This window comes from Melitaea cinxia, chromosome 12 (genome assembly GCF_905220565.1).
Source record: "Melitaea cinxia chromosome 12, ilMelCinx1.1, whole genome shotgun sequence".
NCBI classification, from domain to species: Eukaryota; Metazoa; Arthropoda; class Insecta; order Lepidoptera; family Nymphalidae; genus Melitaea; species Melitaea cinxia.
The window spans coordinates 10,581,197-10,653,285 of NC_059405.1; the positions used below are offsets into that span (position 1 = coordinate 10,581,197).

Consider the following 72,089-nt stretch of genomic DNA (forward strand, 5'->3'; position numbering starts at 1 on the left):
CTGATTTTAAATTCACGAGTCTGACTAATAAAAATAAGGAACTACGTAAGTCTTTACATATCACTCTTCTATAAGCTTAATATTCTTAGGGTTATATTTTCTTATATGAAAAATGTTATTAATAAGCTACAAAAAAATACCAAGCCTACTGACGCTAAAATATACATTTTAGGTGATGCAGTATACGAGCTGATGAATCAAAGATGGAGACATCTTGTGACACATTACGGAAAAAATTTCTATGATTCGCTCTCTGAAAAATTATTTACTGTGTTTAAAGATTATGTCAAGACTTTGTCTTTAAAAGACTTTGCTAAGTGTTAATTCATATTTTAAATACAACATTTACAAACATTTTTTATACGGAATCCTTTTATTCCCCCTTATTTTATCTTATCTAAATGTTTACATACTTGTTACAGTAGGGAAGACATTTTAAGTTTATAACGTAGCTTGTATTAATAAAAACGGAATTAAATTTTTGGTTTTATTTACGACTAGCTGCAGTGTTCGCGACTTCGTCCGCGTGGAAATTAATAAAATACTTACTGTTCAGTGCGCAGTTCTAAAAAAATAAATTAATTAAAGTAGCCTAAGTTACTCCTTATACCAGCTCCCTACCAGCGAAAGTCCCGTCAAAACCGGTCCAGCCGTTTCAGAGGTTAGTCGAAATAAACAGACAGATAGACAAACAGACGGACAAAAATTGTAAAAAATGTTATTTTGGTATATGTACCGTGTATACTTATTGTAATATTACAATTATTTAATATTACAACGTATTTTAATATTACAAACAGACACTCCAATTGTATTTAATTGTATAGATATCACAATCAATATACATATACCTAAATATGTAATTTACTTGCTCTAATACTTATTAAAAGTTGTGGCCCGCGGTTTCAACCGTGTTAATTTGAAGAAAGAAAATAGCTTTTAGGTTAATGAGCTATTCGACGTAAAAAGATTTTTTCAATTTGTACCAGTAGTTCCTGAGATTATTAGCTCGCTTAAACAAACAAACAAAATTTTCATAACTATATTTACAATTTCATATCTACGTTATGTCTTACGTTAAGTCCCATTAAATCTGTACTTACTACTGCTTAAGTATTTTTACGTATAATTTCGGCAATTTCCATTTATCTCTATAGGGGCACCTAAACGGAAAAACGCCATTTTAATAATACGCTGTATATACATTATACACTAAGGTATTAAATTTAAAATGTTTCACTGAAAATAAACGTAAAATAAAAAAGATAAATGTGAGATTAGTAATCAAAATTATTTAATATATACGCAAGCAATATTTTTAACAAAAAAATGACCGTTTTTATGTTCAAAGATCTAAGAAAGCTTCCTAATTAGTCAACAGAGTACAATGTAGGCATTATCCGGCTTCAGCAATGGTATGGTGGGGTGTTAACTATGAAGGAGTGACTGAGCCATATTTTTGTGACAAAAGTACCAAAAAATCGCTATAAGCTATCCAGATACCATTCTTGAGAGGTAGTTAAGCCCCTTAACAACACAATGTTCAATAACCAAAAATGGTCTTATCAGCATGACTTGGTGCCGAGTCATGAAGCCCGATCCACCCTCCACCTTTTAACGTTTTGGACTTCATCAGAGACTGGCTGTCATCTAGTCCAGATCTTAATCAACTGGATTATGATTTATGGTTAGTTTTAGAGAGTATGGTTTGCTCTAAGTGCCATGATAATGTGGAGTCCCTATGCCACGTAACGGCGTAAAATTTTCATCAAGACTAAGAAACAAAAAATTTAATTATTTATTTATTTTTAGCCAACACCTAACCGGGTATAATTAAAAGTTTAAAAGAAAAAATAAGACGCACTTTTATGCGAAACGTTAATGATTTTAATGTGTGTCATTTTCCTTCGACTGCAAAATCTTGACCAAAAAGATGAAAAAGTTAAAACCTTCTAACTCTTCTAACTTCTAAAGGATTTCCATACAAACTTCATATCCTATTTTGCTCATTTCAGTTTAGAATTTTCAGAAAAAAGTATAACGTGTTCACCCATTTTTAATACGTAGTACAGAATCGAATGATGTTTTCAGTTTCAAATATGACGAATTTCTCATCTAATTTTTATTTAAATATGCAATCCCTATATCATCTCAATAAGGGTAGATTACTATACTATATTGACTATTACTAATGATGAAATTCACATTTGTTTATTTTTTACCTATAGTGCAAAAATTAAGTTTCATTCTTCGAATAAAAAAAAAAAAAAAAAAAAAACTATTTGACGCCCTTACAGATATAATTTTTTTTAATGGTTTAGTTAAATGCTATATTTTTTTAAATGTTTAGTGGACGTCTTTTACAATAAATTTGTAGTATTGTAGCACGAAAAATTAAATTTGATCGAGTCCTTAGACAACCTTAATCCACTTCTGTAACAAAATTCGTTCTTAGCAAATGATAATTTTCTATTAACTATGTCCTTTCCAAATTTCAAGCTTGTAGCACAAAAAAATTTAAGGACTTTCATACAAATTCGCGTGAACCCAAAGAGTATCTTCCGGTCCTGTCACAAAATCCGTTCATAAGGAATGTCTGCTAACTATGAACTACCTCTGTACCCAGTTTTAATATTGTAGCATGAAGCACAAAAATTAGAAGCTTTTATAATGTTTTTTTTAAAGGCCTTAGATCTTCTTGATATGGCCCTATCGCAAAATTAGTTCTTAGTATACGTTTACTATTATCTAGAGGAGCTCTACTAAATTATTTATTCATTTGTTTTTATTTATTTATATTTTATTGTACACTAAACAGGAAATAAAATAAACAAGCAACATTAACAGTTATTAGTAGAAAAATTTACAAAAGGCGGCCGGCCTTATTGCTTAAAAACAATTTCTTCCAGGCAACCTCAGGGCAAAGGAGATGATATATTGAAGGTGTAGGTGTACAGTTTAATGTTATGGAAAATAATGTGAAACAACTCAATAAATAGACGTACATACATATATAAATATATATAATAGTCTATTAATTATTTTAAACTGACAACATTCAGATGATAAAAGATCATTAAATTTTCCAAGAAGCTATTTATTATTTATGTGTATGTACATGTTTATATTATTTTTATTGCGTACGTATGTGTGAATGTATATATAATTGTTATATATTCTTTTTTATCACCAACACATTTATATTCAAATATTCTGTGAGAAAACAAATTCGCGTTAGTGGATGAAACAATAAATAAAAAACTTACAATTTTATAATTCACGTTATCCAGCTATTTTTTCCACTCGTTTCTGTGAGAACTGATAGATGATGTTACGTCAAGTGCGAGTTGCATAATAAGAGGTTTTTTGGTTTGCTTAAGCAAAACTAATCGCAATGTTACAAATTCCTTATTGTAATTGTTAAAATATTAAATAGCTGAGCATCAAGGCTTTTTCCGTGGTGATGATCTTATAAATTTATTCAAAGTCTTTCTTAACTAAAAGTCACAGTAAGTCAGTAGTCACATTTAAAATTTGGAAATAATAATTTTACTACACAAACAATTAAATGACCCAAATCGTTACCGACTAGACCCGTTATACTCAAACTGCGGCCCGCGGGCCGCATGCGGCCCGCCGGGCTCTTGTTGTTGGCCCACCTGAAGTTACCAATTTATTGTTAACCAATTTAAATTTTGTGTCAATTAGAAAACGGGCGTTCGGATCAAAAATTTGAAACGATACAAATTGTAATTACTCTGAGTAGTTCGATGAGTTCATTGATTTTAAAAACGACACTAATCCTGAAGTTTTGTTTAAAGAAAATGGAAAATCTCTGGACTCTTGGGGATACTACGGAAGCTTATTAAAGGAAACTACGTTCAATCGTTATTAACTTTAATCAGAGACTGACTTACATAAGATTTGTCTTACCCTCAAAAACTAATTAATGAAATATAATACACTACCTACATTACACCTCCACACTTAAACTACTGCACCTTAAACTACGACATTTACCAATATACAAATATTTATTAAGGAACTATCTACAACAAACTTATATCTAACTTATATCTAACTTATCTCTAACTTATATCAATTACAATCACACTATGCACTTAAATACTATGACGGTAAATTAAACAATAAATAAATAAGAACAACTATGTCTACTTAATGATTGCGTATTCTCAAATAACTAACCTAATCAAACTCAAACCCATATCTGACGGGCTTCTTATAATTACGGGTGGAACGCTTCACGGGACTCGCGGTAGGTGCGGTCGGTGATTCCTTATTAACCAACGGCGAGTGTGGCGCGCTCACGTTGCGGGTTGGCGAATCCTTTGTTGGAGATGCATCAGTCACCAGCGGTGGTTCCTGACCTCCTACTTCACCACTACCCGCCCCCTCACTATTCCTCGGCGTCGCTACTGTCGGTGGCTGCTGTTGCTCGACGACATCCTCACTGGCCTCCTCGGGCGTGGCATTAGGATACATTAGACTAGAGCGTCGAAGTCTGTGTCTAATTTGATCGTTATGTCTCGTTAGAAGTCGACCGTCCTCACTATTTACTAAATACCTACGCGAACCTTCTTGACTTATAACGGTTCCCTTTAACCATTTGTCCTGACTGCCGTAGTTCCTAGCCCACACCGCATCGCCCGCCGCGTGTTGTCGGGGCTCAGCGCCAGAGCTCGTCATTTGCCGACGCTGTGCCTCCTCCACCTGTTTTTGGCGCGCGTGATCTCCACGCAAGAGGTCTAAACGCGACCGCAACGGCCTGCGCTGCAACAGCACGGCAGGGCTTTCCCCTGTTGTGCTTTGAATACTATTTCTATAAGCTAGTAGGTATGTTTGTAGCGCTGTGTCAATATCTACGGCATCACGGATGGCTTTCTTTATTGCTCGCTTGCATAGTTTGACGGCATTCTCTGCTGCCCCGTTTGAAGCCGGATGATACACTGGAGAGAACGACTGTTTAATACCATTTAAAGCTAAAAACTCCTTTAACTCTGTACTCGTAAACGGCGGGCCCTGGTCTGATACTACCTCCAATGGTAAACCAAAACGCGCAAATAGTGACCGCATTACCTTTATTACAGCTGTAGCGTTAGTTTTATTCATTTCAAATATCTCAATCCACTTTGAGCTGGAATCAATAACTATAAAGAAATTTTTTCCCTGATACGGGCCTAAAAAATCTATATGTAATCTACTCCACGGCTGGGCTAAATACGGCCAACTGCGAGGTGCGGCGTGCGGCGGTGCGGTCGCTTCCATCGCACAAGTCTCGCATGCGCGGCCGTCGCTTCTATGTCTGCGTCTATATTGGGCCACCACACATAGCTACGAGCCATAGATTTAGTCTTCACTATACCCATATGACTAACATGTAATTCTTTTAAAATTGTATTTCGTAATGACGTTGGTATTACAATTCGGTAGCCCCACATAATACAACCCCGTTCAATATATAGCTCATGTCGTCTGTTAAAATACGGCTTCACTACATCGTCTACACACTGTGACGGCCACCCCGACTGTATGTAAACCATCGTTCTACTCAGTACCTGATCCCGAGCCGTTGCTACGCGCACGTCATCATTCGTTACTGGCAAAAAACTTTCCGCGAAATTTAAATAAGTATATTCGTTTACGATTTTATTTTTATTTGTCTGTTGAGGCAGTCGTGACAGCGCGTCGGCGCAGTTTTTGCCAGACGCAACATACTCTATATCGTAAGAATAACCTGAAAGGATAATAGCCCATCTTTGTAACCTAGACGCCGCCATAACTGGTATACCTACTTTACTACCAAAAATGTATGTTAAGGGTTTATGGTCTGTCCTCAAAATAAATTTCCTACCGTACAAATACTGGTGAAATTTCTTGATACCGTATATAATGGCTAAAGCTTCCCTATCTATTTGTGCGTACGAACGTTCCGCCGAGTTAAGAGTCCGCGAAGCGTACGCAATAGGCCGCTCGCCCCCGGGCGTGATGTGTGAGATGACGGCGCCGATCCCCGCGGCGCTGGCGTCCGCCGTCAGCACCAGTGGCAGCTCCAGCGAGTAGTGCACCAGCACCTCACTCGAGCTCAGCGCCCGCTTCACACGCGAAAACGCCGCATCGCACGCTTCACTCCAATCGTATCTCGCACCGACACGCAACAAATTATACAGGGGTGTAAGGATTGAACTTACATTTTTTATAAACTTTCCGTAATACATGACCATCCCAATGAAAGCCCTTAACTCTGATACGTTTCTTGGAATCGGAGTTCTAAGGATAGCTTCTACTTTATCTTTTGATGTATGTATTCCTTCTTTACTTATGACGTGCCCTAAATAATCAAGAGATTCCACAAAGAAAGTACACTTTTCTTTTTTTACTTTTAGACCACTAGACTGCAGGCGTTCGAAAACTTTATGTAAATTATCTAAATGTTGAGACGTGTCCCTCCCCGTTATGATAATGTCGTCTAAAAATACTCCCACGTGAGGCAAATCTGCGAACAGTTGTTCTAATCGCCGTTGAAAAATCCCTGGGCTCGATGACAACCCATATACTAAGCGTTTATACATAAAAAGCCCTTTATGAGTGTTAATTACTGCGTATTTCCTAGTATCATCCAGTTCGAGCTGAGCATACGCTTGTGACAAATCTATTTTACTAAATCTTTCGCCCCCATGCAAGCGAGCCAAAAGATTTTCTACTTTAGGTAAAGGATAACGGTCGACCTCCAAAACCTTATTTAAAGTCAACTTAAAATCGGCGCAGATTCGAATCGTACCGTCTTTCTTCACAACGGGCACGATCGGTGTCGCCCAGTCCGAGTGGTCGACGGGGGTGAGGATGTCGTCGCGCACCAGCTGCTCGAGCGCGCGCTCCACCGGCTCCCGCAGCGCATACGCTAGCGGCCGCGCGCGCATGAACACCGGCCGCGCTCCCTCGCGCACATGAATGCTCACTTGTCCTCCCGTGAACCGCCCCAGACCGTCCGCAAATACTTTATAATATCTGGAACGAAATTCCGAGAAGTTAAAACCGATTTCACAATTATTATGATTAATTGTATCGTACTGTAAGGTTGACACTAATATGTTTAACTCCGCCATCCATTGTCTACCTAATAAAACTGTATTTCCATTTTCAATAATGTACAAATCTAATATCTTTTTCGTATTACTATATTTTACAACTGGCCTAATAACACCCACCGGGCACACTAGTTCACCCGTATAATATCTTAAAACTAACTTAGTGGGTTTAATTTGTAAGTTTGAAAACATTTTTTTATATAACTGATAATTAATACAAGAAATTGCACTCCCCGTGTCACATTCCATTTTTAAGTCATAGCCTTGCACACATAAAGAAATCATAATAGGCTTACACTGTCCAATTGATAAGCGATTAATAGGTACTATTACCTCGTCACTGTCGCTATCCGCCGAGTAAGCGCCACTAATGCCGTCGCCGTCGCTGCTCTGTCTGTATTCTTGCATATTATGCAAAGAATTATTTTTTACCAACTTCGGATACATCCTCTTTAAATGCCCCTCTTGAGTGCAAATTCGACATACGTATAGCTTAAATATGCACGTATTTGAATTATGTTTGCCCCCGCAAACTCTGCACTCGTCCTGGCCCGCTCCGCTTGTGGTACTTAGACCGCCGCCGCTAGCTTGCACTGACTCACGCGCCATGCGCGTGTTTCGCCTCGCCGGCCGGTTGCCGCCGCCGATCGCCCCGCGCCGCTCGCTACCGCCGCCGGTCGCTCCGCGCCGCTCGCTGCCGCCGCCGGTCGCCCCGCGCCACCCGCCGCCGCTGCCGCTCTTTCGAAACTTATGCACGGGTACGGTCGCGGTTTCCTGTGTGCTGCTGCCGTTCCTGCCCCTCGTACCATCCTCCACTAATGCTGCGTTCGTCTCTGCCGCCTCCATTGACAAGGCCAGCTTATACGCTTTGTCGATAGTGATGCTGTCGTCTTCGGTAAACAATCTCTGCCGTATGTCATCGTTTACCAAGCCGCACACGAATTGGTCTCTCATGTTTTCTTTCAAGCTGTCTGCCGTAAAAGAACAATCCTTGCTCAGTCTTTTTAGTTCCGAGAAGTATGTCGCGATATTTTCACCTGGTTTCTGGATCCGTTGCCGAAATTTAAGCCTTTCAGCCAACATACTCGGCTTAGGGTTTAAGTGACCTTTCATTACTGCCACAAGCTCCGTAAACGTTTTTGAAGACGGTTTGTCCGGGGTACAAAGGTTAATCATCAACTCATACGCACTATTACCAATGACCGTAATTAAAGTTGCGACTTTCAACTCACTTTTTACATTATTGGCAATAAAATATTGATCTAAGCGATCCACATATGTGTCCCAATTGTCCTTAGCCACGTCAAACGCACCGATCTTTCCAACCGCCATCTTTTATACTCACTGTTCGCAACGCAATAATTAACACCGCACAGTCCCGGCACTTCTACACATACTACACTCAACACTGAGTTTATTTAATGTGCACGCGTGATAATCGCTATATCGTCGCCACTGGAAAATCTCTGGACTCTTGGGGATACTACGGAACCTTATTAAAGGAAACTACGTTCAATCGTTATTAACTTTAATCAGAGACTGACTTACATAAGATTTGTCTTACCCTCAAAAACTAATTAATGAAATATAATACACTACCTACATTACAGAAAAAAAGGGAAAAATAGAGAATATGTAGAATTTTTGAGTATCAAAAGTATAAAAACGTCCAAAGATGTGCCCAAATCCTACTAACATTTTTTGGATCTACGTATGTGTGCGAATCGTCTTTTTCAAAAATGAAATACACAGGAGGACGTTTATAGAAACAAACTTACAGACTCGCATCACGAAGATGTAATAAGCGTAGCATGTAGCGCTAAACCAGACCTTAAAAAAGTTTTAAAAAGTGTTCATAAATACAAAAATGGCATTAAAATACGTGAAAATTTATATAATCGTATCATCTCTTTTCATTAATAAAGTAACTACATTATTAACTTGGAATTTCGTTTTAATTGAAACCTAAATAGTTTTTGCTTGCGGCCCGCGACACCATGACTGAAACGTGTTTGTGGCCCCTATAAAAAAATGGTTGAGTACGGCTGGACTAGACCGTTTAATTGTGTATTTTGGCATTTTCTATTGTCCATGTCAAAATTAATCGTATGCATTTAGTTTTTTTTCATGATTTCAACTTAAAATGACAGATAAATTGTAAAAAGTAAAGAGTAAGTGATCTTCCACTCTTATTTACATAAGATAGAATTTAATATTATATATTTACTCTCTTTGTTAAACGGGTGTTTGTGCAGTTCTTGTGGGTCTTCTCAACGTGCCTTGGAGAGCACGTTAAGCTTTCGGTCCCGGTTGTCATCGTGTACACCTGATAGCGATCGCTACTCATAGTAGGAAATATATCTGCCAACCCGAATTTGAGTAGCGTGGTGAATTAAGTTCTGATGCTTCTCCTACATGGGGAAAGAGGCCTACGCCCATCAGTAGGATAATACAGGCTGAAGCAAAATTTATTCTGTGCCTGGTTACTGGGCCAACGGTCGACGTAAGATTTACTGTGTAGTCTGGATGAGGATTGCGTTAAACCGAGATGTCTAGCGCGAACTTGGGGAGGCCTATATCCAGCAGTGGATTGCGATAGGCTGAAGTGATTGATTGATTAATTTATTTATTGTATGTAATAAATAGTCAAACAAAATTCATTAAAAATTTACTTTCAAAATAATGTTTCCCTAACTCGCAAAAAAGAAGTACATTTTTATGGCCTATAAAAATATCACTCACCTACTATATCTAGCAGTTATTGTAGAAGCAATATTTGTTTAAGATTTTATTATTATTTTTCGTACAACATATATTTAAGAATCGTAACTGAAACAGGAATCACTTAGGGTAAACTATAATTAACCGTTTTCCAATGTAGATGGATAATTATGAAAAAATGTCTGACGGTTCGTGGGCGGTTTGTATCTTTATCAAATTGTTAAAATTTCTTTGACCACTAATGTTTGTACTAAATCCATTATATTATTAACGCTATCTAAACAAAAGACTAAACCGATTATTTCACCGTTAAAAAAAGCACATTTTTTCATTATAATTAATACACTATAATTTTTAATGACATCACAAAATATTATTATAAGGCATTACAAACTACTCTGATAAAAAATGGCCGAACAATTAGGCCTGATCTACATTACAGTGTTTATCCTGGATCGAGATCGGACCTACAACGAACTGAAATCAACACTGTAACGTGAATCGGGCCTTAAGATTGCCACAAATCGTATTATTAGTGGTAGATATCTCTCATCTCTGGTAAGCTATTTGACAAAATAATTTACTCTTAGGAGAATCCAATAACTTGATTATTAATGAATAATTTGGCTTTCGTGCCGCTCATTCTACTGTACAGCAATTTGCCAGAGTTTCCGAGCGTATATTCCATCATCTTAACTTTGGGCAATCAACGGGTATGTTTCTCCTCCATATTGAAAAAACTTTCGACACCATCTGGCATGAGGGATTGTTACATAAATTAATAAATTTAAATATTTCTTTAAATTTAGTAAAAACGCAACGCAATTATTCCGGCCGGGGTTCCTCAACGATCTATCCTAGGACTCTTCTTGTTTCTCCTTTACCTAAACGATATACCTATTCAACCTAAAACCAGTCTGGCGTACTTTCCCGACGATACGGCTTCATATACATCTTCAAATGACATTGATTTAATTATTGGGCGTTTGTAATTATTCATTGGTCCGCTTTATAGCTATTTCTCCAAATGGAGGCTAAAATTAAATGAGGCGAAAACCGAAGCAATACTATTTATTAGGCAACGAAAGGTCCCTAAAAGGACAACTGACAATTGCGGTCCATAAAATACCATGGAGTGGTTCGGTTCGTTATATAGGAATTACTATGGACAGTAATTTTAATTGGTCAAAACATATTTCAAATTTACGTATTAAAATTACGTATTAAAGGGGTTCAGGCAATTACTTAAGCCCGCTATTAAAAAAATTGTATTATATCTCCACTAACCAAACTTAGAATTTACAGTACCCTAATTAGGCATATGCTTGTTCCATTTGGAGTAGTTCATGTATAACCACAAGTAATTCAAAATAAATGTTTAAAAATTTCATTTATAAAACCCCTTACAAAACAAATCTAATAAAATAACATTCCCAAAACAATTTTTCGTTCGTCCTAAACTTCGTTGTTAAAATAACTCACAAATTTTACAATAAAATTCAGAATCATAAGAATCCATTAAATTCAAACACATGTAAAACAAAAATATCAGATTTGCCTCATATCGACAAATACGGCACTTATTATATATATATTTATTAGTTATATTAGTTTAGTTATTAATAATAGGAGATATAATCACAATTATTGCACTGTATGAATTTGTACGTCTTCTTTAATTTCTCTTTAGTGTTCTGTAAAAGCTTTTTAGGATAGGATGTAAAGGATTCTTCCGTTAATATTTTTGTTAGAGGATAGGTCGCCTCTTACGACACCCACGAAAAGAGAGGCTATATTTTTTATTGCCGTAGCCACACAGCTTAATAAATATAAATATAAAACAAAAATAGAATAATATATAAAACATAATTGTGTTTGCTAGCAAATGAAAAAAACCGACTTCAATAACATCAACAAGTAATACTCGTACAACGTAAGTAGACGAAAAATATTAACAAATGCACTAGTCGTTACTACGATTAACGAGGATTCCCCTCGATTTCTCTGGGATCCTATCATCAGATCCTGGATTCCTTATCATGGTATTAGAAGAATTATAAAAACCGTTTAATAAGCTTCGCACGGGTGCAATGCTGATACTAAACGGTATACCGGTGAAAGTTTGACCCTGCGATTTATTAATAAATTATAAAACTTACTCAATTCTTGCTTAAACTCACACCTTATGACTATAAGTATGATTATAAACAAATTGCCATATTATTAGTGTGTGCTGCAGTAAAAATATTTTACTTACTATTCGTTCGACTAAAAACAAAAGATAGTCAACAATTATCAACAACAAAAGATATGTTGGTACTTATTCTATTCAGTTCTTTTTTTAACTTAAATACCTAACCTTAAACTACGATTTTCGATAGTTAAAAATACTTACCCTAATACTAAATTAACTCTAAATTCATGTAATTCAATGATAAATTATGGTTTTAATTTAATCCTATCCAACCAAATGTACTTACTATGTTTTATGTTTGATCGATATTAAGTGTACAATATATTTAAGGTACTTAATTGGATAAGGACTAATGCTGTATTGCTTAAAACCGCTTCATAAATAAGACATTACTTCTCGTAAAAAGTAAATAATAAAAAATGGTTATCGTGGGTTAACCCTAAGAGGTAGTCGCGGACTTTTTCGTAGACCTTTTTAAGGTGTATAATACTGTAGTAAATTATTTTCCGATCCGAGGTATCCGATTGGGGTGACGCCAACCTAGTCAAATTTAATGCTTCCAAAACACAAGCGTGTCTTTTCACTGCCAAACGGAGTCCATTCCCATTAGCCCCAACTTTCCGGGGTGTATCTGTTCCGATCACCGATAGTATTGATCTTCTAGGCATAAATATTTCGTCTAACATGAACTTCGGACAATGCATAGAATCCAAGGCAAAAATTGCTGGTAAGAAACTTGGTATCCTCAATAAAGTCAGGCAGGACTTCACACCGGAACAGCTTCTTACTCTCTACCAAGCACAAGTTCGATCGTGTATGGAGTACTGCAGCCACTTATGGGATGGCTCTGCCAAGTACCAGCTCGCTGCTTTGGATTCTGTGGATCGACGCGCCAGAAGACTCATCGGTGACAAATCGCTGGTTCGCTCTAGACTTCAAAGTCTCGAACATCGGCGCAAGGTTGCCTGTTTGTCGGTATTTTACAGGTTATATTTCGGAGAGTGTGCTCTAGAACTATACAATTTGGTTCCACCATCACCTTTCTACCACCGAACCGCAAGGCATCGCATGAATCTGCACCGCTATGTGGTTGAAATCCTACGATCTCGCACTAAACGATTTGCTTCCTCGTTCCTAATACGCACCGCAAAAATTTGGAATGCCCTTCCGGCTTCCGTTTTTCCAACGAACTATAACTTGGGTATCTTTAAATCAAGAGTGAATAGGCATCTTCTAGGCAAGCGCGCACCACCTTAGGCTGCATCTTCACTTGACTTCAGGTGAAATCGCAGTCAAGCGCTAGTCTATATATTTAAAAAAAAAAAAAAATTTTGATCTATCTCGTAGGGTTCAGCCAGCGTTTGCAATTTAAGCGCAAAAAATTGTGTGTATTTACGACATCACATTAAAAACCCTAAAATTATCAGTGTTTCTCTACTATATTATGCATGTATTATACATACCTGTAAACCTTCCCCTTGAAACACTGTATTCATTTAAAAAAGCATCAAAATCCGTTGCGTAGTTTTAAAGATCTAAGCATACATATGGACAGACAGCGGGAAGGACTTTGTTTTATAATATGTATTGATATATACATACAGTCGAATTGAGAAACCTCCTCCTTTTTTGAAGTCGATTAAAAATACAATAAACTGAAGTTAATATTTCCTTAAATTCAAAATAACACATAATTGTAGTTTGCTTCGCCTTGGAATCAGCCTAGTTGAGAGTATAAACCAGTAATAGACAAAACAATGTTTTTACTCATACATATTTTGAATAAGATCAAGATATGGGTAAACTTTTTTTTAACAACAAACCATATAACCAAACTAACAGAATAAGTCCAGTAGAATCAGCAACTACACTTACTTGCAAATATAATATAGCCTCTACGTAAAAAATAGGCGAATCACAACTTGAGTTTGAATTACATGATACCCGATGGAACACAGAACTTGGCACCCATATAGATCTAAATTTTTCGTCGGTGAAGTCGAGAACAACGCATTATTCAATTTTGAGTTCGACTCTCATTAAATACTTATGTTTTAGATCGGATATAAGTTTACGGAAACAGAAAAAAAACAAAAAAGCACAGTTACACTTGTCAAAGATCTGACGATCTAAATTCCCCCTTGCCATCAAGCGGTAGTTGGTTACGTAGGTATACCAAGTAGTGTTAACACTAGTAGGGACTGTTTAACACGAGGCGTTTAGTTATTATTTTATTTTTTATTCTAATTATTACTTAATACTATACCTAAGTATGATTGCAACGTAACTTCTCGGAATTTGGCAATAACATCACAGAAAAATAGATAGACACTATTATCTTTTTTACATATCTATATTTGTATACTTATCGTTGTTGCTATTATGTGCTCTATGCCCAAAGGTTATCTGAAAGTATAGTTTTTTAGTGATAAGATCGCCTTTGTACCAACATATTTTATTGCATAATTGCTGTTAATTTTAAATTATTACAATTGAAGTAGTGTGCGTATGTGAGGACATATTAGGTAAATTAAAACACCGTACTTTTACATCTACATATTATGGTTTGCATAGTCACATCACAGTACTTTTTATATAACACTGCTTAAACAAAATGTATCGTCATTGAAATATTTATGCGACAGTTGAAGTGATTTCGATGACTGAATAAATTGTATAAAAATTAAGATACGATTTACGTATTGGTTAAGGTACGATTATATAGTGACAGAGCAAATCACGTCTAATTACTAACTTCAATTAATAATCGTCCGACCACGTAAGGCTAGTTAGTACCACTGAAAAAAGTAAAAAAGTAAAAAGGTTTGGAAGCTGAATTTGGTCATTTATAAACTGTGTGTAGATATTTATGATGTGAATAACATGACTTTGAATGATAACATTCAAAGTAACAAAGTATGATTTTTTGAACTATGTATATTCAAAATAATAAATATAAATATTGTTATTTGTAATGAAAAATTATTTAACGTATTTAATGTAGATATAAAAGGTAATGTCCAAAATGTGGTCGAGATTACAGCTTAAAAACAATTAAACGATTGATAGGCTTAATTAAAAGAAATGGTATCTTACTGACAAAATTGGAGAATCAAGACTAATTTTCACGCGTGTTTCAATATATTTTTAGATGTAATTTATTAATTTAAATTTAACTAGTGGTAATATAAGTTTAATTAATATAAATTATAAGTTTGAATATTAAACAAAAGAGTATATATATGTCAAATACATGGTAGTGTGTTTAATGTTTTTTAACCCACTTCAAAAAAATGGAAGAGGTTACTCAATTCGACCATATAAATATTTTTTTTATGTATGTTCGGGGGATAACTCCGTCTTTTATGAACCGATTTTGATAATTCTTTTTTTGTTGGAAAGGAGATATCCCTAGTTTTGTACCATGTTAAGGAAACTAGGATCTGATAACGGGATCCCAGAGAAATCGAGGGAAACTCTCGAAAATCCGCATTACTTTTACTGGGTTACCGATTTTGATGATTTTAAATTTAATCGAAAGCCGATGTTTATCATGTGGTCACATTTAAATTTCATCGATATCTGATTACAACCCTTGGAGTAATCTTTGATAATGCGTATTTACTTGACAATTTTTTTGTCTACCTACGTTGTATTACTTGACGATATAATTGAAGTCGGTTTTTCTTCGTTTGCCTGCAAACACAATTATTTAATGATTTAATGTATTTTTAACCGACTTCCAAAAAAGGAGGAGGTTCTCAGTTCGACTGTATTTTTTTTTTATGTATGTTACATCAGAACTTTTGACCGTGTGGACCGATTTCGACAAAAAATTTTTTAATCGAAAGGTAGAGTGTGCCAATTGGTCTCATTTAAATTTATTTGAGATCTAACAACTACTTTTCGAGTAATATCTAATAATGCGTTTTTACTTGACGCTTTTTTTCGTCGACCTACGTTGTATTATACCGCATAACTTTCTACTGGATGTACCGATTTTGATAATTCTTTTTTTGTTGGAAAGGGGATATTCCTAGTTTGGTACCATGATAACAAAACTAGGATTTAATGATGGGATCCCAGAGAAATCGAGGGAAACTCTTGAAAATCCGCAATAACTTTTTACTGGGTGTACCGATTTTGATAATTTTTAATTTAATCAAAAGCTGATATTTATCATGTGATCACATATAAATTTTATCGAAATCTGATTACTACTTTTTGAGTAATCTTTGATAACGCGTAGTTACTTGACAACTTTTTCGTCGATCTACGTTGTATTACTCGTCGATGTAATTGAAGTCGGTTTTTTTTTTCGTTTGCGAGCAAACACAATTATTTATTCATAATAAAAAAAATAGCATTTTGCACTCCTTCTCTGTATAAACTATACTAGCTGTGCCCTGCGCGCGTTGCTACGCTTTTTTTACTATTTTTTTTTGGCGTACCAACTCAGAAACTTTCGTGGGCTCATGCACATTCAGACAAACATTGATTTTTATATACATAGATAAGTGTTCGAAACTTCATACTCCTCCGTTAGCGCAATTTTCGTAAAAAGTAAACAGTTTTTGCTTCACGTATTAATATGTAGAAGAAGTGTATTTCTCTTATGATCGTGTATTACAACTGATTAATAAATAGTTTAATGTACGTATTTTGATGAACCTTAGTAACATGAACCGGACCAATTGAATCTTAAAAAAAAGTTACTGACGAATTATTTAAGCATTTACAATAGTTAATCGTTTATCAATTGAAAATATTTTTTTACGGAAACCTCCATTTTATTCAGATAACCTTGTTTATCTCCCACACGACAGCTATGTTTTACATCATTATAATATTAGATATATTATTTACAACTGAACATTATTTAATTATTTATTGACTAGAATAACAATAATTTTCAAATTAAAATAAAATAAATCGATATTATAGGACTAAAAATATTAAGATTTATTTTAATGTATTTAAATGTATATTATCTTATTTATATGTATGTACTAGAATATTGATTGTTTTGATATAAATAGTAATAATAACAGTGTACACACGACTGTGCAAAGTTAACGTCTCCCTTCTAGGTTATGGTTCCCATGTATAACAAAATTTCACAATCGATTTTACAATTGCCAAAAAATATATTTAAAATTTATATTAAAAACAATACACAGGCCGAAGACGGGCAGCAGCGTCTTCGGCGCGACAAAGCCAGTACTGCGGTCACCAACCCGCCTGCCCAGCGTGGTGACTATGGGCAAAACACATGACTTCACGTTATTTTTGGCGTAAACTTGTGGAGGCCTATGTCCAGCAGTGGACTGTATGGGCTGTAATGATGATTAAAAACAAATTTCATTGTTAAAGTATATACTTCAGTTCATGAGTATATTAATGTATTACCATTGTAGTTACTTTAATAAAACAGTAACTGCGTACTTTTAGCCAATTCTTCTCTTCAGAATGTACATTTCGAATATATTGTAGTTTCACTTTTGACTGTTATTAAATAATTGAACGATTCAACTTGTAACATCCCACTGCTGGAAAAGGTCTCTTCTATGTAGAGAAGGATCGGAACTTAATCAACCACGCTATTCCACTGCGAGTTGATAGATATATTCCCTACTATGAGTAACGATCGCTATCAGGTGTATATGTATGTATCATGAGTATAATACAAAATATTATCCATAAAAGCAACTTTATCTGGCATACTCACAAGTCATAAGCCAACAACTTTTTATGTAAAAGTAGTTAAAATGAAGCGCTCCATGTCGCTCTAGTGATGACAGCACGGTTGATCACCTTATCAAGACTGAAAAGTGATCATTGCAGTTACGATTACTGATATATTTTCTTTTATCCTATTATTTGTTCTGATTGATTCTGGTGATAAGAAAATTAATAACCGACTAACACGACATTTATTACCCCATAATATTTTTTTTCTGTCTTTGTATACTTATATAAAATGCGTGTTGATAGATGTAGTTAATTACTTTTTATTATTGGAACACCTCATTATTATGTTCAAACAAAAAAGTTGTCTGGAAGACATCGCTTTTTTTAAGCGATAGCACTGCCTTTTGCACATTTTTGGTTTTTATTCTTTATAATGTAGGTATGATTATTGTGTACAATAAAGTATGTGTTTCTTTGTAAAGTTTAAATATTGTGGACATAACTGGAAACTTAATTCTACAAAATTTTCATAATGCCATCATATTTTTTGTCTGTTTTAAGCTCCAATATTAATCAATATCTTCAACGACCCACCAAACCAACAAAACTGACTCCACCTTGGAAAAGATCTTTAGAATTTTTTTAATTTAGCTTGTGACTAAAATTTTCGGACTCAAGCAATTTTATCACTTACATCGATGTCTCTTTTTATATCTTTTGATAAATCTGAAAATTTTTCATGGCTGAATTCATGATAATATTTAAGGTGATCAATACTCATGATGAGGTGATAACGGATGGAAGGATAGAGTTCAATGCCAAACAACGGTAGCTAATAAAAGCCTTTTATCCAAAATGCTACATATGTATAGTATATTTATTTATAAAAAAAATATGGAATACACAATAATTTAAAGCATTTGTTGATTTTGATTTTTTAGTAATATTTCAATATTAAATACACCACACAGAGAAAATAAAATTGAACGGAATTGCTTTCTTTAGCACAAAGAGAAATCGAGAGCATAGTTTTTAAACACTATAAAAAGATTTGCGCCAAATTCAGCAAAAAAGAACTTTCCATATTCAGTTGTGATATATCTCCAATTTTCATTCATGAGAGAATGCATTGTGTCACCTGAAAGTAAAGCACAATAATTTAAATAGATAAAAAAATCATCAAGAAAAATGTAACAAACACAATTATGTATTTAAAAATTGTGGTATATAATTAATATTAAATCAAGATCAAGCGAGACACTCAGGACCGCTCGGGATGGAGATGCACTGTGGATGCCTTCTGCCCCAGCTGGGGGACACAGGAACCTAATATAAAAACATTTTCTCGAAAAAGAAAAAATGCGTGCTTAATGTAAACCTAACGTCTTCGACAAACGCCTTGTATGCTGATTAATTTTAAACTATATAATAAAAAATTAAACTCACTTTGTTCTTTGTCTCCATAATAAAGATTTGAGAACGTGAATTCGGCCTTGTCTTTTATATTGTACGAAACTTCGAAATCCTTTGGATTGATATATTTTTTACCATCCTTTTCGATAACTTCAAAAGTCATATTCATATTCATTTGAACATTTTCTGTAAAATTAAAAAAAAAAATGACATATTACTATATGAGGCGATAACATCATCGTCATCGTCATCACTTCAGCCTATCGCATTCTACTGCTGGACATAGGCCTCCACAAGTTCATGTGTGCTGCTCATAGTCACCGCTGGCTTTGTCGCACCGAAGACGCTGCTGCCCTTCTTCGGCCTGTGTATGTCAAGGCTAGCAGTTGGATGATAATCCCGTCATCGGTAGGCTTTTTAAGTTCCAAGGTGGTAGTGGAACTGTGCTTTCCCTTAGTCTCCTCTTACAACACCCACGGGAAGAGAGGGAGTGGCTATATTCTTTACTGCCGTAACCACACAGCGGGGGCGATAACAGATGATTGTGTAACATAAGTTCGAATGTTTATAAAACAAAACGTTATCGTATAATAGTTATTTTAAAACAATAACGTTAGTAAATTAATAGTACTCATTGTAAATCTTACTTATTGGTACTTCAGTGAATCCTTCTCCCATAATAGGCTTTGAAAAAAGTGTTCCGTCCGATTTATAATTATATGTAACGACCATATCCGTATGGAATGTAATTTGCGCAACTTTAGTGTCAAAATTGATTCTGGAAAAATTAAGTTATTATTCAAATTTATCTCACTTCAACTTTATGACAATTTTAAATAAGAAAGCTTTGCTTTTATGTTATACATTTTTTTAATAAACGCTACACACTCAACGGATCCCCCACTAGGATTTTCTCCTGTGCTGGGGGTCCGGAAACACATACAATACACAAACACAACGCCCAGACCACGACTAATATCTATATGGTCGATATAAATGTCTGTCGTGAACGGGAATCGAACCCGCGACCGCTGGCGTAACAGCCAGTGCGTCAAACGTTGCGCCAACGGGTCATCAAATTGAATCTAGAAATATGAAGACAATTTGTTATTATTTCAACTTTTTCTCATTTTATGTTATTCCGTTATCATTTGCATTAATATCTATTTATTTTTATCACTAAGGACTAACACAGTTTGAATTTATTGACTATAAGTAGGTAACGCTCTTAATTGTCACATTTTTAATTAAAAGAAAGTAATCTATTAATTAAAGGTTATCGTTACATTATCCTTAAAGTCGTTGTCGTTTAGTATTATTATTATTTATTAGGTAGTAGTTGTACGCAAAATATGATGCAATAAAATAATGTCACCGCCGGGAATCCATTGTTAACTAGTAGTCGCTCAGTGGCCGAAACTCAAACGTAATTAATTTAAATTATAAGTTTGGACATTAAACAAAAGAGTATATATGCGTGTTTGTCAAATACATGGTAGTATGTGTAATGTTTTTTTACGGATGTGGTGTATTTTTTTTCCTAATTTAAAAAATTAGTATTCCGCACTCCTTCTCTATATAAACTATATAAATTAGTGTGCGAAAATTCATACTGCTCCATCCGCCCAATTTTCGTAAAAAGGGGTACAAAATTTTTGCTTCACGTATTAAAAAGTAAATAGATGCTAATTAATTATTTACGTTTTTGTAAGACTTACCCAAAATCATCTAATATGGCGTTGTCCATCCCTAAAAACTTGATATCGTTTGCTTGAAGTATCCAGCCATCGTGATTGACGTTTAAGGAATTGATTGTAATATTATTAAATGAGTTCAAGGACTTACTGTCACGGAAAAAACATTTCATTGGGATACTCCCTGTAATAATTTTAATAAAAATATTTTTATTTTATACTAGCTGTGCCGAGCGGTTTCACACGCGTTAATTTGAGGAAAAAAGCCCATAGCCTTTCTTGGTAGATGACTTATTACTTGATGGACTATCACTTATATTTGTTTCTTTTACTTGATCATTATTTTGCTACGATGCTGCGATATGTCCTAAGATGTTCATTGAAATCGAATGACGTAAAGGGTAATTTTGTTTTAAATTAAATACTCGCTATGAATAACGTATATATTTGGATAAAGATAAATATCATGTAAAAACACCTTCACAAATAATGCATTATTTTTGAACAAATTTGATTCGCATAAAAAAGGTTATAGTGAGGCTTTTTTAAAGAACTTTTAAAAGGCAACAATTTTGCCATACATGATTTATTGGGAAACTTTAATTGTTTACGTAGCACACACAGCGGAAGCTCTCAAAAGAAAAAAAAAACACGATTTTGAAATATACTTCATTGGTGTTCCGCTCCTATTGGTTTTAGCGTTTTCTAAAATTGGACCAGTAGTTCAAGCAAATAAACAAACAAACAAACAAACTCTTCAGCTTTATAATATTAGTATAGATAATCATTTTACAAAAGCATGTTTTTGAGAAAAAAAAATTGTTTATATCGTATAAATAATAAAGTAATATGTAATAACTGTTATAAAGTACTTACATGATGCCAAGCTAATTGTGAACTGTATTGCAATAATTGCTAAGTACAATAAAGAACCCATAACTGAATAAAGAATTAGTCAACTGTGACTGAATTCCTCTCAACAAAGCTTTTATACTTCTACTACTTGGTTTTTTCTTAGTTAAAATTTATCGCAGATAGTGTAAATAAACGACCTTTCCACGTGCAAAAATACAAAGAGACATTGAACACTATTTCAATACCACCAAGTTCGAAATTTAGACGTGGTTTTTTATACATACCTACGAGAAATTACATAGCGCTAGATACGTATATATCATTATTATCCACATACTTTTAGTATTCGAACCTATTGACCTTCATCGAACTGATAATAGAATAAAACATTCTATACAAATATATAAAATTGGAGTGTCTGCTTGTAATATTAAAATAACCGCTTTTTACTAAATGCATATGCATGTATACACGGTACATATACCAAAATAACATTTTTTACAATTTTTGTCTGAAGTCTCTCTGTATATCTGTCTGTCATACACACGCATATTAAGTATACTATTTTCTTGATTGACAAAGTATGTAGTCAAATTGAAAAACTAAAAAAAAGGTTCTTTATTTTCATTATTTTTTAATTTTTTTTTTAGTTAAATTGTGGCGAAAGTGGGCTACCACTAGTAACAATAATTTTGCAATATCTCTTAATAGTAAAGTTAAAAAAATAACAAGTAGGTACATGTAGCGTACTCTTATTAGATAAAAATATTTATTAAAATCGACGTCGTGTATATTTAAACATCGATCCAAATTTGGGTCTATCAGACTGTCCAACACCTTAGCAAATACTGTAGCCAGAGATATTGGCCTGTTGTTATTTTTATCAGAAATATCTCCGGTCTTATTCTTAACTAAGGGGATCACCACTGTTTTCATTATGTCAGCTGGTAGGTAAGAATGTGTTTTAACATAATGAATAAAACGTTACTAGTACACTATAATGATGGATCCCCGCATACCTACCTCTGTTCATTTTCTTAATAGTAGCTTCTACCTGCTTAGCAGAAAAAACTTATAGGTATAGTCGTAATGGTCTCAACATCAATCACTCGTGACGCAAGTTCCAGGGGCGATAACACTTTAAAATTATTTTTTAGCAAGTTGGCAATCCCCTTAGGATCACTACAGCCCCCTATGCTCGCGGGGCTACCTATTTTTATATTTGGCTTGTTCGTTTATCTCCAGAATTTAGCAAAATTATGTGAAAATCTGTGTGAAGCGACCTGTTTTAGTGCCTGAATTAATAATGACAGTTGAGGTGATCAATACTCATGATGGGGTGATAACGGATGGAAGGATACTTAGAGGGTCCAATGCCAAAGAGTGGTGGCAAATTATTATTTTTGCAAATTATAATAGCCTTGTATCTAAAATGCTACTTATGCTTCTTGTATTTATTTTTAAAATTTTACACAATACCCAATAATTTTAGATATAAAATACACCATACATACAAAATAAAATTAAAATTGGTTTCTTTAGCATGAAGAGAAATTTTTAAGAGGAGTGTTGAGACCATAGTTTTTAAAGACCTTGAAAATACTGGCACCAAATTCAGTGAAAAAGAAAATTCCGAATTCAGTTGTGTATTCTTTCCAATTTTCATTCATTAGAGAATGCATTTTGTCACCTGAAAGTAAAGCACAATAATTAAAATAGAGAAAAAAAAAAAACATTTTTAAAACTGTAACAAACACAATTCGGCATTAAAAAAATTGGTTCCATATAAATATAAATATTGTATTGTGTACATATAGGTGCTGAGATATACCAAATTCAATGAAAGTCAATCTAACACTAAGTTTATTAAGATAATTGTAAGTATATACAGGCAGAAGTAAAGTCGTTATATGTGTAGTAGGAAAATTTTAAGTTAAATGCAAAACAGCAATTTCACAAGAACTAAGCTAAATTAAAGGACGTTATTAGATCTGATAAAATATATATATTGTACTGATTAAATTTAAACTATATAAAAAAAATGAAACTCACTTTCTTCTTTGTTTCCATAATAAAGATTTGAGAACGTGAATTCAGCCTTGTCTCTTATAGTGTATAAAATGTCGAAATCCTTAAGATTGAAATATTTGTTACCATCCTTTTCAATAATTTCAAAAGGCATATTCATATTGATTTGAACATTTCCTGTAAAATTAAAAAAAATGACATATTTGATACTGTATGAGGCAGGGCCGCCGTAAGCGGGCGTGCAAAGCGTGCACCGCACACGGGCGGCACGCCCAGGGGGCGGCAAAACGAGCGACTCATACCTAATTCTAGTCATTGTACCTGTCCTGTCACTGTCCCTGGCCGGTCGACTCCTACTTAGAGAGCGCGTATAGGATACCAAATTGGGGCGCCTAGTCCGCAGCTGGCTAGCCGGTCAGCGCGCGCGAGTCGCGCGACCAATAGGCATTTTATAATTTTTTGTAATTTTTCATAATCATAATTGAGAAAAAGATTACAAAGTGGCGGAGCAATCACAGAGGAAACACCAAAAAAATTTGGCACGCAAGCCTGCGACTTGGGACACCGAAGATCCAGCGCACCATTGTTGCGCCATTATTCGGAGAGTATCCCGGACTTCGAAGAGAGCGACATTAGTGCAGCGCTCGGCCAGCTTTAAAACGGGAGGGCCCGGGGGATGACGGAGTTACCACTGAGCTCCTTAAAGCCGCAGGGCGACCTGTCCTAAAAGCCTTGGCAAGACTCTTTAACGCCTTCATCCACCGAGGTACCACACCGGAGGCGTGGTCCAGGAGTGTGGTGGTGCTGTTCTTTAAGAGAGGCGATAAGTCTCTGTTGAAGAATTACAGACCGATCTCACTTCTGAGCCACGTCTATAAGCTGTTTTCGAGGGTTGTTACGAATCGTCTCGCCAGAAAACTCGACGAATTCCAACCACCAGAGCAGGCTGTGTTTCGAAATGGCTACAGCACCGTGGACCACATCTATATTGTTCGGCAGATTATTCAAAAGACAGAAGAATATAATCAACCGCTGTGTATGGTATTTGTGGACTACGAGAAAGCATTCGACTCTGTCGGGACCTGGGCTGTCCTGGACTCTCGGCAGAGATGTCATATCGACTGGCGATATATCGAGATACTGAAATGTATGTACGACGCGGCGACGATGACCGTTCATGTCCAGGACCAGAGAACAGGACCTATTTCCCTCCGGCGTGGGGTAAGACAGGGAGAAGTAATATCACCGAAACTGTTTACCACTGCGCTGGAGGATGTCTTTAAGACCTTAGATTGGGGAGAACGAGGCATTAACGTCAACGGTGAATTCATCTCTCACCTTCGTTTCGCTGACGATATTGTCATCTTTGCGGAGCCGTTCGATGAGTTAGGCCACATGCTGGCCGGCCTAAACGAGTCCTCCCAACGTGTCGGCTAAAGTCGCGCATCGTGCAATGGAACGGGCTATGCTTGGGGTTTCTCTCAAAGATAGGATTAGAAAAGTTTATCCACGAGAGAACGAAAGTAACCGACATAGCCCACAGAATTAGCAAGTTGAAGTGGCAGTGGGCTGGTCATCTTGTGTCGCAGGACCGGGTCCTGGAGTGGAGACCGCATCTTGGCAAATGCAGCGTAGAACGTCCTCCGGCCCATTGGACCGACGATTTACGTAAGATTGCTGGTGTAGGCTGGATGAGGATTGCGGAAAACCGGGATGTCTGGCGCGAGCTTGGGGAGGCCTATGTTCAGCAGTGGACTGCATAGGCTGAAGTGATGATGATGACGTATTTGGCTTTTTTAGCAATAACTTATTAAATTATTCCAATGATGAGTTAATGAAAGATTTAAATCTGAAACTTAAAGATAATTCAAGTAGTGAATCAGACATTGACGGTATTGGTTTATTTCATGAAATCATTGCACTAAAGTTGCATTTTACAGAAAACCAGTCTAATGATCCACAAACCTTATTACAATATTTTTTTACCAATGACTTAATTTCAACATTTCCGAACACAGCAATAGCGCTAAGAATATTACTTACACTGCCAGTTTCAGTTGCATCTGGTGAAAGATCCTTTTCGAAATTAAAAATTATCAAAAATTATTTAAGATCAACAATGCTTCAGCAAAGACTAAGTTATTTAGCTATAGTTTCAATTGAACATGAAATTTTAGACAGTTTGGATACAAGAAAGTTTATAGAAGATTTCGATAGATAGTCGTTGGGCGGCATAATCGGTATTGCACGCCGGCGACGACACGGCTAGCGGCGGGCCTGGTATGAGGCGATAACAGATGATTGTATAACGTAAGTTTGAATATTTATAAAACAAAACGTTACCATATAATAGTTCTTTAAGAACAATAACGTTAGTAAATTAATAGTACTTCTTTCTAAATCTCACTTAATGGTACTTCAGCGAATCCTTCTCCCTTAATAGGCTTTTTAAAAAGTGTTCCATCCGTTTTGTAATTATATGTCACGATTATATCCGTATGAAAGGTAATCTCCGCAACTTTAGTATCAAAGTTAATTCTGGAAAAATAAAGACAATTATTATTAAAATTTTTCTTACTTCACTTTATCTTATTATCTTATCTTTATTTCACTAAAGCTTTCCTTTTATGTTATACCTATAACTGCAATAAAGGGGAGGGTAACACTGACGTGCCGTGTCACAGATTAAAAATCAGTTTCATTTTTATCACTAAGGCTTAACAATTTTAATTTATTGACTGTAAGTATGCAACGTTTTTAATTTCTCATTTTTAATTTAAAGAAAGTATTCTTTCAGTCCAAGATTGTTATCTTATCGTTAAAGTCGTTATCGTTTAGTTTTTTTATTACTATTTAGTAGTTAGTAGTTGTATTATTTTATATTACTTTGTAGGTAAAAGATCTACACAAAATATGCCGCAATGAAATAGCGTTACCGTCGGAAATTTATTGTTAATATTATACTTTTTAATTAATTACGTTTCAGTAAGACTTACGCTAAATCATCTAATATGGCGTTATCCATCCCCATAAGCTTGATAGCGTCTGTTTGAAATATCCAGCCATTGTGATCAATGTTTATGGGATCGGTTGTAATAACATCAAACGAGTTCGAATAATTGCCATCACGGAAAAGACATTTAACTGGAATACTCGCTGTAATAAATTATATATAACAAGATTATTATTTTATTCCGTTAATTTAAAAAAGAATATTTTTGAAAAATAGTTTGGCTTATAGCGTATAAATATTTAAATAAAATGTATTAACCGTAATAAGGTAACTTACACGATGCTAAGCTAACTGTGAACTGTATTGCAATAATTGCTATGTACAATAAAGAACCCATGACTGAGTAATGAATTTGTCAACTCTGACTAAAATTCTTCCCAAATAAGCTTTTATACTTCTACTATTTGGTTTTTTCCTAATTAAAATTTGGTGTGGATAATGTGAATTTTACATTCCATTCCACAAAAACAGGCAAAAATATAAAAATACATTGAACACTATTTCAATAACATTAAGTTCGAAATTAAGACGTGGTTTTTTTATATGTAACATGGAGAAATTATCTAGCGCTAGAGACGTATATCATTATCACATACCACATAGTTAAATCTTAATGAAAACATTTTGTTTTATTTGTTGAATTGGAATTCCGTATACTCTTGGGTTTATAGTTTTGTTAACTTGTTCTCAAAGAAAAGCTTTTACAAATAATAGTAGAAAAAGCTCAATTTTTTCTAATGCAATTAAAAAAATTAAATTCATAAACTTATGTGCCCATATCTGAAATTACCATTTTGTTAAATTCAAAGATCCGTCAAGGGTTCCGTACCACGATCTATAAATACGGTTTAAAAAGTCTTTTGCTGTATGGGAGCCCCCTTAAATAATCATTATTTTATTTTGTTTTTTAGTATTTTATAGCGGTAATAGAAATGCATCATCTGTGAAAATTTCAACTATCACGGTTCCTAAGATAAAGCCTGGACAGACGAACAGACGGATGCACGGACGGATGGATAGCAGAGTCTTAGTAATAAGGTCCCGTTTTATCCTATGGGTACGGACCACTAAAAATAGAACATTATAGTTAAATTCGTTGATCGTTAAGTTTTTGTTATGCATTAGCTTTTTTTCAACTATATTCTATGAATAAATTACAATAGTTTATTTAACTTCAAATAGATCAAAAAAAAAAAAAGATTGTGAAATTCAAATTAAATTCTGTTGAGCCATAATTATGTTTTTAAATTAATCGCTATTCGAAATTGACGATATATCTGTCCGACAGCTGTTGAAAAGTCTGAAAACATAGATAATGACCTATATATATATATAACTTTGTTATACATACTAATTGCATTTTTAGCGATTAAGCGATAATTTAGTTATAAATAATTAAATACAAAAAAAAAAAGAAAAAATAATCGAACGAGGATGGTCATGGTCTTTTTGATCGCAAACGGTCGATTTCCCACCTGAGTTATTACAATTTTACTGACAGTTGCGAAATTTACCTTCGTGTTCTAACGGTATTTTTTCATTGTCTAAAAACTGGGATAAAACGACATTTCCTAAAAATAAATCCTAGCTAGATTTATTTATCTTCCCTGAAATTCCCTACATACTAAATTTCATGAAAATCGTTGGAGCCGTTTCCGAGATTCAGATTATATATATAAAAGAATTGCTCGTTTAATAGTATAAGATATAAGTATAATATGATGTTTGAAAGTAAAACGTACAGTCAATAATGACCTCTAAGTGTCTGATAATATTCACTCCCTAAAGGACGGGAAAAACGTGAGCTCGAATGGTGCCAGAAGATGGTAAACCTTTTTTTAGATGCGGAGAAAGCTAGGTACTTAGTCTTAGTTGCAATTAGCATCATGTTAGTTTATCAGGATTATTTTTTAACCATGCCAATACACTATCAAATCCTCGCTGTGCAGCTTCATAAATATCCTTTCACGCACTACCATCAAACATTAAAGCAGTGTCATCTGCGAAAGCAATTTCAAAACAATTTTCTCGGTGGGATATTCATCCGACACAGTTCGTTTATGCAAAGTAGAAAAAGCGTGGTACCAAGAATGCTGCACTGTGGCACCAAGTACGAGATGGGTACAATATTACTGGGTATCTGAGCGATTTTGACCCTTTGCTTTCGGTCGGTAATTAATAAAGAGTATAGCCATTGCATCGGAGAGTACACAACAAAGAGCATAAGAGATATGCCACTCACACCTACCGACAGCAACCGTGTCAAAAGCCTTGGCAAGTCTAGGTAAATTAAAAGAAGTTTTCGTTTACCCTCCATACCAGACATTAACATGTTAGTTATCTCACTAACTACGTCCTCCGGTGATCTTCCAGCACGGATTCCAAATTGGAACCAGATAAAATATTGATTGTCTCAAGAGAAGAAACTAACATAAGTTTCTCAACTTTAGCGGCAGAGTCATCTTCCAGAGACACGATAATCATCTTTATCTCTCCAGGATCCAGAGTAAAAGAGAGGCGGAAGATCGTGTTATTTCGCAAAAACATTTATTTGTAGAATTAGCATGAGAAATAAGATGGTCTCTGGAAAGAAGATTCATAGATTTTTCCACCTTATTGCAAGTATAAGCAATGTTTCTTACTGCTTTTTCGATTTTTTTTTAAAAATCAGAACCAGCTTCATTAATCAAGGATCCTTCATATAGTTTTGCGAGTAAACAGTAGGTCAGTACAGTAATTCCTATATATCACTCATGTGTAAACTTTAAACTATCATTATTAGGAGCCTGTTTAACTTTTTTATTTATTCTATCACGGTTCTTAGGCAGCGTAACAGATCAGGTGATTGAATTATATAGGAACAATTAAAATTTAGAAATACATAACTCGGCTAGGAGTCCTTATAATACCACATAATGAAAATAAAAAAATATAAATAATAAAAAAAAAAAAACATAGAGGAAGTATATGCGATCGCAGTTCTTATCGGTTAAAGAGCATTCCCTTCTAGGCAATCGGTTTAACGGAAAATAAAATAAAGAGGAAATTATGCGGAGCAAGTAACGTGATATGATGATAGAAACTATAATATTATATAAAAAAAAAAACATACGAAAAAAGAAGGAAACGATGATCTATCAATAACAGAGGAGAGAAAATTTTTGACTAGAATACACTCATAAGCCCATTAATTCAATGACAGCGGTCGAAGTTACTAATTTTTTCTCATATACTACCTAATTGGATTTGAAATCTTCCTTATAGCGGACATTATTTACCTACTATTTTATAATCTGTCATCATTCTCATAAACAAAATAATAAATAATAAGCGCTTAACACTAAAAATTTAATATTCACTTTGAACAAACCTTCGAATAACTAAGAAAACGCATAAAATTAAGTAATTTTGAAATTAATTGTGTTTATACTATAAACAACACATTCATATTCAAATATTTTGTGAGAAAACAGATTCATATAAGTTGATAAAACAATAAATAAAAAACTTACAATTTTTTAATTAAACCTAGCATAAACATATTTTTTCCCACTTGTTTGTAAGAACTGATCCGTGACGTTACGTCAAGTGTGAGTTGCATAGTTAGATTTTTTTTTGTTTATGCCAAAGTAATAAAATATGTGTAATAATGTTAAAAAAAAATATATTATTTTGTTTTCTGTTTGAGAAACTTTGTTTACTAAAATAAATATCGATTATTGTAATTAACCCAATCCAAGATGGAAGAAATAAAAAAGATTTTAGAAAACATGCAACAAGACATACGACAACAAAAAGCCGAAATGTTAGAAATGAAAGAAGGCTTGATAAATACAATCAATAAGAATATTAATGAGAAATTTAAACAATTACAAGAAAAAAATGAAGTTATTGAGGGAAAAATTCAGGAACTGCGTGCCATAACAAATAATTTTGAGAAACATATCAGACGAAAGAACTTGGTCATGTTCGGAGTGGAAGAAGATGAAAAATCCTATTATGAATTAGAGGATAGAATAATTAAGATAATAAATACATACTTCGACGTTCAGTACACCAGCAACAACATAGAAGATGTTAGAAGAGCAGGGAAAAAAGGCAATAAGGTTAGACCCGTCATAATATCATTTAGTACAATGGGCCTAAAATTAAAAATTCTGAAAAACGGAAAATGTTTACGCAACACAAATTATTATATAAAAGAGGACTTTACACTGGAGGTCAGAAACAAGCGCAAAGAGTTACGAACCCAACTTAAAATAGAAAGAGACTTGGGTAAAACAGCATTTATTAAATATGATAAACTGATTGTACTGGACAACATTAAAAACACCTCAAACCAATATACAAATAAGAGAACCCTATCTGAATCTCCAGAACTTCCTACTATCAACCACCAAAGAGGAAAACAAACAAAAAAACAACCACTAAAGAAAAATAAACCTGCCAACAATAAGGACTTATTTATACAAAAATAAAGATTAACTTTAACACCCACAAACAACAACCAAGACCATCGCAACAAAATACAATATAGCCGCCACAGACAAGCCCTCCTCATCTATATCTCCCAGTACGGCCGGTCACCGAGGGAGAGTTTGACCATAACCCTCCAAAGAAATACAGACAAAAACTGGATTGATGTAGCAAAGATGAAAGAATTTTAGCATTTTTTGGAGGAGGCTTTTACCCGAAGGGGGTCCATACATAATTTATATACATAGTGGATAGTTGCTAAATGAAAAAAAAAATACTAATGAACGGAATGTAAATTTGTAAAAGGCAATCGCAAAATCTATTTACTAAAAAATATAGTATATATTGAAATTTATTGTAAATTTATATAACTGAGTTGTAATTATTTATAATTGATTTGTAAAAGTAGTGATAGTTGATATGTTATTGTTATTGCTCTGCTTGTTAGTTGTACTGGTATCAATGGTTAGTAAAAAATTGCTTTTAAAATATATGATTTGTATAAAAACAAAAAAAAAACATAAAAACATGAACTGGTTGGATATATTGATTAATTTGTATGAGAAATTGTAAAAACCAAATGTCAGTGACAGTATTAATATTTCTACTATATAATAATATAACTGGTTGTTAAAGTATATAACTGTTTGGTAATTATATGTAGCTGATTGGTAAAGTATTGATGGTTATGGTGAGGATTAATGTGAATAATGTATAATAATAACAATATATTGTTATTATTATACATTATTATTTGCAGATATGAACTGAATGTATTGATTGGTTACATAAGTAATAGTGAAAAATCAAATTTTTCATATATAGCTACAATGATTACCTATGATGTTTTGATATTTTTACTGATTCTTCCAGTACCATTATATTTAAATCTTTTGTAATTCAGATATGTATGGAATAAATAAAGCTTTATTATTATTATTATTAATAATGTTACAATATTTTCATTGTTAGTTATTAACATTTTAATCGGGCGAAGTGAACGGAGCAAGAGAGGTCGAGCACAATTTTTTCTCTCTTTCTCTCATAGTCAGTTATGCTTCGTATATCTAAGACATAGTGCAGACAGTTACAGTGGTCTAAAGGACACTAGTTTTTTTTTTTTTTTTAATAAATGCCATAAAAATAAATTTGTTGTGACTTAACATACGACTTTAGTGTGTGTGTATTTATCGGTTAGTTCTATAAAATCCTAATAGATGGCGGTTTGGCATCTAAGTTGCACAGATATCCGGTAGATGGCGCCGTATTTTTATTTCTAGATTATAGTTTTTTTGGTGATGAGGTAAGTAACATTTGTTTATTTTGTATTATGTAATCTGTGTTGATTTCTACTTTGTCGTAAAATAAAACAATGTTATATATTTTTGTGATGGGATACCTATTAAATAACAAACTTTTATGGGTGTAGTACACAGTAGGAAACTTAGGCTGTAAAGATTGAATGTTTATTGATGCTTCTATTTAATATTTTCTGTCACATTTTATCTAAATATTTTAACATTAAACGTAATAACATGTAATAAAATAAAATAATTGATTTAAAATTCCTTAATTTTAGCACACCTTAAATGTATATAAAACATTAATAATTTCAGTGTTTATGTTTAAGTGGAAGCGATTTTTACCAATTTTTTTTTGTTTTGTAGCTTATTATCTTGAACCTAAAATTAATTATTCGTATATTTCTCCGTCTGTTGACATTATCTGTGCTATTTTGGCACCATTAGAAGACATTTACAAAAGACTGAATGAATGTAAATGAGGAAATGTATGTATAATAATTCGGTTCCATTTGAATAATTTATTTTGAAATGTCACCAAAATATCCCGCTTGTTAAACGAGTTCCTAGAGGAACGAGGATGTCTCTAGCTAGATCTCTATCATCTGTGATTAAAAAAATGCATTTTAAACACTGATTCGGCCTGGCAAAATCTTTTTTTGTTTTCCTACAAATTTTTACATGTAGATAAAACCAAAAATGGTTCTTTATCAACCAAACTAAAACAGAATAGCTTGTTAGATATTCTGATTATCATTCCTAAAAACCCACGACCTTTATATTCTGATTCTAGTAAAATTATTGAAAATAAAGGAATGGATGGAGATCTTAATAATGCAGCTCGCATTCTTTTCTCTAGTGATACACTCGCACCCTTTGATAATAAAACACTAGAAACCTTAGGCGAAAAGTATCCCTTACCGAATCCGGCGTCCTTGCTCCCAAGTCCACCTTTATTCAATCATGTTTTATAGGTTAAAAATGAAGACACCTATGCTGCAATTATGTCGTTCACAAATGGCTCTGCTAGCGGCATAGACGGCATCCCACCACAACATCTTAAAGATATTGTGAGTGTCTCAGCTGGTGACGCTGGCAGGGCTCTCTTGAATGACATAACCTATCTTTGTAATTTCGTGTTATCTGGCAAGGTATCTTCATCTTTTTTGTCTCATACTTACGGTGCAAGACTATGTGCCTTTAACAAAAAAGACGGTAGGTAGGTTTGTTGTTTTTTCAAATTGTTGAAATTTCTTTCGTCGCTAATGTTTGTAGTTCTGTACGAAATCCAATATATTATTAGCGTTACCTAAAAATACTAAATCAATTATTTGACCGCTAAGAAAACAACCAAATTTTGTTATTCATATTATTAATACCACTAGTGGTCACCCAGTGGTCAAAATTCGACCATGATAATTAATCTATACTAATATTGTTAAGCCGAAGAGTTGTTTGTTTGTTTTCTTGAACGCGCTAATTTCAGAAACTACTGGTCCGATATGAAAAATTCTTTAAGTTTTAGATAGCCCATTTATCGAGGAAGGCTATAGTTTATATATTATCACGCAAAGACCAATGAAAGCGGAGCACGAGTGAAGAATCTTTCAAACTCAGCGGGTTTCAGAAGATCACAGCTAAATAATACTGCTTTCAAGCAGTGTTGTGTTCATGTTGGTCAGTAAAGTGATCAGAGCACCTAGCGGGAATCGTAGATAGGATCAGGAATGCATTTTGGGATGCTTCTGGTGTTGCAGACGGATAAACTATGGTAATAGCTTACAATTAGTTGAGCTTGTTTGCTAACCTAGTTATATAAAAAAAGAAAAATAAAAGTTTCCGTGTGCGCTGCGTAAATAGATAAAATTTTGCAAAAATCATGCATGAAAGAATTGTTCCTCTTTAAAAGCTTTAAAAAAACACGCTAAAGCCGAATTCGCAGGCAGAAGCTAGTTTAAGTTATAAGTTTGAACATTTATTAATGTTATGTTGTCAAAGACTATAGTCTTAATGTTATGTTGTCAACGACTATAGTCTATAGTCTCCTATAATCACAGATTTCGCGACGGCTACACTGTTACTTAAACTCTTTCATCATTTGCTAAATATTATTGACCATTATATTCAGAAATATTAAATGTCAAAAACTGGCCGATTTAATAAAGTTCTGGTTTTTTCGAATTTTTGTCCTTGAGACTTATATTATTGACATATATTATTGTCATATAAAATACAGGAATTATAGGGAAGTGAGAAAAGATTAAATGGTAACTATTTTTCCACGCACAGAAGTGCCGTTTTTCCTCCAAATGGTTTATGTCCGCGCAATTTTCGTAAAAAGGGGTACAAAGTTTATACTTCATTTATTAATATATAGATAATAAAACTTATATGACAACACAAAATATTAATATACGGTATCTCAAACTACTCTGCTAATTAATGGCTGCAGTTAAGATTATCTACTTTGCACAAATCGTATTAGTCGCATATAGTAAGAAATCAGTACAGATACAAAAACAATTGAAAGTAATTAATAAGAAGTTGAAAAAAGAAAGAAATATAACTCAAAAAGTACTTGTTAGATCTCAATTAAATTTAAACGGGGCCTGCATGACATGCACCGCCTTTCGATTAAAAAAAGAATCATCTAAATCGGTCCACCAAATCAAAAGTATTGAGGTAATAATACGAGTATAGATAAAAAATACATTCGAATTGAGAACCTCCCCCTTTTTTGAAAATCGATTAAAAATTGATCTGACATATTTGTATATAAAAGCCGTGAATATGAAATTACTTGAGTAGTAATCACAGCAGTCAGTCGACGAATTACACTATTCAGTCATGGATCTTAACTTGTATTTCGTATTGGGCTTATTTCAACTTTCAAGTGTCTTGGCTACAGGTAAGTCTAATTAATTTTATAAGTTACCTTTTATGTGTGGAATGTATAATAATAATAATAATTTATTGCAGACATCAGTTCATATTCTTGTTAGTTACATTTTTTTTTTCTTAAACTATGTTAGATTCAATACACTATATCTAACTACAAAAATAAATTCAAAATAAAAATCCAATCAATACTAAAATTCAATTAAAATTAGAATCAAAATCAAAATTATTAGTACATTTTATTTTAATAACCTGGTTCCACGATAGTAATTGTTTAGTTTCAACTTTTGATAATAATACATCTTTCGATCAGTTACGGCAATTAAAAATCTTCCAGGTTAAAAAATTTTGGATCTTGTATTTTAGGATTATATTCGTCTATTGATAATTAATATGCTTTTATATTATATGATAATTATGCTCTTGTGAGACGTTATATTAGTAGAAGATCTGAACATAAATCGATCTTCACCGAGCTCATAATAGAATGAATTATACTATATTATATATACTCTACTATATTATACCTACTTTATAATAAATTTAGTATATTAGATAATATATTAAAAATGGGTTACTTAAAAAAATCCTAGACTAACTATTTTTAATTATTTTTGAAAAAATGATATTTTTTTAAAATTAAAAATTGCTACATCAAGATGATAAGAACAATTTGGACATCAATTTTAGATAATAAAAATAATAACAATAATTACAGCCCTAAACCACGACCGTATGATGCCGGGGCGTAATCCTCAACCTGTTTTTATTTTTATATATAGCGGTTGGAGTGATATCCAGAAAATACTAATATACATATACTAATATAATCATTTGTTAAAGGCATGCTATTTTTGTTAGTTACGTTTTTACTGTTATTGTGAAAAAAGTACAGTTGCTAAATTTAATAGTTTTTGTAACCAATATTAACCACTTATTATATTATTAATTTAACATAAAATTAATAATTAAAGAGAAATTGTACATTTTTATATGTATAAATAATTTTTAGTAACATTGTTTCAGGGCAAATACCGTTGAAATGTTTTCTTAAAGACTTTAATTTTTTCAACGTTCTCGGTGAAACTTCGTGTAATGAGGTTCCTAAAGCAAACTCTCTACATTTTGGCACTCTGCTAGTGAATTCAACTGGCTTTAACATTGACGGCTGGATTTTTGAAGCAAAAAATGTAAAATATAACGGCTTAGACGATGCTGTCTTAGATGAATTTGGGTAGGTATTCTGATAACTAAATGTATATTTGTAAAAGCGGCATCGCCCACGACGGTCTGGATTTTAAAAGCGAAGAGTATCTAGATCTATCTAGAGAGAATAAGCCACAAGATTATAAGAGTATACTCGTACATTTGTCAAATATTCTCATCGCGTTTATTATTCAACATTTTTAAAAATAGGTAAGTACATATTTTTGGACTTATGAAAATGATTAACCAAAAAGTCTATATGTGTAAGAAAATCTACAGATGGTATAGACACTATCGTTTAGTTTAGCCTGGTTCAAGATGGGCACTAATGACCAATTATACATACACAGATATTAATGTTATAAATAATTCTTAGAAAACTTAAAAACTTTATTATAAACATATCAGTTTTTTTAAAAAAAATCTAAAAACTAGTTATTAATAAAATTATGTGTACTTTACACAATATTTTATAACATATTTTTTGTTGTGTATATTATATAAATAATAATATGTTGTTTTTGAATATTCGTCATGATCATTTCCGCCTATTGGAGTCCATTGCTCGCCACAGGCCTCCACAAGTTCGCGCCCAAAATGTCGTGAACTTATGTGTGTTGCCCATAGTCACCACGCTGGGCAGGCGGGTTGGTGACCGAACGGCTGGATTTATCGCACCGAACCCATCGATCCGTCTTCGGTCTGAGTATTTTAAAGCCAGCAGTTGGATGGATATCCCGCCATCGGTTGGCTTTTTGAGTTCCAAGGTGGTAGCGGAACTGTGTTAACCTTTGGTCACCTCTTACGACACCTACGGGAAGAGAGGGGGTGGCTATATTCTTGCTGCCGTAACCACACAGCAAATAGAACGTTGATCGACGAAAAATAGTCAAGCAAATACACATTATTACACTCGAAAAGTACTTGTTAGATCTCAATTAATCTTAAATAGGACCACATGATATGCACCACCTTTCAATTAAAACAAAAATCATTGAAATCGGCCAGTCAAAGGTTTTGAGATACGAGTAACATACATTAAAAAAAATACAATCGAATTGTGAACCTCCTCCTTTTTTTGGAAGTCGGTTAAAAGAATAATTTATTCCAGCGTACGTTTTCCATAATAACTATGTATGCCCAGGATTTGTAATGTTTGATTTGTAATATTTCTCGTTAGTTTATTAGGTCCCATTTTTATTTGAATATTTGAATTCAAATATTTTTCTTCTAAAAATACATGTTTTATTTTAGTATGTATCGGCATTACGTTGGAGTAGTTAAATAACTTTAAGGAGTTGTTTTTATATTTAACTCTTTGGTATATGGTTACAATTGCTTATAATATTTTTAATAGGAGATGATAGACTCTATCGAGATGTGATATAAATGTAAGACCGTAGGTACTTAGTCCATAAGATATAATAGATTCACCCAAAGATTGATAAAACATTAATATTATGAGAATGTAATTTTGGGTCTGTACCATAGCCAGATGGAAGCTCTAATGACTTTACTAATTCCTCCATTGACCAGTCTACTGGCATACCCTTCACAAGACCAATTCGAGTTATGTTGAAAGTCGGTACAATAGCAATGAATTTACACATTTTGGGGAGGTTTTAAAAAAAGTTTTTTTGCAGCTTGAGCTGATGTAAACTGGACAGATATTTTATTTCTTCCTATGTTTTTAACATCCTCTTTAACGACTGAACAAATTTTGTGTATACTACGTCTTTTTCTAGGATGAATGGTACGGCCTATGTCTACTTGCCAAATTTCATGGCGGTCGGTCAACCTACTCGTATAAAATGACAGAAAAAATGGAAAATAATATTTGTTTTTCAAATAGACCCACATGTTTTGTACTTTTGATTATACATACGCTATCTAGTGTTCAAGACGAATTTTTATACCTCACACAAAATGGAGTGATGAACTATTTTTATTTATTTATACTTTACTGTACTACATAATTCATGTTAAACATAGTTTTAATATATGTAGATAATACAAACTGTTCAGCACAGTGGGCTAACTTATGGCTATTTAGTAATTTATTCTATGCAACCCCGTTTTATTTAGGTCAGTTAATTAAGAAAGTTGTCTTTTACATTTCAGATTTAATTTCTCCGCTAAGGTTTTACAACTTACCTTTCACACAGATATGGTTGTAAAATGTGATTATAAATCAACTGGATTTCTTCATTCGTTACCTGTAAATGGAGAAGGTTTTACTGAAGTGACTCTCAGTAAGTTTAAAAAATAATGTTGTTAATAAAATGTCTTTCGTATATATTAATTTTTTATTAGGTCATCACTTCAGCCTCATCGGTCATCGATCCTGTGACACAGGTGACTAGCCCACTTCCACTTCAACTTGCTAATTCTGTGGAGTATGCCGGTTACTTTCATTCTCTCGCAAGATAGGACCACTTCGAGGAGTGAAGAGAAGAATTTGCCCCTGTGTTTCCTGCATTTCCCAATGCGTGTGGTCCGGTTTTCGATTCGTTGCTGTTTTCTAGTCCCACTTTATTGTTCAAGTTTCTTCGGTCTTGTGGACCAGAAAACCGAAACCACCTTAGAAACTCCATCACCTTTATGGAAGTAGAACAAGTGCCCGAAGTCCAGGATCATCGTGTCCCTGTCCTCTCTTCGAACTCCAGATAAACCCAGTATGCTCCACTTAATGTGACTCAGTTTTACTTCAAACTCGGTGATGGCCCAGCCGTAGAGTGCGTCCATTAAACGTTACCAGGTGTAATATTGGTTAGCAACTTGGTGATCCCGAACACCCTCCGCCGTCATAGTTACCGCGACCGCTGCCGTAGCTGGGTATAGTGGGGCTTTTGGAAAATGAGACCCGAAATTTTTTGATGACCCTATCGTGTGTTTTATTAGGTAATTTATTAATTTATTTTTATTTCAGAAAATCTTCAAATGGGTTACAGTATTCCGTTTGATATCAAAGAGGCTGATGGAAAAAACTTTATTGAACTTAAAAGTTTTGATAACTGGTACAATATAAAAGATAAAACTGAATTTAAATTTACGAGTCTAACTAATAAAAATAAAGGACTAGGTAAGTCTTTACATAACACTCTTTTATTATTTTAATATTCCTAGGGTCATCCTTTCTTAAATGAAAAATGATATTAATAAGTAATAAAAAAAAGGAAATGTCAACTGACGCTACAATATATATTTTTAGGTGATGAGGTACACCAGCTGATGAACCAAAAATGGAGGTATTTTACGGCACATTATGGAAAAAATTTCATGGAATCCCTCTCTGAAAAAATATTTAGTGTGTTTAAAAATTATGTCAAGCCTTTGTCTTTAAAAGACTTTGCTGAGTGTTAAGAAATATTTTAATACAATTCTTAAGCATGTGTTATACGGAATCCTTTTATTCCTTCTTAATTATTATATCTTATCTAAATGTTTACATACTTGTTACAATACTGATTAAGTTTAAAACGTAGCTTGTATTAATAAAAACGAAATTAAAATTTTAGTTTTATTTGCACCTTTCATTTATGCATGCAAAACATGTACATCTTTCCAGGAGAATTTTTCACTCCCGAGAACAGGATGAATTTTGCTCTATACTTGCTCTAACTTAAACGACAATAGTCGTTGGTTTTGATCTAGAGTATTTACATCATGTCTGAAAATTTCATATTTGAATCCTATTCGTAATTGACGAATTTTTTAATATTATAGCGGTTAAACAAATATTTTCCTTAACTTAACTTCAAAATAACCCATGATTACTTAGCTTAGCCTTGGCTTTAGCCTTGTGTAGCTGAGAACATACGAGTAATAGATAAAACAATGTTTTTACTAACACATATTTGGATAAAATCAAGATTTACCTTGTCTATTTTTTAACAACAAACAAAATAAATCAAACTCACATAATAAATCTAGTAGAATCGGCAGTTACAATAGCTCTCAAATATAATGTAGGTAGCCTGTATTTAAAAAATAGCCGAGTCAAAATTTGAACTTGAATTTACATCCCGAGGGAACACAGAACTTAGTACTAATATAGATCTAATTTTTTTTGACGGTGATGTCGAGTATAACCCATTATTCACACTAGCCGTCATGTGCCCACTTCGTTGGCCGTTAGTTATTTTTGTGATGAAGTTATATTGTATAGTTCTTAGTATTCAGTTTTGTCAGGTTCATGAGGTTCATTGTGTTGAATTTAATTTATTTTCGTTTTATATCGTATTTATAGCTAGTATTGGACGTGTACTTATATTGATTACTAGCTGACCCGGCGAAATTCGTATCGCCTAACACAAACTTTATCGTATGGTATTAAAGTTCAAATTGACTTTTAAGTATTATCACAAATCTTTTGTATGGGAGTATAGAAAAGTGTTGTTTTTAGACTTTTTCAGGAAATTTTATTTTTTTTTTAGAATTTTTCTCTCCGTAAGAACCATCCTCGTACTTCAAGGAATATTTTAAAAAAAAGAATTAGCGAAATCGGTCCAACTGTTCTCGAGTTTTGCGCTTAGCAACACATTCAGCGACTCATTTTTATATTATAGACTAGCTGACCCGGCGAACTTCGTATCGCCTAACACAAACTTTATCGTATGGTATTAAAGTTCAAATTGACTTTTGAGTATTATCACAAATCTTTTGTATGGGAGTATAGAAAAGTGTTGTTTTTAGACTTTTTCAGGAAATTTTATTTTTTTTTTTAGAATTTTTCTCGCCGTAAGAACCATCCTCGTACTTCAAGGAATATTTAAAAAAAAGAATTAGTGAAATCGGTCCAACTGTTCTCGAGTTTTGCGCTTAGCAACACATTCAGCGACTCATTTTTATATTATAGACTAGCTGACCCGGCGAACTTCGTATCGCCTAACACAAACTTTATCGTATGGTATTAAAGTTCAAATTGACTTTTAAGTATTATCACAAATCTTTTGTATGGGAGTATAGAAAAGTGTTGTTTTTAGACTTTTTCAAGAAATTTTAAATTTTTTTTTTGAATTTTCCTCTCCGTAAGAACCATCCTCGTACTTCAAGGAATATTTTAAAAAAAGAATTAGCGAAATCGGTCCAACCGTTCTCGAGTTTTGCGCTTAGCAACACATTCAGCGACTCATTTTTATATTATAGATTATTGATAGCTTATTCGAAAATAATGTTTGATTGTAATTTAGTGTGGCTACGGCACTAAAGAATTTAGCCACCCCCTCTCTTCCCGTGGGTGTCGTAAGAGGCGACTAAGGGATAACAAGGTTCCACAACCACCTTGGAACTTAAGAAGCCGACCGATGGCGGGATAACCATCCAACTGCTGGCTTTGAAATACACAGGCCGAAGACGGGCAGCAGCGTCTTCGGTGCGACAAAGCCAGTACTGCGGTCACCAACCCGCCTGCTCAGCGTGGTGACTATGGGCAAAACACATGAGTTCACGTTATTTTTGGCGTAAACTTGTGGAGGCCTATATCCAGCAGTGGACTGTATAGGCTGTAATGATGTAATTTAGTTTCTGCCAGCAAAATTTATTGGTTTTGTGGAGTTTGAACTAACCATATATAAACTGCCCATGAGAAAAACACTCCTTTCTCAGATTAATACCTATCAGTGATGATAACTGCCCCTGAACCGTATTTATTGTAAAGACAAAAGACAAATTCACTGGAAACTGCAACTTTTAATAATAATGGGGACGAATCATCGGTATCCGTGGTATACGCTTCAGCCTGTAATATCCCACTACTGGGCATAGGCCTCTTTCCGCATGTAGGAGAAGGATCAGAGCTTAATCCACCACGCTGCTCCAATGCGGGTTGGCGGATATATCCGTGGTATATGAACCAGTTATCCCACTGCTGGTCCGGTAAGTATATTCGCTACAATTAGATTGTTGTGCGACTCTTTAATAACCTTGTGCCATTACACATGTTTTGATGGCCCATGTTTCGTTAAATTATGATAGGTAATCTGATTTTTAGTATGAGGTCGTGAGGAGGCATGCCAGAAGGGTTTAACGAATTTAAAAATTCTTGTGGATGGCGTACTGTGTCCTCAATGTTGTAGACCCAGTCAGTAGACTTATATTGTTTGGCATGACCAGACACTTTTTGTAAAATCATTTTATTATTTTCAATCACTGCCCTTGAACAGGGCAAATGATAATCTTTTTGTAGTAAATTTTAAAGACCAGGATATATTGCGTCTATCAGATGTTCCAAAGTGTAGATAATGTGGGCCAATCTACTTTCAAGATCAATATCAATCGTACTATAGTTAGTTTTAGAAGAGGAGGTTTCTCCTGGTTCGAGTATTTGTTGCGCAAAGTCTTGTCGTAGTTTTCGCTCAAATAACATTATCATTCATATTTGTTTATAGATTGAGAGTATTAATAGAAATCCTCAAGGGAGACGATTCCAAACGTGCTCTGATGAAGTTAACACGTGCCCCTTTTGTTATCACAGAAAGCGTTTGCCGGAAATCACCTGCAAATACGAAGGTGACATGACAGCATTTGAGCCTCTGAGATCGTGAAGTGTTCGATTAACTGCCTCATATGAGTTCTATGACTCATAGTACATTTGACCCATATAATTAATGACTAGCTGTGCCCGCGACTTCATTCGCGTGAAATTTTACAAAAAAGCTATTTACCAGTTCGCAGAGTTATAAAATGAATAAATTTCTAAAATAAAAGTAGCCTAAGTTACTCCTTACTACACCAGCTATCTGCCGCCGTCTAGCCGTTTCAAAGATTAGCTGGAACAAACAGACAGACAGATAGAAAAAAATTGTAAGAAATGTTATTTTGGTATATGTACCGTGCATATGCATTTAAAAAAAAGCGGTTATTTTAATATTACAAACAGACCCTCCAATTTTATTTATTTGTATAGATGCAGACAAGTATTATACTGGGGAACTTCGAAATAAAATAACGTTTTGGCAAAATCGTCGGAGTTAAATAGATAAAAAAATGTTGTTTTGAGTTGTTTTTGGTGGATTTCCAACTATTCGTTGCTCATTTTCCGATGAGAAGTACACTCATCAGAATTCACACACAGTATTCGTCTGTTTTTTGTCCCAATATTAATCAATATCCTGGATCCTCAAACCAACAAAACTGACCCTATTTTGGAAACGATTTTTAAGAAAAAAAAAATTAATTCATCTTTTGTCTAAAATTCTAGGACAAAAGCTATTTTATCAGTTGCGTCAATGCCTTTTTTTATATCTTTTGATAAATCTGTATATTTATAATGCCTGAATTAATAATGAGAATGAGGTGATCAGTATTCATGAATAGGTGATAACGGATAGAAGAATAGACAGTTCAAACAGTATTAATAAAAGCCTTTTATCCAAAAACTACATATGTATATTGTATTTGCTCTTAAAATTTTACGTAATACACAAACATTTTAAAAATAAAATCAAAAATTGAATTAAAATTGATTTCTTTAGCATAAAGATAAATTTCTAAGTGAAATCGAGTCATAGTTTTCAAACATTTCAAAAAGATTAGCACCAAATTCAGCGAAAAAGTACTTTCCGAATTCAGTTGTTAGATATTTCCAATTTTCATTCATGAGGGAATGCATTGTGTCGCCTGAAAGTAAAGCACAATCATTTAAAAAGAGAAAAAAATCATCAAGAAAACAGCAACAAACATAATTTTGTGATAAAAACATTGAGTCCAAATATATACATTTATTAAATATTTTGTAAAGAAAGATAAAAAGTGCGTGTTTTATAACATTGCGTCTTCGAAAAACGCCTGTCATACGAATCTATTATAAAAAAAACTATATTAAAAAATGAACTGAATACTTTGTTCTTTGTCTCCATAAAAAAGGTTTGAGAATGTGAATTCAGCTTTGTCTCTTATATTGTACGAGATGTCCAAATCCTTTGGATTGAAATATTTGTTACTATCTTTTTCGATAACTTCTAGGATTCCATCATCAGATCCTGGTTTCCTTTTCATATTCCTGTATTCCTTTCAATCTATATACGGTCGAATTGAGTTGAATTGAGATTAATTTTAAACTACATAAAAAAATGAAACTCACTTTCTTCTTTGTTTCCATAATAAAGATTTGAGAACGTGAATTCAGCCTTGTCTCTTATATTGTATGAAATGTCGAAATCCTTAAGATTGAAATATTTGTTACCATCCTTTTCAATTTCAAAAGGCATATTCATATTGATTTGAACATTTTCTGTAAAATTAAAAAAATATATATATAACCTTTTACTATGTGAGGCGATAACAGATGATTGTGTAATGTAAGTTTGAATGTTTAAATATAATACTATAATAGTTATTTTATGAAAATAACGTTAGTAAATTAATAGTACTTTTTGTATTGATTTGAATATTTTCTGTAAAATTAAAAAAATATATATAACCTTTTACTATATGAGACGATAACAGATGATTGTATAATGTAAGTTTGAATGTTTAAAAATAATACTATAATCGTTATTTTATAACAATAACGTTAGTAAATTAATAGTACTCATTGTAAATCTTACTTATTGGTACTTCAGTGAATCCTTCTCCCTTGATAGATTTTGAAAAAAGTGTTCCATCGGATTTGTAATTATGTGTTATGACCATATCCGTATGGAATGTAATGTGCGCAACTTTAGTGTCAAAATTGAATCTAGAAATATGAAGACAATTATTATTTTAACTTTTTCACATTTTATGTTATACCGTTATCATCTATATATTAATACGTGAAGTAAAAAATTTATGCCCCTTTTTACGAAAATTGCGCAGACACAGGAGTATGAAATTTCGCACAAAAGGTAAAAGGAGTAAGGATAAGTTACTCCTTATAACAGCATTTATCTGCCAGTGAAAGTGCTGTAAAAATCGGACCGGTGGTCGGCTGTTTAGAGATTAGTCGGAACAAACAAACAGACAGACAAACAGACAGATAGACAAAAAAAACTGTAAAATATGTTATTTTCTTATATGTACCGTGTATACTACTATATGCATTTAGTAAAAAAGCGGCCATTTTAATATCACAAACAGACATTTATACACATTACATACATTCATTATTTACGTTTTAGTAAGACTTACCCAAAATCATCTAATATGGCGTTGTCCATCCCTAGAAAATTGACATCGTTTACTTGAAGTATCCAGCCATCGTGATTGATGTTTAAGGGATTGATTTTAATACTATTAAATGAGTTCGAGGACTTACTATCACGGAAAAGACATTTCATTGGAATACCCTCTGTAATAATTTTGTATAACAATATTTTTATTTTCTATAATTTTTTTACAGAAGATTTTTTTTTGAAAAATTGAAAATTTAGTTGATATCGTATAAATATTAAAATAATAGATATTATGTCATAACCGTAATAAAGTAACTTACGTGATGCTAAGCTAATTGTGAACTGTATTGCAATAATTGCCAAGTACAATAAAGAACCCATGACTGATTAATAAATTTGTCAACTGTGACTAAATTCTTTCTAGCTAAGCTTTTATATACTTCTACTACTTGGTTTTTTTCTCATTAAAATTTATCGCAAATAGTCTAAAAAAGGAAATAATATATAAAGAGACATTTAACACTGTTTCAATAACACTAAGGTTGAAATTCAGACGTGGTTTTTTATTTATACCTATGAGTAACTACATAGCGCTAGAGACGTATATACTCGTATCATTATCATCCACATACTTTAATCATAATGAAAACATTTTGTTTTATTTGTGGAAGACGATTTCCGTATACTTGTGTATTGTATTTTTTTTGGTCTCAAAAAAAAGCTTATACGAATAATAATAAAAAAGCTTAATTTTTTTCTAAGGCAATCACAAAAAAAAAGCAACAACTTAAATGCCAATATCTGGATGTAATATTTTGTTAAACACAGATTTTATTATATTATCATCATCACTTCAGCCTATCGCAGTCCACTGCTGGACATAGCCTTCCACAAGTCCGCGCAAAAATAGCGTAAACTTATGTGTGTTGCCCATAGTCACCATGCTGCTGGGCAGGCGGGTTGGTGACCGCAGGGCTTTGTCGCACCGAAGACGCTGCTGTCCATCTTCAGCCTGTTTATTTCTAAGCCAGCAGTTGGATGAAAATCCCGCCATCGGTCGGCTTTTTAAGTTCCAAGGTGGTAGTGGAACTGTGTTATCCCTTAGTCGCTTTTTACGACACCCACGGGAAGTGGTGGGTATATTCTTTACTGCCGTAACCACACAGCATTTATTATATACTATTTAAAAACATATTTTTAAGCTTACGTATTTATACTTCGTAAAACTATACTATATTCGTTATAATAATCATGATCAACAAAAACACCCGCCTTACGAATTAGGGAGCGATTTGCATGTCTTTGTCATTGCCGTTTATATAATTATGTATCAACACATTTATTTTATGTATAATAATCACTAGATTTATATGTGAAATATGATATTTACAACACTTGGTGTTAGTTATTTTGAGTTGAAAGTAACTGTCGTGGTCACGGGCACTCTTAAGGGTCTGTAACATACTAAATGTCAATGTTTCTTTAAATCTTATCTATCTATCTTGTTTCTCTATACGCTCATAAGATTTATTCATACATTGAATTTTTTCCACCTATAAGAGCATTTCTTTAGTGTTATTTATACCCAATCTTTATTATAACGTTTCTAAAAGCTATGGCCTCTGAAGATAAAATATTTCTGAACGAGACAAAAATTTACAAAAAAGGATAGTAATTTCAAGAAGTATCTATATTATATCTTTTGCTTTTTAGAAATATACCTAATTATAGTAATGAAAATTCAAGTTTTGTGCACATTTAAGTTTCAGAGTTAATTCATTATAAAGGAAGATATATCAGATAATAAGATATAAGAGATAGTTTATCCATTACACAATATTTATTTCTTAGAAATTCTACGACAATTAACTTCTTGATTCTGTTTGTTAAAAATAAAGACTTTTAGTTAGAACGCGGTTATCGTAACTTTTTTTATAACATTAGCTTTATTTTCAAGTATATTCTATAAATAAATTACAATAATAATTAAAAAAATTCAAATTAATCGAAAAAAAAGATTGTAAAATTCAAATGGGTTTTTTGAGTCATTATTATGCGTAAGTAGTAAGTAGTTAAGTATTGTAAAAATAGATTAAAATGTAGCGATAGATACCCTTTTATGTTTTGTTAAATATAAAACAAAGTTAACTTAACTTAAAAAAGCCATATAAGATAATTTAACGATTTGATGAAAAAAAAAAATGTTTTTAATATGAAGTTTTTATTCTTTCTGTGGTTTTCACAGCATAATATTTTTTTGTATAAAAAGGGATTTTACGATTTGTCTTATAAATAAATAAAAAAAATAAGTAATACTATTTTTGCACAAAATGATTTTACCATGAATTTTTAAATATATTTATATAGTCCCGACGATAGAGTGACATCTCGAATTATACGATTTTTTGTTTTTGTTTTCCAAAAACAGGGTATTTGTTTCTCCAAAAAAAGAGAAAAATACAGAATATTACAAAACTGTCTCGTTTGGCGATCTAAGTTGGCTTCGACACTGTGACAGTTCAGTTGCCACGCGCACTTTGATGTTTGGAGGATTTCTTCGTTTTTAAACAAAAAACGTGACATCTTGAGAATACCGCGGTATTGGTGACTAAAGTAGGTAAGTATTTTGTACTGTTTTTATTTTATTTGACAATGTGGTACAGCCGCGCGTAAAAAAAAAAAGATTAAGAGAGAAGGAGAAAATAGTTTTTTTTACGCGACGAACTAAACTAGAGAGAGGTAAAATAAAATAGTTAGCTAATTAAAATTGGATTTGGAGGTCAAAATTAAATAAGAAAATAATTAGAAAATAATTTAATATAAGTTATTCGATATTCTAGATTTAACTGAAAAAAATAGGGTTTACACAGATTTGTAAGAACCAACAACTTTAACTTATTTCTGAGGATTAAACGTACGTTTCTAAAACTATACAATATTATTTTAAAATAAAATTAAGGTTCGTAATATTTCTGGTACACGGGTGGAGGTTAACTAAGGTCACTTATCGTCAACTGGATTCAGTGAATACGTGGCTCCACCGTAGTACCACCGGATAATCTCACGCCGACCACATAATTTTACAGCACCATCCACCCCCGCGATGACAACCGGAGGCAGAAGAATTATCACGTCTGGGTTAAAATATAATCTTCATGCCAGACGGTAGGTTTCTAATAATGCGTACTCTGGTAATAGTAATCGTAAATCTATATTGTTGGGGTCCCAGCGGGTAATCCACAAATTGTCTTGCCACGTGGTATTAACAAGCACCAACAGCACCGCCCGTAACTGCCATGCCAAGGACCCCAACGAAATCGCCCCCTGAACCTGGCCGCGTCTGAAGACCAAGGAAAAGGAAGGAGCCACACACCACCAGCGCTTAAATACCGTTGAGCCTTACCCTACTCAGCGGACCTATGGTTGTTTACGCACTACCCTACGTCACAAGAAACACGCGAGAATACGCTAGGATACCCGCTAATAGCGACAACGCCTAGCAAAATAAAAGAGCAATTACGCACTAAACAACTCAGTAACATTTATATATGTTACAGCACGTCATACTTGTCAAAATACTCTTGTAAAACAAAAAGCATAGTTAACGAGAGATTTTTTTTGTCACGATATTCTCGTAAGGAAATCAAAGTACCATCGGGACTGTAAATAGTAATGTTGTAGATGACGAATATATTTTTTTTTAAGCCGGGAAGATGTAGGTTATTTGTTGATGTTCTGTTATTGCAAAATGCGTGATAATGAAATTGAATGGTATATCTGTTTGTCACGTTGTATACACTAAATAGTAATACTATACTCAAGTTGTACAGATTAGGCAGTAAGATCTAAACGAATATTATAGTTAGCATAACGCTATATAACGGAGGACTTGCTCGGCAGCAGTTATCTAGTTGCTTTTAACAATCCGTTACAAACTGTGAATGATGATGAAACAGCAAAAAGCAACATGGATGAAGACTTTCTTAGTGGGAACCTAGTCACTTCTAACAACCTGGATTTACAAACTGTAAATAAGGATGATACAATTAGTAAGTCAATAAACGTTACATTGATGGAATAAAACCATTTCCGATATACACCGAGACTACGTTGAATATTGCAAGGCCCAGAACGTTTCATACGCATCTAAACGAATAAATAAAATTGAAGTGTCTGTTCTTAATATTAAGATAACAGCTTTTTACTCAATGCATATGGATATACACGACATACATATACCAAAATAACATTTTTTAAAATTTTTGTCTGACTGTCTGTCTGTTTGGTTTGGCTGATCCCTGAAATGGCTGGACCGATTATGACGGGGTGAGGAGTAACTTAGGCTACTTTTAAAAAATAACTTTTTTGTTAAATTCCACCTAGACGAAGTCGCGGGCACAGCTAGTATTACATTATATTCTATTTTATTTTTATTATTTATTTTCGATTAAAAGACAATTTGTCGAAATTGCTCCACCCAGTCAAAAGTTCTGATGTAAAATACATTAAAAAAAAAAAAAACAGTCGAATTGAGAACCTCCTCCTTTTTTGGAAGTTTAAGTAAAAAATCACGAGTGCAATGAGAAAAAAAAAAGGAAAAAATAATTAATCAGGGACATGGGGATTTGAACCATGATCTCCTAGGTTGATCTCGACCGGCCGATTTCCCACCGAGCTATAACAACTTTATAAACATTTGCGAAATTTACCTTCGTATTCTAACGATACGACACTAAACGATAACGATATATATATATATATATATATATATATATATATATATATATATATATATATATATATATATATATATGCAAGAATTGCTCGGTTAATAGTATTAGATTAGATTCCTGCACTTTCGATGACAATAAACAAGTCTCAAGGACAAAAATTCGAAAAAATTCGAATTTTATTAAATCGGCCAGTTTTTACATATGGGCAATTGTATGTCGCAGCAAGTAGAGTTCGATCATTCGACGGTTTGAGATTTTATATTTCTGAATATAACAGTCAACGAAATTTAGAAAATGGTGAAAGAATTTAACTAACAGTGTAGCCTTGGCGAAATCTGTGATGATCTGAGTCTTTGACAACATAACCTTAATAATGTTCAAACTTATAACTTAAACTAAGCTTCTACCCGCGACTTCGCCTTCAGCGCGTTTTTTTTAGAACTTTTAAAGGAGAACAATTCTGTGATACATGATTTTTGCGAAACTTTAACTGTTTACACAGCGCACGTAGCGGAAACTTTTATTTATTTTATTTTTTTATATAAGTAAGCCTGCTAATAAGCTCACCTGATTGTAATCTATTACCGTAGCTTGCAGGCGCCTGCTACACCAGAAGCATCGCAAGCGCGTTGCCGACCCAATCCGTAATCCCCCCAGGGGCTCAAATCACATTACTCACCAACAGGAACAAAATACTGCTTGAAAATAGTATTATTTAGGTTTTGAATATTATTATTAAGTCATAGGAGACAGCTAAGAGGATGGCTTTCAGTATAGCAATAGTTTTACCGGAAAACACAGATGTTTCGGGGGACATTTAAATTGCAAAAAGATTTTAAATTCAGGGATTCAGGAGGCAGCACTAACGCAGGACGAGGAAAGTTTTGAAGCAAACGTTTAAATTTCTTGAAATTTGAACTTAGTACTAATATCCTGATGATCCTGAGATCACCTTTGTTAAGACTCAGATCTGTGATTATGGGAACATTATAAGTAAAGGGCTTTCAAGGATATAGAGAACAGTGGATTGATAAGGAAGGTTGTGAGAGTATTTGGTTGGTCGGAAAATTTAATGAAGCTGTTCAATAGGCAGGGACATAGACTCCTGCACGGGGAAAGAGGCTTATGCCCAGTAGTGGGATATTACAGGTTGAATCAGATGAAAGTAAATTACGAATGCTGTATTGTTAGTGACGTCTCACTGTTTAGAGATAAACTTGGAGTCGAATATTCAGTTGAATTCCTATTCTTACAAAGTAAACAGTTATTTCTAGGTTATGGTATTCCTATCTATTTATACTAATATAATAAATAACAAAAGTTTGTTTGATGGAACGCACTAATTTCAAGTGGTACTGGTGGTCGAATTGAAAAATTATTTTTTTGTGTTCGATAGCCTATTTACTGAGGAAGGCTAGAAAGTTATTTTATATTTTAGCACGTTTTTTCCTTAAATTAATATGGAACACAGCTACAGTTACAGTAGTTTACAATAAAATGCCACAAACGATTTGGCAACTGCCTGAAGTAAATTTTAATTGTATATTCAAAGTATCTGCCAACTTGCAGTGGGAGATTAAATATTAGTTCTACTGAATTTGTAATTTTGTCCCAATATTAATCAATGTCCTTCACCGAAAAATTGACCCCAGTTTAGAAACTGTCTTTAGAAAAAATACTTAGTGTACGTATTGACTAAAATTATCAGACTCAAGCTTTTTAAACGGTTTTATTTAGCTCACCCCGTTTGTTTTATTTTTTATTAGTTACATTGATATCTCTTTGTATACCTTTTAATAAATCTGGATACTCTTAATGGATGAATTAATAATGAAAGTTAAGATGATCAATACTTATGATAAGGTGCCAAACAGTGGTGGCAAATAAAAGCTTTGTATCTAAAATGCTACATAATTATGTATATGGTATTTATTTTTGAAATTTTACGGAATACACAATAAAAATAAAGCATCTGTTGATTTTTTATTATATGTAGATATAAAACACACCATACAGACAAAATAAAATTGTAATTAGTTTCTTTAGCATGAAGAGGAACTTCTAATAGGAGTGTCGAGATCATAGTCTTTAAACACCTTAAAAAGACTGGCACCAAATTCGGAAAAAAAGAACATTCCGAATTCAGCTATAAAATCTTTCCAATTTTCATTTATGAGGGAATGCATTGTGTCACCTGAAAGTAAAACACAATAATTTAAATAGAGAAAAAAATTATCTTTAAAACTGTAAAAAAATCACAATTCTGTATTAAAATTGTTTTGTGGAAATATAAATATTTTGTAATGTGTACAGCCTATTTGTGAGTGAAAGATGACATGCGAGGGAAGGTCATGAGGTATACCAAACCCAATGAAAGTCGGTCTAACACTAAGTTTATTAAGATAATTGTAAGTATATACAGGCAGAAGTACAGACGTCATATGTGGAGTACGAAAATCTTAGGTATATGAAAACAGCAATTTCACTAGAACTAACCTAAATTAAAGGACGTTATTAGATTGCAGGGACAATTAGGTACATTGCTAAATGTGCGGTAACCCGTACACATTTATTAAATATTTTGTCAAAAAAGAAAAAGAAATGCGTATTTTATGTAAACCTTACATCTTCGAAATACGCCCGGCGCGGCAAACTGAATAATTTTAAACTATACTTATTAAAAAAATTAAACTCACTTTGTTCTTTGTCTCCATAATAAAGATTCGAGAACGTGAATTCAGCCATGCCTCTTATATTGTACGAAATGTCGAAATCCTTTAGATCGAAATATTTGTTACCATCTTTTTCAATAATTTCAAAATGCATGTTCATATACATTTGAATATTTTCTGTAAAATTAAAAAAAAAAAATGTCACATTACTGTATGAGGCGATAACATATGATTGTGTAACATTAGTTTGAATAGTTACCACATCTTAGTTATTTTGTAACAATAACGTAAATAAATGAATATTACTTCTTTGTAAATCTTACTTATTTGTACTTCAGCGGGTCCTTCTCCCTCAATAGGCTTTGAAAAAAGTGTTCCATCCGTTTTGTAATTAAATGTTACTTCCATATCCGTATGGAAGGTAATTTGCTCAACCTTAGTGTCAAAATTGATTCTGGAATAATAAACGCAATTATTATTAAAAAAAATACTCACTTCAACTTTATGACAATTCAAAAAAAAAATGCTTTGCTTTTATCTTATAGATAATTGTAATTGATCACTAAAAACTAACACTTTTAATTTATTGGATCCAAGCAGCGATATAGCTATTTATTTATTTATTTATTTATTTATTTATTTATTTACAGAAGAAAAAAAGATACAATTTATGTGATAAACAGTGCAGCAAAAACAATGAATAGTTTAACAGTGCACTGTGTTTCTAAAGTAATAATACTAAAGTACATACGATATTATATACTAACATAAAAATATGATATAAAGCTATACAAATATAAAAAAAGTAATAATCATAATAAAAATAATAAATGCGGTCATGTCAATCTCTCTCTTTAAGTTGTTCTAAAAAGAATTTTTTAAATATGTTTTTATAGTTATTTTTTTGAATTTTTTTTTTTTAAATTCGATGGCAGATTATTTATTAGGAAAGGAATAATATATTCAAGCGTACGTTTTCCATAAAAATTACTATGCCTAGGTATTTTTAATGTGTGATTTGTAATATTTCTTGTTAGTTTATAGTGACTCATTTTCACAATTTTCACATTTCTAATTTAAAGAAAGTAATCTATGAATTGAAGGTTATCCTATCGTTATCGTCGTGGTTGTCCTTTTTAACCGACTTCCAAAAAAGGAGGAGGTTCTCAATTCGAATGTATTTTTTTTTTATGTATGTTACATCAGAACTTTTGACTGGGTGGAGCGATTTCGACAAATTTTCTTTTAATCGAAAGGTGGTGTGTGCCGATTGGTCCCATTTAAATTTATTTGAGATCTAACAACTACTTTTCGAGCTATATCTAATAATGCGTTTTTACTTGACGCTTTTTTTTGACGACCTACGTTGTATTATACCACATAACTTTCTACTGAATGTACCGATTTTGATAATTCTTTTTTTGTTGGAAAGAAGATATCCCAAGTTTAGTACCATGATAAGGAAACCAGGACCTGATGATGGGATCCCAGAGAAATCGAAGGAAACTCTTGAAAATCCACAATAACTTTTTACTGGATGTACCGATTTTGATATATTCTTTTTTTTTGTTGGAAAGGGGATATCCCTAGTTTGGTACCATGATAAGGAAACTAGGATCTGATGATGGGATCCCAGAGAAATCGAGGGAACTTCTTGAAAATCCGCAATAACTTTTTACTGGGTGTACCGATTTTAATAATTTTTAATTTAGTCGAAAGCTGATGTTTGTCATGTGGTCACATATAAATTTTATTGAGATCTGATAACTACTTTTTGAGTAATCTTTCATAACGCGTAGTTACTTGACTATTTTTTCGTCGATCTACGTTGTATTACTTGTCGATGTAATTGAAGTCGGTTTTTTTTCGTTTGTCTGCAAACACAATTATTTTATTATTTAGTAGTTAGTAGTTCTACACAAAATATGGTGCAATAAAATTATTTCACCGGCGGGACTTTATTGTTAATGCTAAACTACTTAATTGTTTAAGTTTTAGTAAAACTTACGATAAATCATCTAATATGGCGCTGTTCATCCCCAGAGACTTAACATCGTCTATTTGAAGTATCCAACCATTGTGATCAATGTTTATAGGATTGGTTGTAATAGTATTAAGCGAGTTTGAGTAATTTCCATCACGGAAAATACATTTTACTGGAATATTCGCTGTAACAAATTTTGTATAACAATATTTTTATTTTATATAATTATTTTAAAAAAGAATGTTTTTGAAAAATAGTTTAGTTTATATCGTATACAGATTAAATTAAAATGTATTAACTGTAATAAATTAACTTACACAATGCCAAACCAATTGTGAACTGTATTGCAATAGTTACTAAGTACAATAAAGTACCCATGACTGAATAATGAATTTGTCAACTGTGACTAAATTCTTCCCAACTAAGCTTTTATACTTCTATTACTTGGTTTTTTCTAATTTAAATTTGTCACGGTTAGCGTAAATAAAAGGCTGTTCCACGGACAAAATTACAAAGGGACATTGAACACTATTTCAATGATATCAAGTTCGAAATTCAGACGGTTTTTTTTTTTATACATACCCTAAAGAACTATATATCATTATCACCCACATACTTTAATAATATTGAAAACATTTTGTTTTATTTGTTGACGACGAATTCCGTATACTTGTGAATTACGTTTACGGCAGTCAGCAAGTTAAAAAAAGCGAATGATTATTAATTATGTATTAATCATATATTAATACAGTTATTACCTTAAAACTAAATCTTATGACTAACGACTGCTTCAGTCGAAATGGGACTAAAAAGTGATCAAAATAATGTTACAATTAATAAAGTTAGAAATTAAAACAGCGGAGCATTAAAAGGTTAATAGGGGAAACTCGGCTAATGTGGGAAACTCGTAGGGTGGTCGCCAGGTGGTAGCAAAGTGGTCGCTTGGGAAGGTTCCATGAATTTGGTACGTCATCATATTCGTGGGATCAGGGTTCCATAACTTGTGTGTTGTAATTTTGTTTACTTGTTTTCAAAGAAAAGCTTTTACAAATAATAATATAAAAAGCTTCATTCTTCTTAGGCAATTACAAGAAAATTAAATTCCTAAACTTAAGTGCCCACAACTGGAATACCTATATTATTTTGTTACATACAAATTTTATTAGATATTACTAAAGAATAACCATACTTTTAAACCAACATATGTATACATCGCAAAACTATTCTTCGTTTGTTATAATAATCATGATCAACAAAAACGCCTGTCTTAAAAATTTGGGAGCATTTTGCATGTCATTGTCATTGCCGTTTATATATGTATCAACACACTTATGTATATAATAATTGTTAAATTTATATGTGAAATATGATATTGTTGTTTATTTATATTTATGTAAGTTATATATCCACAGGCTTTTATAATGCCCGTGCTTTTGTCGTTCCATTTTTTTTTTGTTTAAACATGCATCGGTATTTCACTGCAACTTTAGAAAACATAATAGCTAGCCTTAGAATCTCTAAAAATTGACACGAGTCCACTGACCAAGACTATTCTACATTACATATTGTTATTTTTTAGTTATTATTTTTATTATATGTACACTTATTTGTTAACTACAATATACGTATACTTAGTTGCTACTTACAATGTACACTTAACCTATGTTATTGTTAGTAGGTACTTTTTTTGTGTACTTAGAAAATCTTTTTATCCATTTTTTACCCGACTGCCAAGGAAGGGTTATGTCGCGCGTATCTTGTATGTATGTATGTATGTAATATTCTTTACTACCTCATATTTACAGAACCACTGAACGGATTTTTATAACTGAGGTATCGTTAGGTTCGTCTTAGCTGCCCAAGTGTTCTTAGATAGGTGACATTAAAAAAAATCAAACATGGCGGCTGCGCGAAGCCATTGTAGTTAATGAAAAAAAAAATTTTTTCTCGAAAACTACAATATGGGTATCAAATGAAGGGCAAAATACAAGGATTTTAAAAAGGTATATCATGATTATTATTACCGTAATACTAATAAAGAAATACAATATTAAAGTTTAAAAAATGTGGACTTTGCTCTTTCCCTAGCCTATGCCATGCCAAACTCGCCTCCTACGCGACGATCAACTTCGGGGTGTAGCCTTTCTAATAAAATACAATGGTTAAAAAAAATATACAATTTAAATTACAAATAAAAATTAATAAATGTCACACCAATTTACAATTACATTAATAAAATCAATAACAAATATATAATACCAAATACAAACAAATAATTTTAATAATAATTTCATTATATTAAAACTAATAGTTGTTGACTTAAGCAGTCACCTATTTGCTAAAGGTCAGGCTTACGTTGCTTTGAGCAGAGTGAGATCTTTCTCCGGGCTTGCTATCAGTTCTCTTGACCCTAAAAAATTACTTAATCAACCACATGATGTAAACTGTTTTAATGAATTGAACCGATTACGTAATTTGTCTGACTAAAAAAACATAAATAAAATAATAATTAAAAAAAAAAACAAAAAACCCGCCTGCGTGAAGAACAACTAATAGAAAATCAACTGAAAAAGCTGGAACAAGATAAAAATTCAATATGCACACAAAGTCAGCGAAATAAATAGAAACAATATCAAACATTTTGTGCTGTACATTTAAAATATATTAATACGGTAGTCCTTCGAAACTTTATGCAACGTCGTAGATAATATGCAGTCGGAGACATGCTCAAAGAGAGAATGATTTGACTTATCCTTCAATTTCATGCCTCCGGTCCTGAGCCTCATGGATGGTTAAGACGCGCGATCCCTCACCGGACCCGTATCCCTGTGTATTGTTGTTTATTTTGAGTTGATAGTAACCGTCGTTACGGTCATGAGCACTTTTTAGAATTTGTAACTTAATAAATGTCAATATTTCATTAAATATTAGCTTATTTGTTTAAGATCTATTCATACATTGAATTTTTTACTCTTATAATAGCACTTCGTTAATATTATTTATACTCGAATTAATAATGACGCTCTAAAAGCGATAAGGCTTCTGAAGATAAAAGATTGCTGAAAGAAGTAATTTCAAGAAGTATTTATTTTTGTACATTTGTTTTTGAGTATTTCCATAGTCTAGAATGTTTAGTATCATTGAGTGTGTGTGTCGGTAACAAAGTTCAGGCCGTCAACTAGCAATAGCTAGTAAATAAAAGGTACATACATAACGAAATTTAGGAATGTGCCTCATTGTAGTTCACTGAAAATTCAAGCTTTGTCCACATTTATGTTGCAGTGTTAATTGATTATAACGGAAGATACGAGTAGTTTAGCCATTACAGAATATTTATTTCCTAGCAATCATACGCATAACTTCTTGATTCTGTTTATGAAAAAAAAAACAGGCCAAGTGCGAGTCGAACTCGCGCACGAAGGGTTTATTTATTTATTTATTAATACTTTATTGCACAATACATTAAAGAATTGTACAAAAGGCGGGCTTAATGCTAAAAGCATTCTCTACCAGCCAATCTTAGGACGTACAAGAGCAGATGTTTGTAGGTGCGCAAAATCGAGTATTAGTAAAATTCAGATAAAGAAGAAAAAAGGGAGGAAATATACAGTAACGTTAGTTTAGTATATATATATTCCATTAAAATATAAAAATACATAAACAGATACAAGCTGGCATTCATACATACATACATACATACATAGGTACATACATGCATAAATACATACATACATAATACTTAATAAGCTGACGACAATAATAATCAAAACACAGTTACAGTGTTTATTGAGTTCACCAAATTAGGTTAAATTTTGGCTAAGAAGAACCCCTTGACTTGCCTCTTAAATGAGTTACGTGAAGGAGCTTTACGGATGGACTCGGGTGACGTATTCCAGAGACGAACAGCAGAAACAGCAAATGAATCAGACAAAAACCCAGACCTATGAATAGGAGTAGAAAGTAGATGAGATTATTTGAAGAGCGGAGAGATCTTTCATGAGATTCATGAAATTCAAAAATTACTCTTGTTGTATGGGAGACCCCTTAAACAATTATTATATCTAATTTTTAGTATTTGTTTTCATTCGGTAATAGAAATACATCGTTTGTGAAAATTTTAACTAACTATCATGGTTCCTGAGATACAGCCTGGTGACAGACGGACGCACGGAAGGACGAACGTTTTACCCTTTGGGTACGGAACCCTAAAAACAAAACTTTTAGTTAGAATGCGTGTATCGTTAAGTTTTTGTTATAGCATTAGCTTTTTTTTAAGTATATTCTATGAATAAATTACAATGATTTATTTAAATTTAAATAATTGAAAAAAAAATTAAAATTCAAATGACATTTTTTTAATTCATAATTATACTTTTAAATTAATCGCTTTTCAAAATTGACGCTATAACTGCCCGACAGCAAGAACTGTTGGAAATTTGTCTGGAAACATAGACTATGCAAATACCTTTAATTAATAAATACCGAACGTTAAGTTGACAACTTGTTGGCGCAAGACGTCGCGTTGGCGCAAGACGACGCGTTGGCACAAGATGACGCGTTGGCGCAACGGTCACAGCACTGGTTTGTTGCTGTTGCGCTGGCTGTTGCGAGTTCGATCGCCCCCACCTGACAAAAATTTGTATTGGCCATATAGATGTTTGCCGTGGTCTGGGTGTTTGTGCAGTCATTGCGTGTCTCCCCACCGTGCCTCGGAGAGCACGTTAAGCCGTCAGTCCCGGTTCTTATCATGTGCATTTGATAGAGATCGTTATTCATAGTAGGGAATATATCCACCAGCCCATAGTTGAGCAGCGTGGTGGATTAAGCTCTGACCCTTCTCCTACATGGGGAAAGTTGCCTATGCCCAGCAGTGGGATATTACAGGCTTTAGCGTTCGTTAAGAGAAATATTTTATAATTATGAAATATCTTGAGATTTCTGAGCTATTATTACTTTGAAGAGATAATGGAAGTGGAGATAATAGGTATATAAAATCAATATTCGCTTAAAACGAAAAGATACAAAGTAGAACGGAAATGAAATACAAAATGACAGATATCGTTCTAACATGTAGACTGTAAGTCTTAAATAAATAAAATAATTATTATTATAAGTATTATTAAATGATTACGAGACAGCATTTTGTTTATATCAAAACTACACACAAAATTAGCGTTTATTAGACTAGCCCGTTGGCGCAGTTTGTAGTGGCCCTGCTTTCTGTTCCACGGGTTGCGGGTTCGATTCCCGCCTGAGTCTGGGTGTAATATTTGTATTTTATATTTATATATGTATTATTTCTATGAATATTTATTAAAAAAAAATATAGAAATAACAGTCGGCTGTTACCTGTAACACAAGCATTAAGTTACTTACCATAGGAACAGACGACCGTGTGGGTATGTTACCTATATGATATTTATTTATTTACTATATGACATTTTAAAGCTTTATACAGTAGTTTTAGTATTAATCTTAGTCTGATTAAAAATGTCAATGACAATTCATTTATTTTCAACCGATCGCAAAAAAGGAGGGTTATATTCGGTCGTCGTATATACGTTTTGTAAGTTTCTCGATATCTTCCGAAATAGTGAACTGACTTGGAAAATTATTTTCTTTTATTTAAAAAGTTTACTTAAGAGTTAGTCATATTTATCCAATCTCCTCAAGAAATAAGAAGCATAAAACTATATAGCATTTATTTTCTATTTTTTTTTGTATTTTTTATAAATCTTTATAATTTCAAAGATTAGAGTTTTGATTTAATTCATATAAATATATGTGAATATATATGTATATATCCTTCCTTTTACTATTCTTAGTATGATATCATAAACATTCACATTGTTAATTACATATCAATAAAAAAACAACAGTAGATGTCATTACTATTTTTACGTTAAGTTTCAATCAAACCAGAATCTTTAACCTGATTTGCTCAGGTTTATGAAAGGTGCGATATTTATAATATACAAAAGGTTACAAAATCCAGTTAACAGTGACTTTAAATGGAGTAAATAAAATTGTATCTTGTCTAAAATAAAATAGATGTATATATAAAAGTACGGGGAAGAAAACTCGATGCACACTTCGTTACTAGGTCTGAGCCTTAATGGCCATCATGAGTTATTCGTTGTACTTTATATTATTGGCAGTGCAGCTGACGAGTATCTCGGCTACACGTAAGTTACTTTATTCAGTTATAAAAATTTTATATTAAAAATTAATGTTTAATTATACAACCAAATATACCATTCATCATTACAGCCTATACAGTCCACTGCTGGACATAGGCCTCCACAAGTTTACGCCAAAAATAACGTGAACACATGTGTTTTGCCCATAGTCACCACGCTGGGCAGGCGGGTTGGTGACCGCAGGGCTAGCTTTGTCGCACCGAAGACGCTGCTGCCCGTCTTCGGCCTGTGTATTTCAAAGCCAGCAGTTGGATGGTTATCCCGCCACCGGTCAGCTTTTTAAGTTCCAAGGTGGTAGTGGAACTGTGTTATTCCTTAGTCGCCTCTTACGACACCCACGGGAAGAGAGGGGATGGCTATATTCTTTAGTACCGTAGCCACACAGTATAAATATACCATTATGATAAAGAAATTCAACAGACACATTCATTTCACATTCAATGGCCTTTAGTTTAGTAAAAATCCTGTTTAGTAGTCTCGACATAAAACATATCACAAAAAATATTTGTATATAATTATATAAACACACAACAACAAGGCACGTTAGATTTCGTTGATGCAAAAATATACATAAACGCTGCGCTGGTGCAGCGGTCACAGAACTGGTTGTTGCGCTGGGGTTCGCAGGTTCGGTTTACGTTCATGACGTACATTTGTATTTGTCATATAGATAGATAGTTTGTCGTGGTCCGAGTTCTTGTGTTTTGTATGCTTCCGGACCCCAGGAGTAAATACCGCTGGGGGCCGTTAAGTGGGAAGCGTTTATTTATTTATTTTGTAACATTTGCCTTATTTCTAATACCAACAATTATATATATGTAGTAAAAAATGTATTTTTTTAATATACTAAAAATTAAGGCCGCTAATAGCCCGTTGGCGCAGTTTGTAGTGACCCTGCTTTCTGCTCCGAGGGTTGTGGGTTCGATTCCTACCCCGAGTCTACGTGTAATATAAATATTTATTTATATATTTATATATGTATTATTTATAAATATGTTTATCGAAAAAAATATGTGTAGCTATACCAGTCGGCTGTTACCTATAACACAAGCATTAAGTTGCTTACTTTAGGAACAGACGACCGTGTGTATTGTATAAATATTTATTTTATTTATTTATTAAGTACGATTTCACGATTTTTTTTATATTACACACATATATCCTTTGTTTGTGCTATACAAACAAACTTAACAAAGAGATGCACGAGAAAAAAATTATAAAGTTTTAATATTTGACATTAATCATGCTCAAATGCGAAATTATCTACACTAATATTATAAAGATGAAATATTTAAAAGGCTAAAACTACTAAACTGATTTGAAAAATTCTTTCACTGTTGGGCAGCTACATTATCCGCGGGTGACAAAGGCTATATTATATTATCAAAATAAAATAAAAAAATAAAATAGGGAAATAAAATAAAATTGAAAATTTTGTTTAATACCCGTGCAAAGCCGGATCCGAATGCTAGTATGCAATAAAAATATATTTTACTGCTATCATCCGACATAATTATGTATTATATATTAAACTGACAGAAAAATCTCATCTATCCTTTTATTCACCGCTAAATCACAGTACTAAAAAGTAATGAAATAAAATGGCCTCTTAGATAGTAATAGTAATTGGGCGATAGGCCGTCTTATTTTACAATAAAACAATACTATACTAAACATTTTTGTCCTGACAGAACCACTACCACTGAAATGTATTCTTCAAGACAACCATTTCTTGACGATATTCAACAAAGGCAATGGTCGTACCAACCCTGACGACGGTCTTACCATTAATGTTCCCGCATTAGATAAGTTGAAGATAGATTATGTTAAAGTTGACAGAGACGGCTTTTTGCTTGAAGCGAAGGATCTAGAAATTGAAGGACTAGAGAATGCAATTTTGGATGACTTTGGGTTAGTATTGTAATTTAATACTTTTATTTTATAAATATTCTATGGCTTGCTGTGATTAAAACAATTTCATATTTGACACTAAAATAATATTAAAGAGAAGAAGATTAAAAGAAAATTAAGTCCATAATAGTCTTGTTATAAATATTAAAAAAAACTTCTATTTTACAGAATAAATCTAGTTAATAACATCTCCCATGTAACCTTCCATACGGATATACTTACAAAATGTTTATATAAGGCAGATGGGTCGGTATTATTTTTACCGATTAATGGCGAAGGCTATAGCATCGTATCTCTCAGTAAGTAATCTAAGTAAAGTAGCACATTTATTTATTTTATAGGAAGCCAACATAGTGTACATTGTTAAATTGTAAAAGTATAATAATTTGTTATCATCGTACAATTTTGAATTGTAATTCGTATAACTAACGTCTTATTAAATTTTTGATGTTAATTTTAGAAAATTTACAAGTTGGTATGGTAATTCCGTTTGACATTGTGGACAAAAACGGTAAAAAGTATTTCGAACTGATGAGTTACGACTACTGGTACGATGTAAGAGACAATGCAAATATAAGTTTTTCCAATCTTTACTACGGAGACAAAGAAAAAAGTAAGTAAATATTACAACTAATAGGCCACTTTTTCTTCCATGGTATATTTTAGTTTAGGCTGGGCGTTGATGTACCACATAGAACACACAGCAGTAACAACAAATAGCAGTAAAAGATCTTAAACTTCGTGAAAATCTAGTTTCACAAGTAATTAATTATTTTTATAGTGATTTTAATTTTATTTTGAAACGTTTTTTTTTTCAGGTGACATCATGCATTATCTTTTAAATCAGAACTGGAAATTTATGACAGTACGTTATGGGACGAATTTTATGGCAGAATTCGCGAAACGTTTTTTCAGCATGTTCAAAAATTATTTCCTCTCAACGCCTTTGAGGGATTTCGGTACTTGCTAAAAATATAAACATTTTTTGTTCTATATAATTATGTATATGATTCTCATGATAACACACTTCATGCTAAAACTTAAAATTATCAGTGATTCATGAGCATACAAATTTAAATAATTAATCGTAGTATAACACAAAATATAAATATTATGTAAAAAATTGCATCAAATATATGTTTACAAACATTATTTGTTATTAATTTCCTCTAATTTCAAAACAATGTATATTTAACGACAAATGATGCGTTACGAAGGCCGAAAAAAAGTCATCATAGTACCTACTTACTTCAATTCATTTCAGTTATTACAAAAAAAAAAAACAGGCCAAGTGCGAGTCGCACTCGCACCTAGGGTTCCGTACAAAAAATATTAAAAATATTTTTATTATATGATGTAACCAAAAATTTATGCTTTTTGCAATTTTTCCTTTATTTATACTATAAGACGTTTCTTCGTACCAAATTTTAAGATTCCGAGTTCACGGGAAGTACCCTGTAGGTTTTGATTCCCTTGCGAGTGTCGAAAATTTGCAGAATAAACGGCTGTATCTTTTGATTGTGTTGTCTTAGAAGTTTAATTTTTTCACAACTCCAAGGAACAACAGTAGACTTGATTATTTTATAAGTTTCAGCTTGATAACTGAAAGCGTCCCTGAGAAAATGGGGTCTTGATATACAGACGGACAACAAAGTGATATTATAAGGGTTCCGTTTTTCCTTTTGAGGTACGGAACCCTAAAAACACACTTTGCCTGTTCATTTAATTTAACCTTGCTTTTATTAACTTTTTAAAGTACATCATAGTACTTCCAAACAAAAATATTAATATTACACTATAATCAACAACTTTAGCGCGCTCAAGGTTACTTGCATTCTTTGATCTTTAAGCCAATGAGTACGGAATTTTTAAATAATCGAAATACATATTGCAATTTATAATTGAAACTAATTAAATAGTTTATTGCTTTTGTTACAAGATTTTTATATGTATCCAAAAGTACAAGAGTGTGTATCATTTGTGTTTGTATATTACCTAAATACACACATAAATGAATATAATTTAATGATCACTGCTGAATAATAATCACTCGAGAACTATTGATCCAATGTTAAAAAATGAACTTGCTTATCTATTCTCCAAAATTAAAAAATTAAAAAAAATAGGAGTGGGAAAATAATTCAATTTACTTTAAAATATTATTAAAATAAGTAATAAAATAAATTGGTAAGAAACATAATGAGCGTGTTAAAGTTTTCTTTCGCAATACATTTGTATTTTGTGCTGCGCACAAATACACAATACAGTATTTTTAATGTTTTTATATTCTGTATAATATATTTATGACGAACTATTTTAACAATAGTATTTTCAATAAAAAACAAACATACTTTTTAACATGTTTCGGTAGTTTTCATCATAACTATGAAACGCGTTGCAGAAAAAGATTAAACTTATATATTAAATTGAATATATGAATTATGGTAATAACCTATTTGAATAAGGTAATTAGGTTGTTTAAGTTAAATTTTAATACCTGCATCTATCATAACAGCTCCATCTTTTGGAGTCAGTATACACTGCATGTAACATCCTTCAGAGGTGAGTGGCGCCCTCTCTGGTTCCGGCAGCGACAAAGGCAAAGACTAAAACAAGATTCGTAATATTCTATAGTAGTCACAATACCTAATAAAAGAGTACATCACTGGCAATTCTATTCATACGAGTAAATAGAAAAGAAATGTAACTTTTTTTCATGTACCTATTAATTGATGAAACGAAAACAAATTATACGTTTGAAAACCTTACCATAAATATTATGTAACGAGTCTATGTATTTGCATGGATTCCACAAATTGTTGAGCTTCGTTAGCGAGTCTTCAGCGCTATCGGTAGTTTGAAAAGATAGAAAAATCTGGTACGTATCAAAACTTAAATATATCTAATAATCGGTCACGTTAGGCTGTAAGTACCAATTGTTATCATATACACATGATAGCGATCGTTACTCATATTAGGGATATATGTATTATCCGTCAACCCGCAGTGGAGTAGCAAGGTGGATTAAGCGGACCCTTCTACTACATTGAGAAAGAGGCCTATACCCAGCAGTGGGATGTTTCAAGGTGAATTCTTTGTCGACCACTGTACTATAATATATATAACTACATTTATGCAAATTAGACCCATCACAAAGTTTTTTAATAAATTCTATTTAATAATCTAACATAATCAACCGTATTTAAGGCAAGGCAATTTATGTCACTGAGGTTTAAGTATTGCCAGTTTTCATTTCTTAAATCTTTAGTTGCGAAGTAATACTTATGTATCTTGCTTGAACGTGTTTTTTTGTTTGTTTTACTCTTTGTACCTTCAAAATAAAATTTATGTGGCTTTGAAATATCTTACTTTTACAAAGTAAACATTTTACTTTAGAGGTAAAATTTGCTTAAGATCTCTTACAACACTATTATAAAATTAAGATAAGATTGTTTATATTGTTAAAATGTTTATGTATAAAGATATAATATATTTCCGTAAAAATTTTAGTGCTCTGTTCGAGGTTAGAATATAACAATAGTTATAAATTTTACCTTTTGCTTTACATATATTACTTGTTTTACTTTAGATAGCGCATGACAACTTTATCGAGAGAGCTCCTGGGGGGATTGGGGATTGGGTCGGTAACGCGCTTGCGATGCTTCTGGTGTTGCAGGCGTCTATAAGCTACGGTAATCGCTTACCATCAGGTGAGCCGTACGCTTGTTTGCCGACCTAGTGACATAAAAAAAAAAAAAAAAAACCACAAAACTCTGATGAAAGTATTATTGACTAAACCAAGTAGGGTAATATGAGACATTACAATATTTAAAACACATTTTTTACTCTCCTTAATTTCAGACGATGATTACATTGAAATTAAAAAGTATCTCGATTTACTTTAACAAACTGCTTACATAAAATATGAACTCAAGCCGACATTTCACTTTTCTTTTTCCCTTATAAACTTCGCAGTTTTCCATTAACATCTAATTCAAGGAACGAAAAAGGATAATAAAGAAATTATTAACAAATTGTTGCATTTACAATATTAGGTTATTTATATTTGAAAGAATGTTAAGTATTTTATCGAAAAATCTTATTTTTTTAGTTGTTAAATAAATATTTCAATAAGTTATTTATATAAACGACATAACTATAAAAAAGTAGTTGTCTGTAAAGTCGGTTTACGAACGTTTTACGTGATAAGTGATAACGTCATAAAGAAACGTCGATGAAAAATAAATTGCATACTTTTATAAATTGAATTGAATTATTATCACTGAATTTATTTTGAACTGATAGGCTGACGTCCAGCGAGAAGAGATATAAATGTATCACAAGCCAACGCTTGGGCCGATCGTGCCTCTCTATCGCTTATTTCGCGCTCTCGCTTGCATGCTCAGGCTTAGGCGGAACGTGACACTTTTTCGTGCGTGCAGCCGGTGTTCATCGATTTATAAGACGTTATCACGTCAAAAAAACTTAAAAGATTAGGTTTTGTTATGCTTATATTGCTATATTAATTGGTAATCGGTAGGATGACTGACACATAACAGCAAGACGTCTTTTTCGATATTATTTATCACTAGCGACCCGTCCCGGCTTCGCACGGGTGCAATGCTGGTACTAAATATAGTACAGAATGTCTTTATTTATAGTGTGAAGCTAGCTTATAGCATGGTTATTAACATAATAACAACAACATTCAAATATGCGTCGTTAGATTACACGTTGAAGAAATAAAGGTTCACTGCTCGTTCCCCGTAGGTGATAGTGTGATAATATGTAGCTTATATGTTGACCGGACTTCTTAATAATATTCGTGCCAAATTTGAAGTAAATCCATGCAGCGCTTTTTGAGTTTATCCCGGACATTTACAGACAAAGAAACAATGTGACAAAAATTCTAAAAACTATATTTTTGGCTTCGGTATCGATTGTAAATCACACCACAAGTATTTTTTTTTAAATATTCAATGTACAGTTTTGACTTTCCTACCATTTCATTATATGTACTAGCGACCCGCCCCGGCCTCGCACGGGTGCAATGCTAATACTAAATATACTACAGAATCTTTATTTATAGTGTGAAGCTAGCTATAGTTATTAACATAATAACAACAACATTCAAATATTTATCGTTAGATTACACGTTGTTACAGAATGCGTTGAAGAAAAAAAGGTTCACTGCTCGTTTCCTGTAGGTGATAGCGTGATAATATGTATCCTATATGTTGACTCGACTTCTTCATAATATTTGTGCCAAATTTGAAGTAAATCCATGCGGTACTTTTTGAGTTTATCCCGGACATACATACAGACAAACAGACAAAAATTCTAAAAACTATATTTTTGGCTTCGGTGTCGATTGTAGATCACACCCCAAGTATCCTTTTAAAAAAATATTCAATGTAGGTACAGTTTTGACTTTCCTACCATTTTATTATATGTATAGATAATAGAATATAATTATTTGTGATATCTTCTCTTCCATCATATGGTTCTTTTAGTAAAAAAATCACTTAACGGAATCCCACAAAAGTTAAATAGAAATTGCAAATAAGTATTACAAAACTCCCGTAACAATAATACTCGTAGGTGAATTCGACTTACAACAAAGTAAAAATTTTGATTCACTTATGCACCCTTTTTAGTTACGCATCCTGCAGAGCTGCACAATTTGGTTCCACCATCACCATTCTACCACCGAACCGCTAGGCATCGCTTGAGTGTGCACCGCTACGTGGTTGAAATCCCACGATCTCGCACTAAGCGTTTTGCTTCCTCTTTCTTAATACGCACCGCAAAAATCTGGAATGCCCTTCCGGCTTCCGTTTTTCCAAATAATTACAACTTGGGTATCTTCAAATCAAGAGTGAATAGGCATCTTCTAGGCAAGCGCGCACTATCTTAGGTTGCATCTTCACTTACCATCAGGTGAGATCGCGGTCAAGCGCTAGTCTATATATTTATAAAAATAAAAAAAAAATCCTAGAAAAATAATAAAGTCACATTATTAAATTGTTATTGTATTATTTAAACTTACCCGTCACGCTCGGGAATTTAATACGTCTTATTAGTACTCTTCTATTTTGACTCTATTAATACGTATATGAAAATTCGATGCTACAAACACCATGAAAACATTATTTTGAAACAGATATTATAAATCAATTGTAATAAAAGTTTCAATGCATCAAAACAGTTCGGGCCAGCTAGAACGTTGAGATATGCAAAACTGTCAGCCAGTATGAAATATTATTGTCGAAGAAAAATAAATAAGTTTTATTTTATTCAACAAATTTTAAAAGTCATTTATTCAAGCGTATTACTTCTACATAATTCTGGTGCAGTTAGTCTTGATTCCCCGTTTTTAAATTATTTCCTTATTATTATTTAAAAGTAGTTGTGCCCGCGACTTCATTCGCATGGAAATTATCTTTTTTATCTGCAAGTATCTCAGATCCGATGAGGCGTATTAATATGGGTAAGTAAGTAAAGACTGGTGCAACAATTTAGACGCGATAACGTCTTATAAATCGATGAACACGATCGATGATCTTTTTGTGGTCGAACATTGTGTTGGCCACGCAAAGATTCCATTCCAAGCATACTTCAAGCAGGCTTCTTCCATTGTCATTCACTCTCTCGTCCCGAAACGTACCCAGAACTTTTTCATACCTATCATGCTTTACTCCAACCCACTCATTAAAATCTCCTAATATTACGATCCATTCATTCTCTCCGCACTTATTCAAGACATCTCTCATGCTATCCCAAAATTTCTCTCTCTCCTGTTCGGCTATTGATGACCCACCTCCACGCATCTCTATCGGTGCATAGACCCCAAGGATAAAAAAGTGGGTGAGTCCGACTTTTAGCCCGATCCAGAGGAGTCTTGGGCTGACACATTCATGCTCCATCACACATTCAACCATTCGAGAGGAAAGAATCACACCTACTCCCTGACAGCCTCGGCTGGTTTGGGGGACTCCCAACCAGTATGCCGTGTAGGGACCATGTACTGTGGTGTTACATCCTATCCTCTTAGTTTCATTCACGCATAGAACATCTACGCATCATCCATCCATCATCTGACATACTTCATCTACCTTACCATCCATTTCTCCTCTTACATTCAACGTAGCGAAGCGGCTCTCCATGGGCCACTTTTCGCCTCCACGAGAAACGAGACGTGATGGGTGGTAAACCACATCGCTGCCATTATGGTTAGTTAATTAATTTATTTTTTCCATGCGTTCCCACGAATAGCAAGGGAAAGGTTTGTCCACCTCAGCAGAGACCCGCATGCCAGGGTAAGGGCTGGCTTAATTCTGGGTCACCCGGTCCCAGGGTAGAGTGGCACGCTAATGACTAGGCTTGCCCCTAGCCATGCATCTATCCGCGTGGCAGACGTTGGATTGGCGGAGAGGGTAGGAATAGGGAAAGGGAAGGATAGGTGGTGTGAAAAGGAAGATTGTTAAGTTGGTGTGGGAAATAGGAAATGTCGAATATTACCGCCCAGAGGGTAAGGGATAGGCCAGGGAGAATAATAGCTAGGGAAGCTGGGGTCGCATACCCGTATACTATACCACAACTACTGGACAGGTAATTGGGAAGAGTATCCCATGACCACTGACTTTGCCTTCAACAATACTAATATACATAGTTAGAAACAATAATAGCGCGATTGAATCGACATCCAATGCTATATATTGGCAGATATCCTCACTACTACAAATAATGCCATGCAGTGGCGGATAAGTAAACGAAAGTGACAACAAATTAAATAATTGTAGGTTGCATCGTTAACACTCAACTTTTTTCGAATCAGACAGATTGAAATAAAAACTACAAATAATAGTAAATTGATTGTTACCTAGTGAAGAAAAAGATGGAAAAATTGCATTTATGCAGAATAAAATATAGAATTATGTATAAAATTATATTGATGGAGGTATTAATTTATTTGAATTTGATTATTGAAATGAAAATATAATAGTGATCATTAAGTAGCGGTGAGAAATAATGAGATTTAGAAGTTATAAAAAAAACCTGCCTATTATTGTCTACATATATAAAAATGTAAATGTCCTTTATAGAATCGTTAACTATGCATTTGATCATGTCATGATCTACAGCAAAGTGCTGTGCATGAGCCCACAAAGATTTCTGGGTGGGTGCGACCAAAAAAAAGCGTAGCTACGCACGCAGGGTACAACTAGTAATATAATAAATCCCACATTATGCTGCTGATATATTTTATATAAATACTTTAGTTAAAATATGGAGGTGCTATTTATATTGTAATTACTAATTGAAGTGAAATGTTGATTAAGACCAAATCAAAAAACGAGATGAACGTTTCACTTCAGCCTATCGCAGTCCACAGCTGGACATGGGCCTCCACAAGTTCGCGACAAAAATGGCGTGAATTCATGTGTGTGCCCTTAGTCACCACGCTGGGCAGGCGGGTTGGTGGCCGTAAGTGTAAAGTAAAACAATTCTTAAAACATACCTAATAATAGTATTGAAGTTATCATTAATTATTTAGGCGATCATTATTTACTAAACGTTACATACTACTTATATTGGATTCCTTTCTAGAGATAGATATACATATTTAAGTTACATTTTCATATCATTCATTTCATATCACATAAATCATGTTGTTTTTTATCGTATTCGTAAACATTTGCTTCTTATAATTAAAGATTTGACATGATGCGATTTAAAATAGATGGTTTGTTAGATCGCTCGTTAGTTATTGTTAAAAAAATAAATAGTTATATAATATAATGTTTCTAATGTTGCTACTTTGAATACCATTGTATAATATACTAAAAATAATAAAAGTATTTTAAATTATAATATTATAAACTTTTAGTAATTTAA

General features: G+C 33.1%; 5 protein-coding genes across 5 annotated transcripts; 2 read left to right on the plus strand and 3 right to left on the minus strand.

Moving 5' to 3' along the window:
* Nucleotides 1–18,543: 18,543 nt before the first annotated feature.
* LOC123658579 lies at nucleotides 18,544–21,814 on the minus strand. The gene is made up of 5 exons (XM_045593954.1): nucleotides 21,696–21,814; nucleotides 20,844–21,003; nucleotides 19,773–19,903; nucleotides 19,159–19,311; nucleotides 18,544–18,850 (listed from the first exon to the last, which is right to left on the minus strand). The coding sequence occupies exons 1-5, from the start codon at nucleotides 21,754–21,756 to the stop codon at nucleotides 18,714–18,716; spliced, it is 642 nt and encodes a 213-aa protein (XP_045449910.1). The 5' UTR covers nucleotides 21,757–21,814; the 3' UTR covers nucleotides 18,544–18,713.
* A 13,525-nt stretch (nucleotides 21,815–35,339) lies between these two features.
* LOC123658229 lies at nucleotides 35,340–40,108 on the plus strand. The gene is made up of 5 exons (XM_045593670.1): nucleotides 35,340–35,400; nucleotides 36,417–36,624; nucleotides 38,718–38,848; nucleotides 39,526–39,678; nucleotides 39,808–40,108. The coding sequence occupies exons 1-5, from the start codon at nucleotides 35,340–35,342 to the stop codon at nucleotides 39,957–39,959; spliced, it is 705 nt and encodes a 234-aa protein (XP_045449626.1). The 3' UTR covers nucleotides 39,960–40,108.
* A 3,959-nt stretch (nucleotides 40,109–44,067) lies between these two features.
* Nucleotides 44,068–45,736, minus strand: LOC123658230. Its single transcript, XM_045593672.1, has 4 exons — nucleotides 45,708–45,736; nucleotides 45,146–45,276; nucleotides 44,680–44,829; nucleotides 44,068–44,216 (listed from the first exon to the last, which is right to left on the minus strand). Exons 1-4 carry the CDS (start codon nucleotides 45,734–45,736, stop codon nucleotides 44,068–44,070), a joined length of 459 nt encoding a protein of 152 aa, XP_045449628.1.
* Nucleotides 45,737–52,387: 6,651 nt separating this feature from the next.
* LOC123658748 lies at nucleotides 52,388–53,538 on the minus strand. The gene is made up of 3 exons (XM_045594089.1): nucleotides 53,420–53,538; nucleotides 53,121–53,273; nucleotides 52,388–52,618 (listed from the first exon to the last, which is right to left on the minus strand). Exons 1-3 carry the CDS (start codon nucleotides 53,502–53,504, stop codon nucleotides 52,467–52,469), a joined length of 390 nt encoding a protein of 129 aa, XP_045450045.1. The 5' UTR covers nucleotides 53,505–53,538; the 3' UTR covers nucleotides 52,388–52,466.
* Nucleotides 53,539–61,195: 7,657 nt separating this feature from the next.
* LOC123658231 lies at nucleotides 61,196–64,161 on the plus strand. Its single transcript, XM_045593673.1, has 5 exons — nucleotides 61,196–61,265; nucleotides 62,972–63,191; nucleotides 63,360–63,490; nucleotides 63,652–63,804; nucleotides 64,010–64,161. The coding sequence occupies exons 1-5, from the start codon at nucleotides 61,196–61,198 to the stop codon at nucleotides 64,159–64,161; spliced, it is 726 nt and encodes a 241-aa protein (XP_045449629.1).
* Nucleotides 64,162–72,089: the final 7,928 nt, after the last annotated feature.

What these genes read in the sequence shown, in the direction of transcription:
- LOC123658579 (XM_045593954.1), bottom strand. Translation starts at nt 21,756, where the DNA reads ATGGGTTCTTTATTGTACTTAGCAATTATTGCAATACAGTTCACAATT. An exon ending in GCCATATTAGATGATTTTGG is followed by an intron (nt 19,904 to 20,843) that starts GTAAGTCTTACA and finishes TAATTTTTCCAG; the next exon opens with AATCAATTTTGACACTAAAG. An exon ending in TTATGGAGACAAAGAACAAA is followed by an intron (nt 18,851 to 19,158) that starts GTGAGTTTAATT and finishes CTTTACTTTCAG; the next exon opens with GTGACACAATGCATTCTCTC.
- LOC123658229 (XM_045593670.1), top strand. Translation starts at nt 35,340, where the DNA reads ATGGATCTTAACTTGTATTTCGTATTGGGCTTATTTCAACTTTCAAGT. An exon ending in TTCAAGTGTCTTGGCTACAG is followed by an intron (nt 35,401 to 36,416) that starts GTAAGTCTAATT and finishes ACATTGTTTCAG; the next exon opens with GGCAAATACCGTTGAAATGT. An exon ending in GCTGTCTTAGATGAATTTGG is followed by an intron (nt 36,625 to 38,717) that starts GTAGGTATTCTG and finishes TTTACATTTCAG; the next exon opens with ATTTAATTTCTCCGCTAAGG.
- LOC123658230 (XM_045593672.1), bottom strand. Translation starts at nt 45,736, where the DNA reads ATGGACAACGCCATATTAGATGATTTTGG. An exon ending in ATTCACTGAAGTACCAATAA is followed by an intron (nt 44,830 to 45,145) that starts GTAAGATTTACA and finishes TTAATTTTACAG; the next exon opens with AAAATGTTCAAATCAATATG. An exon ending in TTATGGAAACAAAGAAGAAA is followed by an intron (nt 44,217 to 44,679) that starts GTGAGTTTCATT and finishes CTTTACTTTCAG; the next exon opens with GCGACACAATGCATTCCCTC.
- LOC123658748 (XM_045594089.1), bottom strand. Translation starts at nt 53,504, where the DNA reads ATGGAAGTAACATTTAATTACAAAACGGATGGAACACTTTTTTCAAAG. An exon ending in ACCCGCTGAAGTACAAATAA is followed by an intron (nt 53,274 to 53,419) that starts GTAAGATTTACA and finishes TTAATTTTACAG; the next exon opens with AAAATATTCAAATGTATATG. An exon ending in TTATGGAGACAAAGAACAAA is followed by an intron (nt 52,619 to 53,120) that starts GTGAGTTTAATT and finishes TTTTACTTTCAG; the next exon opens with GTGACACAATGCATTCCCTC.
- LOC123658231 (XM_045593673.1), top strand. Translation starts at nt 61,196, where the DNA reads ATGGCCATCATGAGTTATTCGTTGTACTTTATATTATTGGCAGTGCAG. An exon ending in GACGAGTATCTCGGCTACAC is followed by an intron (nt 61,266 to 62,971) that starts GTAAGTTACTTT and finishes TTGTCCTGACAG; the next exon opens with AACCACTACCACTGAAATGT. An exon ending in GCAATTTTGGATGACTTTGG is followed by an intron (nt 63,192 to 63,359) that starts GTTAGTATTGTA and finishes TCTATTTTACAG; the next exon opens with AATAAATCTAGTTAATAACA.